This window comes from Hemitrygon akajei, chromosome 8 (genome assembly GCF_048418815.1).
Source record: "Hemitrygon akajei chromosome 8, sHemAka1.3, whole genome shotgun sequence".
In the NCBI taxonomy this organism is placed as follows: Eukaryota; Metazoa; Chordata; class Chondrichthyes; order Myliobatiformes; family Dasyatidae; genus Hemitrygon; species Hemitrygon akajei.
The window spans coordinates 60,728,644-60,800,732 of record NC_133131.1 but is presented as its reverse complement, the minus strand read 5'-3'; the positions used below and the strand labels follow the sequence as shown (position 1 = coordinate 60,800,732).

At 44.8% G+C, this 72,089-nt stretch overlaps 1 protein-coding gene and 1 pseudogene across 3 annotated transcripts; both read right to left on the bottom strand.

Moving 5' to 3' along the window:
- Positions 1-23,662: 23,662 nt before the first annotated feature.
- On the bottom strand, positions 23,663-43,058 carry LOC140731923 (uncharacterized). 3 transcript variants are annotated; one of them, XR_012099940.1, is made up of 3 exons: positions 43,016-43,058; positions 33,200-35,167; positions 23,663-28,116 (listed from the first exon to the last, which is right to left on the bottom strand). XR_012099940.1 is itself a non-coding variant. In XM_073053908.1 (2 exons), exon 2 carries the CDS (start codon positions 34,705-34,707, stop codon positions 33,448-33,450), a length of 1,260 nt encoding a protein of 419 aa, XP_072910009.1. In that variant the 5' UTR covers positions 34,708-35,167; positions 43,016-43,058; the 3' UTR covers positions 28,156-33,447. The 3 variants fall into 3 exon arrangements, 2 of the variants coding, with proteins under 2 accessions (XP_072910009.1, XP_072910010.1); XM_073053908.1 differs by lacking the exon at positions 23,663-28,116 and having other exon boundaries at positions 28,156-35,167; XM_073053909.1 differs by lacking the exons at positions 23,663-28,116; positions 43,016-43,058 and adding an exon at positions 42,188-42,209 and having other exon boundaries at positions 28,156-35,167.
- A 19,252-nt stretch (positions 43,059-62,310) lies between these two features.
- On the bottom strand, positions 62,311-62,491 carry LOC140732560 (U2 spliceosomal RNA; annotated as a pseudogene).
- Between the last annotated feature and the right edge of the window lie 9,598 nt (positions 62,492-72,089).

Sequence of the window (72,089 nt, the reverse complement as noted above, 5' to 3'; positions counted from 1 at the left end):
CTGCAACTAGCGGGGCACTGTCTATGCCACCCTGAGCTTCCTGCCAGCCTAGTCATCATATGGGAGCCCAAGTATTGAAGGATGAACCCTGGGTGCCCTCCCAAGACCATGGTCAACACACTCCGAGAAGACAGCGGTGCAGCTAATGTAGATGAACTGAACGTACTAATGAGGGAGAGGGAGAAGTGGAGAGTCCGTCATCGTGCCCGACAACTGAACACACTAATGAGGGAGAGGGAGAAGTGGAGAGTCCGTCATCATGCCCGATGCTGGCCCTCTAAGCCCGAGATGACGTAGTAGCTGTCAGAGGTTACAGTGGAACATTGATAGGATGCAAAACTGGGCTGAGAAGTGGCATATGGAGTTCAACCCAGATAAGTGTGAGGTGGTTCATTGTGGTAGGTCAAATATGATGGCAGGATATATCATTAATGATAAGACTCTTGGCAGTGTGGAGGATCAGAAGGATCATGGGGTCCAAGTACATAGGACACTCAAAGCTGCTACGCAGGTTGACTCTGTGGTTAAGAAGGGATACAGTGTATTGGCCTTCATCAATCATGGGACTGAGTTTAAGAGCCGAGAGGTAATGTTGCAGCTATATAGGACTATGGTCAGATCTTACTTGGAGTACTGCACTCATTTCTGGTCGCCTCAATGCAGGAAGGACTTGGACATCATAGCAAGGGTACAGAAGAGATTTACAAGGATGTTGCCTGGATTGGGGAGCATGCCTTATGTAAATAGGTTGAATGAACTCGGCCTTTTCTCCTTGGAGTGACGGAGGATGAGAGCTAAGTCCGTTTATCTGCCACAGTAACTGAGGGCATACTGTGCCCATGCCTGTAAGCAGGATCGTTCAAATCCAGTCTTCACAGTGCAGCTTCATTTGACATCACGACCTATTGTGGAGTGAAGCTCCTGAAGTTCTGAGAAGTAGAAATGTTTCTCAGAACACAGAACCCTGAGCTGTACGAATGTAACTTCACCAAGTTAAGGAAACAATCCCTTCAGGAATAAAATATAGCCACTGGACAAATTAAACAAACCAGTCTTGGACCTTTTACAGAGTTTCAAGGAACACAACTTTCAGGAGTATAGTCATAAAGCGCTGGAAACACTCCGAAGGTCAGGCAGCGGCTGTGAAAGGAGAAACAGTGGTTGACATCCCAATAAGGGAAGGGAGGCGGGAGAACAATATCACAAAACTCAAATGTGAAATGAACTAGAGAGGGATAGAATTTCTCAAGCAATTCTAACAGAGAATTTTTGACTTGAACTATTTCTTGATACACTGAGGCTACCTGACTGCTTGAGTGTTTACTGGGATCTCCTGTTTGTTATTATTTAATATTTCCTGCATCTCCAAAGTTTCTGTTCTCTTTTGCTTAAAATTCTGTTAAATCCAAATCAATGGATAAAAGAAACTAACTTTTCAGTTAATCCTCCCTAGTGGACAGAGGACCAGTGATGTACACACCCAGCGTTAAAGCAGCCCCCATAATCAAAACCCCACCCACAATGGACATTCTCTCTTCTCTCTTTTCCTACCTTTCCCCTCGGACAGACAATACAAAGCGTGAAAGCACGTACCAGCAGGCATAAGGTCAGATACCATCTTATTGTTATTGGACCATTTTTTCTGATAAGATGGAATCTTGCCTTTGCAATCTACCTTAGCGTTTGACCATGATGCACTTTTTTGGTGGCTCTTACACTTTATTCTACATCATTACTCTTTTACCTTATTCTAGCTCAGTGTACTGTCTAATGATTTGACCTGTGTAAACAGTATGCAAGAAAAGACTGTCATGTGACAGTAGTAAACAGTGTACCACTCTGCAGCACAGGACACATTACAAACATGCCTAGTCTGTGGGAGTGCGATTGAGATGATCACACTACTGGAAGATAGCATGGACTCAGAGGGTTGAGTGGCCCACTAGTATTGGTATGACATGGTTTGGAATTTCAAGGACCACCGAATGATTGTGCCCAGTCATGTCTTATTATTATTGTTTTTCTTTTGGCATTACTTTGCTTAAAGCAAGAATTGGAAGAGTGATTTTAATATTGCATTGTACTGTGACTAAATCATTTCTCTCTACATGAAAACTGGAATAATACAGAATCGGTATCAAAATTAGGTTTAATATCACTGGTATACGTCATGCAATTTGCTGTTGTGTGGCAGTACATTGCAATACAACATTAGAAAAACAAGTATAAATTACAATAAGTATGTGGAAAAATAAATAAGTAGTACAAAAAGAGGGGGAAATAGTGAGTAGTTACTCATTGTACAATCAGCATTCGGATGAAGAAGCTGGTCCTGAAACGTTGAGTGTGTGTCTTCAACCTTCTGTACCTCCTCCATGACGAGAAGATGACTTGGTCTTGATGATGGGTGCTGCCTCAAAACATCAAATTTCTATGGTGTCCTCAATGATGGCGAGGCTAATGCCCATGATGGAACTGGCTGAGATTACAACTATCAACTGCTTTTTCCAATCCTGTGCAATGGCCCTTCCTCCTCAATTGCCAAGCAGGGTGCCTCCGTTATGCCTCCAGACACGAATTCGCAGCAAGATTATGCGAAAGACATCAGCTCCCGTCTTGCATATCAGACTTACGGTTGAAGTTGATAGCGCTCAAAAACTACAACAGTATGTTCTACTATTTCATGGAATTTCAGCCTAATTTTATTTGAAATAACCTTTCTTGAAATGGGTGTCTTTTGACATTGCAAATCAAATAAGCCCTGTGCTTTTCTGCTACTGTTTATCACTTGACTTAAACCACAAGCAATATCAACTTATCAAGTCGTCATTTAATGATCAAGTCATGCAGAAACTTGTTATAACAAAGGCAGGCATGTCGTCATTCAAAATGGAGATAAGCTCATAAATGTATGTGATGGATTAACGGTGGTATTGATCAATTAGAGTCACAGTATCAGAGAGCAATGCAGCACAGATACAATCCCTTCAGTCCATGCTGACCAAAGTGCCCATCCAGCTGGTTCCCATTTCATGTGTTCAGCCCATGCACCTCCAAACCCATTCTTATCCAGGTGTTTCTTAAATGATACGATTGTACCTTCCTCAGCCACTTCTGGCAGCTCGTTCTATGTACTCATTACCCTATGTCTCGTGTTCTTTTACATCATTCTCTTCTTACCCTAAACACCTGCTTCCTTGTTTTGGACTACGCGAACCTCGATAAAAGACCTTTACCATGCACATTTTCTGTGACGTTCGTAACCTTCATCACTACTGCCTCTAACCGAGGTCTTTGTGTCCTGTCAACATCGTTGTATTTATTTTTTTTGTGTACTCTTTCCAGATTAACTATGTCATATGTAGAAGATGGTGACCATATGGTCCTTCATCTTGTTACCTGTGTTCCTATGCTGTGCAGAACACCACACTTGTGGGGGGGAACATCTTGTGGAAAATATTGACCTTATTAGGTCCTCACTTGTGAATGAGAGGACAATTAATTGGCAACACAAGTGGAAAGGCACACATCATCTTTGCCTTCATCAGTCAGGAGACTGAGTTTAAAGGATGGGAAGTAATGATGCGATGTTTAGAATTTTGGACAGGTCGCATCAGCAGTACTCTGTGCAGTCTGCTCACCCCATTACTGGAAGTAAGTGGAGGTTTTTGATAGAGTGATGAAAATTTCAGCTGGATGCTGCCTGGTTGGACAAAGCTGGACTATTTTCTATGGAGTGTTGGCAGCTGAGAGGAGACATGACAGAGGTTTTATAAAGTTATGACAAAAGTGGATAGAGTCATTTTTTGACTGTGGAAATGTCACCCTGGAGACCATGGTTTTATGAACCGAAGCAGGAAATTTAAACAAAATGTGCAGGTCAAGTTTTATTTTTGCACTGAGAGCTGCATGTCATGGACTCTCATGGAGGTGGTATAGGGAGATAGAGTACTGACATTTAGGGGGCACTCAAATATACACAGGAGCAGACGAGGAATGGATGATATCGATAAGCGTTTTAAAGTGGCACCATGGCTGGTAGACATAACAAGGGCCAAAGGCCTTGTTTGTATGACATACTGCTGCATCTTCTGTGATCCATTCCCAGTTAGAGAGCAATTCAGACTCACAATTTCATTGACAAATGTTCTGATTTGTAAATGGTTTAACCCTTTTCCATTGTTTCCACCCCACCAAAACAATTGAGCAATGTTTTCCAATAACATACTGTAAAACGTTGTCTCTGCACCACTTGTGTGCTCTGGAATGAACACATAAGTTGCTTGAAACAAAGGCAAAAGATAATTAAGTGAATTTATTGTCTAATCCATAAACTTTGTGGGTTAACTTAAATATTAAACAGACCAAATATATGTGTAAAATCATGTGAGCACATAGATAAATTGCTCACAGCTTTTTTTTCACCCGAGTTGGGGCATTGGCTTAAGGTGAGAGAGATCTAATAGGAACCTCAAGGGCAACATAATCACCAAGAAGGTGATTGATATATGAAGAAGGTGATCGATATATGGAGAAGGTGATTGATATATAGAGAAGGTGATAGATATGTGGAACAAGCTGACAGGGGAGAGTCTGAGATAGGGGCAGTAACGATAATTAAAGGTATGAGGATAAGAAAGGTGAAGGTTTAGCGAGATTTGAGCTGAATGTGGGCAACTGGGACAACCTTGATTTGGAATCTGAGTTGGTGTAGACCAGTCGCAGTAAGGCCCTGTGTCCACACAGTATATCTGTATTCCTCTGTGTCCACTAAGATTTTGAGTATGTATTTTAAACTCTAATAAAACAAAGGAACAGTTTTGTTCCACTGGATTCCCATAATTGCATAAGGCCCTAAGACACAGGAGCGGAATTAAGCTATTCGGCCCATTGAGTCTGCTCCGCAATTCCACCATGGCTGGTTTGTTCTCCCTTCAACCCCATCCACCTGCCTTCTCCCCACAACCTGTAATTTTCTGACTAATCTAGAATATGCCAACTTCTGCTTTAAATATACTCAATGACTTAGAAGGATGAGAGGGGATCTGATTGAAACATATAAGATTATTAAGGGATTGGACACACTGGAGCCAGGAAGCATGTTCCCGCTGATGGGTGACTCCAGAACTAGAGGCCACAGTTTAAGAATAAGGGGTAGGCCATTTAGAACAGAGATGCGGAAAAACTTTTTCACCCAGAGAGTGGTGGATATGTGGAATGCTCTGCCCCAGAAGGCAGTGGAGGCCAAGTCTCTGGATGTATTCAAGAGAGAGTTAGATAGAGCTCTTATAGATAGCGGGGTCAAGGGATATGGGGAGAGGGCAGGAACGGGGTACTGATTGTGTATGATCAGCCATGATCACAGTGAATGGCGGTGCTGGCTAGAAGGGCCGAATGGCCTACTCCTGCACCTACTGTCTATTGTCTATTGACTTGGCATCCACATGCATCCATGGCAATAAATTCCACAGATTTACCATCCTCTGGTTGAATTTCCTCCTCATCCCTGTTCCAATGGACACCGCTCTAATCTGAGGCTGTGCCCACTAAGCCTGGACTTGCCCACTATAGGAAGCATCCTGTCCACATCCACTCTGTCTCAGCCTTTCTGTTCTTCAGTAAGTTTCAATGGTATCTCATTATCTCTTCGTCTTCATTTCCAGAAGAAATTGTACCACCTCCAAGCGGTTTGTCACGTGGAGCGATCGCCGGGATTGTGACTGGAGTCATTGCTGGAGTGGTGCTCGTGAGTGGATTAGTTTCCTGGTTCATCAAGACAATGACAAGCAGGTAAATAAATTTCATTCAAACCTTCCCTGCATGTTGGCAATACTTTCCAATGCCTGATGCCCAGCGTAAACAGAGATTACTACATTGAACACGTCATTCTGTGTATCATTCCAGCTCTAACCTCACTCGCCCTTTGTCTGTCAGTTATTCAACGTTCATTGAACTCCTCCTGTTCATTATACAGGGATCTAATTAATTCTGTGATCTAATTAATTTGGTCAAGCTGGGCTGATAGTGACTTACACTGCTTTGTTATGAATAAATTAGTTTTCCACTTTCCGCTTCACGTGCGTTTTTCTCAGGTCCCTTCAAGAGGTTCAGTGTCAAATTCATGCCACTGGACACATGACATTTATATGAAAGTAATATATCTTAGAGTCATGAGTTCTCTTTAATATGGATTTAATATAGAAGTTCGCTTCTATATCAAAGAGAACTCATGACTCTAAGATATATTACTTTAATATAGATGTCATGTGTCCAATGGTCGGTCATCACCTCGGTGGCCCACTGCAGTCTGTGTGGTAAATTTCCCCTTAGAAAGCCCTGAGTGTTTATAAATCACCACGTGACACAGTGGCTGGATCCGCTGGCCGGTAGTTCCAGTGGTGTGGGTTTGAACCAACCCTCAAGTGTTATCTGCCTGTTAAATTTGCTCTAAATTTTACCACATGAAATTACCCCAACATCCCAACAAAATGCAGGTTGGTTTATTCACTTTTACTTAATCATTAGGTGGAGTCATTTGGGATGTGGGGATTAATGAGAATACCAAGAATTAGAGGAAGGAGTCGTTTAATTGGCCCCTCTGAAGTGCTCCACAGTTCAATGCCATCTGTCCTCAGCTCCCATTCTACCCCAATTGCCTTTAACCTTCCATGCATCTCACCCCACCAATGACCTGCCCTCCACCTCACATCAGGACCAAGAAATCCAGAGATCCCCCACCCTCTGCCAGAAGCACCCACCTCTCAAAATAATAAATGACCACTGCTCCTGTCTGTCTAGCCCTACCCACCAATCCTGTAATACTGACTCTCCCAAGGACTAATTCATAACCACAACCATCCTGTCCTGTGCCCTCAGGACTGCCGTGAGGTTACCCTCATTCCTCTATCAGCCCAAGCAACTTACACACAAAGTAGAACATAGAACATTGCAGCACAGGAACTGGCCCACAGCATTGTGCCAAACTAATTATATTGGTAACCAAACCCAACTAAATGAATACATTCTGCCTACATCATACAGATTTCCAATTTCCTGCTCATTCATGTCCCTATCCAAGAGCTTCTTGAACACCATTGTATATCCCTCTATCACCACCCAAGACAGTCACCACTTTTTGTGTAAAAATACATCCCCACGTTTTGTTTGAATATAACCCCTCTCACTTTAAGTGCATGGCCTCTGGTTTTAGATATTTCAATGCAAGGAAAATAATACTGTTTCCCTATCTATGCCTCTCATGATCGGTCGCTCCAGGTATCAGAGCAATGAATTTCCTTTCGACTGCCTCCAGTTCAAGTCTCTCCTTAAACAAATGAACCAATCCATTCCTGTCAGTTCTAGTGTGGCCTTGCCAACATACTGGCTGTGTATCCATACCTACTTCTTCCTAAACTCCAACCTTCTGCCAATGACAAGGACTTGTAAAACCGGTGGCGACCCAATCCCAAAAAAGCTTCCAGCCACCCACTCCCCACACACACGCAGAGGACCACATCTGAGAGCTCATTTACTGCTTACTAGGAAATAGCTACTATGGGCAAGACATGGGCACCTCAGCCACTGTAACAGGTCATGTGAAGGAGCTCATCAACCAGCGGGACATTTGACAAAGATTGACTGGCAGTGTGGTGGTAACAGGATTCTAAATATAAAAATTTGATTACTGCCACCTCCAGCATTTACTAATGAGGCTTCTAACCAGTAACTGCCAATACATCATAAACAGTAAATACATGGCGTGATTAGTTGGAACTCCAGGGATTTTTGCCACAAGTGTACTCCTGATCTCCATGGCAACCCATGTCAAGACATCTCAGCTTCCTGTTCTTGAGGTTACATTATTACAACGTGAACTCTCTTGTTGGAAACCGTTAAAATGTCCTCTGAGGTAGCCCACTCTTGTTTTCGGTGACTTCATTGTGGTCCTCCATTCACCTCTCAGCCGAATGTTTTATAGCAAAGTTATCTTACCAAGTGCAAGAAGGTAAGATACAGGAGCAGAATTAGGCCACTTGGCCCATCGAGTCTGCTCCACCATTTCAGCATGGTTGATCCAGTTTTCCTGTATACCCCAATCTCCTGCCTTCGCCTTCTATCCCTCATGCCCTGACCAATCAAGAATCTATCAACATCTGCCTTAAATATATGTAAAGAATAGGCCACCACAGACGCCTGTGGCAACAAATTTAACAGATTAACCACTCTCTGGCTAAAGAATTTCCTTCTCATCTCCATTCTAAATGGACGCCCCCCCCCCCCCCCCCCATTCTAAGGTTGTGTCCTCTGGCCCTAGACTCTCACATCTAATTGATCAAAACCTTTCATCATTCGATAGGTTTGAATGAAATCACCCTTCATTATTCTTAACTCTAGTGATACAAGCCTAGAGCCATCAGATACTCTTACAAAAAGCCATTCAGCCTGATGATGTTTCAAGATGTTAGATTACAGATCCATCTACAGACAGGCACAGGTAGCAGTTGACATTGAAGTGAACCCAGTCAAGAGTCCTGACACTCTGGAGTCTGTAGATGCTGGACGCCAGGACAACAGATAGTCTGCAGGAGGGACTCAGATGCTGTGCAGCATATGCTGGGGGAAGGGAATTGTCCACAGTTCGTCAATGTCCCCCACTTGCCCTCCAAATGCAACTCAACCTATTATTGACTTCTTCTGCAAGACTATTTTTCCATTTGGTTCGGTGATGATTTGACAATCGCACTGCCACATCCTTCCAGTGTTAATGGCATCTGGGGAAAAGAATGGAATTAATGGCCGGGTTGAATACTGGGCAGCATTCTTCCATTTTTGTGAGTATCAGTGCTTGTGACAGAGAGTGTGAGAGAGTCTGTAGGTAAGGGTATGTCAGTGTGGGTAGACATCTGTGAGTATCTGAGTGTGTAAGTGTCTGGATGTGTTAGTATGTCAGTGTGTGTGAATAAGTGTGCAATTATGTGTATGTGTGTATATCAAAGTGCCTCAGAATCTATGTGTACCCCTCTGTGTAACTGAGAGTGTGTGAGAGACAGAGTCTGTGTGTGTGTGTGTTGGGGGGGGGGGGGGGGTTGGTGTTGGAGGTGTGTGTGTGTGCGCAGTATAGGCTTCTCAGCTCTCTCCAGGCTTCTTTGTTTTACCCAGCATTATATTTGCCGAAGGGGAAATACCCTTTGGGAAAGTGGACAATAGAGAACAGTGCAGAGGAGTGGACCCAGGGAGAGGTGATAATCAGGTGAGAGGAACTGGAAGGTCAGAGTGGAAGGGAGGAAGTTGGGGTGAGAGCTAAATTTAATCATAGGAAGGAGAAATCGATATGCCATCAGGTTGAAGGTACTCAGACAGAATATAAGGTGTTGATCCTGGTTCCTGAGGGTGGCCTCATGTTGACACAAGAGAAGACAATGTGTTGAGATTCGGAATGGTAATGAGAATCAAAAGTTTGGACACCGGGAGTTCCTGCTTGTAGCAGATGATTCAAATGTTTGTTTATTATAAAATATGTATCATATACAACTCTGATTTTTTTTTCTTCTCCAGATAGCCACAAAACAAAGGATGCAATTGAATATCATTCAGAAAGAAATGTCAGACTCCTCTCCCTCTACTAAAATGAGCGACATCCTGATCATCAACCTCCATAACCCACCTTTGCCTGAACAAAACAGGTCAAGAACATCGAACCCAACCCCCAAAAAAGTCCTTTCAAACACAAATACGGAGGAGCTGGTGTCACCATTGTAGAGGAGGGCGCATCAAGAGCACTGGACACAATAGACCATCTGAAAAGATTTCAGGGTCAATTGTTTCCTCATTTGCAAGGATTTTTTCGACAATGGGGAGGGTTTGGCCGTCCAGCCCTTTCGTGGTGACAACACTGAACTCAATATCAACTACATCCACAAACAAAATGCTGGTGGAACGCAGAAGGCCAGGCAGCATCTATAGGAAGAAGTACAATCAACGTTTCGGGCCAAGACCCTTCATAAGGACTAACTGAAAAAAGAGATAGTAAGAGATTTGAGAGGTGGAGATCCGAAATGATAGGAGAAGACAGGAGGGTGAGGGATGCAGCTAAGAGCTGGAAAGTTGATTAGCAAAAGGGATACAGAGCTGGAGACGGGAAAGGATCATGGGACGGGAGGCCTAGGGAGAAAGAAAGGGGGAGGGGAGCACCAGAGGGAGATGGAGAACAGGCAAAGAGTTCTCCATCTCCCTCTGGTGCGCCCCTCCTCCTTTCTTTCTCCCTGGGACTCCAGTCCCATGAAACTTTCCCTTCTCCAGCTCTGTATCCCTGTTGCCAATCAACTTTCCAGCTCTTAGCTTCACCGCACCCCCTCCTGTCTTCTGCTATCATTTGGATCTCCATCTCTCAAATCTCTTACTATATTTTCTTTCAGTTAGTCTTGACGAAGGGTCTCGGCCTGAAACGTTGGGAGTGCTTCTTCCTATAGATGCTGCCTGGCCTGCTGCGTTCCAAGAGCATTTTGTGTGTGTTGCTTGAATTTCCAGCATCTGCAGATTTCCTCGTATCAACTACATCCAAGCCACTCTGTGCGAACAGTAATGTCTAACAAACTTAATTCCACTCAGCCATCAGCTGTCTGAATGGTTCAGTGACTTTAAAGGGAAGAGACATCTATGGTACATAATTTCAGTGGTAGTTTTCCAGTAAACAAAGACTGTTGACTGATATGTCTCGCCACTTGCTGTTAAATGCCTCTCTCCCTTATTAGGGAGAGCAAGAGCTTGTGGTGTGAAGAAATGTTGGGTGAACGAGTAGTTTTGATGGTAAAGCAAGTCGGTGTCTTTATTGATGCTTTGCTGCACGCTTGAGTGTTCAGTGGAGGGTGCTGATGCATTTTTTTTGCCTGTGGGGGTGTCGTTGCTTTACTTGTGCTTTGGGGGGAGTATCTGGGGATCTTTGGTGTTCTAAAGTTTTGACTGACATCCATTCTTTGGGATACTTCTTTGTTTGTGTGGATGTCTGCGAAGACAAAGAATTTCAGGACGTTTATTTTATACATTCATCTGATATTATATACAGCCATTGAACCTATTAGACCTATTGAATAAACTGTGTGTGGACCCTGCTGGCACGCCTCATTGAGACGAACACCAAGCTGTTTTCTCCGTCAACAACAAGGCATATAACAGGGGACTTTGCATCAGAAAACATTGGGTTCTGTAATGAAACCGTGATTAATTTTGTTGTAGCACAGAAATCATAAGAAGCATCCATTAGGGAGTTTTAAAATATGAGCGCTCTCCCACAAGTGACATCACACTGGCGCCCCCACGCACCTGTCGTCACACATGGGTTCCCTTCGCCAAGATCAGCTGACATGTGCGCGGAGCCTTATGTCACATTATGCTACTCAGCTTGAGCTTGGTCCTTTTAGTGACTGAGCAACCATCACGTGCCCCTTCTTCCCCCCCCCCCCCTGTCAAGAGAGTATTTATGGGCTGGGTATCCTCATTGATGCAAAGAGATGTCAATCACTGGTTACACCCAGTAGCAGAGGCTCCAGCCAAGAGGGCGTTACGCCTGTGATCCTGTCAGCAGCTCCTACCCCATACTCCCGGTAAAAGTGGAACAAATCTCAAAGTAAACATCCTGCTTTTTGATTTATTTCCATTTACCTCCAAGGGATGTTGAAGGAGGGGGAGGGGTGGGAGACAGCGGTCTCCTGCAGCCGAATCTGATGTATCGCTGGGAAGTAGGAGGAGGCCGCTTGGCCCATCGGCTTGATGCCAGCTACCCAGGGAGGGTTCCCGACAGAAGGGGGGGAGAGGGGGGATTTTATTGAAAGAATAAAAATGGTGTGAGGGGGTGCGGACAGGAGGGGCTCACCTGTGTGGAAATGTCTGATCCCACAGTGGTGGCGAGCAGAGGGATTCACCACATTGGTGGGGAAACACCAGCAGAATTTTGACCTGTAAGTGGGGCCAAAGTTCTGGGGAAAATGAGGAAAGCAGTGGTGTTGGGGCTCGATGGACTAGCCCGGGGTCTTATTGAATGACAGAATGGGCTGATGTGGTCAAGTGGACTGTTCCTGTTGTCTGTGTGTTTAAAGAGAAGGAATAACCAAACCCTTCCCAGGCCCACAGGATGTCCCAGTCGGTGTTGTAGGGACTGGTGCTTGGAGCCCAGTTGTTCCCAAATTGGGTCAACAATTTGGCTGAGGGGCCAAATTCAACATTTCCAGGTCTATTATTGACACAAAATATATAATTCTATATTGATGACAGAGAATTGCATAATTTATGTGTATTATCTGCATGTACTTGCCTGTGATGCTGCTGCAGCTCAGTTTCTCAGTACCTGCACCATCCCGTACTTGTGCACTTGGCAATATATTCGACAGGACCTGAATAAATTCAGTTAGATTTGAGTAGCTACGATCATCTTGGCATCTTGGTTGGTCAAGTGTAAAGAGACTGTACACTATTAAATGCAAGACCCTTAAGAGAGTTGATGAGCAGAAGCATCTTGGAGCCCAAGTTCACTGCTCCCTGAATGTGGCTACACAGATTGATAGGGTGGTTAAGAAGTCGAATGGAATGCCTGTATTAGTTGAGGTAAAACATTAACACAGTGCAACAAAGCATTATGGTTACAGAGAAAGTGGGGAGCAGGTAGTTATATGGTGCAACATCACATCTACACTGTGAGGTCAAGAGTCCATTCAAGTTGCCTGTAAAAGCTCAATGGATGCCATCCTTCAGACTGGTTGCATGTTTTCTTTTTTTTTTGTTATCCTCGACCCAACAGGTGAGTGAGAAGTCAGAATGTCCAGGTTATCGGGATTTTTCATTCCGTTGCTTGCTTTACTGAAGTAGTGGGAAGTATAGACAGAGTCCACGGAGGGGAGGCTTGTTTCTATGATGTGCTCAGCTGTGTCCACAGTTCTCTGCAGTTCCTTGCAGTCTTGGGCAGAACAGTAGCCGTACGAAGGTGTGAGGTATCCGGATGGGATACTCTCTATGGTGCGTTGATGAAGTTTGGTGAGGGGCAAAAAGCAGATGCCCAAGATCTTAATGCTTGTTCTAGCTGTTTCATTTTAGGATCACTTCTATAGCAGCTTGTACTATGAATTCAGTGCATTGCAGGACAACGATCTGTGATTATCCTTGATCTATTCTCCAACTGGGCTCATTCTGTGCCGTCTTGCTCAAACTCCGTCCAACCTGTAACAAACCTCTACTGACTATTCTCTTCATTGTTAAGTATTGTCTTGCACCTTCTGGCTCACTGAGTTCCCCAGGTATCATTTTGTTTTTGTTAGTTTGAACTACCAGAGGTGTAATTGAAAACAACATGATGCAGGGTAAAAGCAGCCATTATTACTTTAGTTTCACCGTTACAAAATGGCTGATGTGTTAATCTTTGTCATAATGAAACTCACAGCATATTATGTTGAATTTTTTTTTCCTTTTTTGTTTATTTTTGGTGAGCCACCTCCTCCGTTGCCAGGGTAACAGCCCACCAGAGCTGCAAGGAGTGTGACTCAATTTATCGCTCTGGAGTCACCACCTCTCAATGTAGAGACAGTGGCCTCAGGAACAACTGCACCAGAATGATAGCGGCAGGAAAGGATGTTGTGAGCATTGACTGTATGGAATGTATTCCACCAGGGTCAGAGTGAACTGAGAACTAACTTAGTTGGGGTGGGTGGCATATAACAAACCTGCCAAAAAGTTTGAGTTATCCCAAACAGTTTTCAATCAGTTAATACTTGTCCAGAGAGATAGAGAGAGAAAACTACTTTTGTAGTGATGCACCATCAATAACTCTCGGAGACGGGAAGTGAACGATAGGCTTTTATTAGCAGCAAAAGGGAGCACGGCATCTCAGAGACTGAGGGAGGAGCAGTGCCTCCAATCGCCTTTATACAGGGGTCTGTGAGAGGAGCCACAGGAGCAGACAGCAGAGGGGCGTGTCCAGACAGGTATGCATAGTTTACCACATTCACCACCCTCCCCCTTTGTTTTAAAAGAGAGTCCCCACAAGGCGAAGTTCCTTACAAGTATATTTACAGGTTAAGTCTATCAGGCGGTCGAGTCTGTCACTGCGATCTACGTAGCACCGGTGACGGTGATTGTGCTGCCAGCCCATTAGGCGTCAGTAAATAGCGCCCGGTATGGGAGTATTGTGAGGAGTCTGTGTAGGGCTTGGTGTGCGCGGTGTCCCGTGGGTATATACAGCGGTGGGTACAGGGTTCATAGTCACCGTGGAGAGTTCAGGGTAGGGGTCTGGTGCTCCTGCAGGCGGCAGGTCGCGGAAGGAGACCGTGTACTGTTACCATATAACCATATAACAATCACAGCACGGAAACAGGCCATTCCGGCCCTCCTAGTCCGTGCCGAACTCTTAATCTCACCTAGTCGCACCTACCCGCACTCAACCCATAACCCTCCACTCCTTTCCTGTCCATATACCTATCCAATTTTACCTTAAATGACACAACTGAACTGACCTCTACTACTTCTACAGGAAGCTCATTCCACACAGCTATCACTCTCTGAGTAAAGAAATACCCCCTCGTGTTTCCCTTAAACTTTTGCCCCCTAACTCTCAAATCATGTCCTCACGTTTGAATCTCCCCTACTCTCAATGGAAACAGCCTATTCACGTCAACTCTATCTATCCCTCTCAACATTTTAAATACCTCGATCAAATCCCCCCTCAACCTTCTACGCACCAATGAATAGAGACCTAACTTGTTCAACCTTTCTCTGTAACTTAAGTGCTGAAACCCAGGTAACATCCTAGTAAATCGTCTCTGCACTCTCTCTAATTTATTGATATCTTTCCTATAATTCGGTGACCAGAACTGTACACAATATTCCAAATTTGGCCTTACCAATGCCTTGTACAATTTTAACATTACATCCAAACTTCTGTACTCAATGCTCTGATTTATAAAGGCCAGCGTTCCAAAAGCCTTCTTCACCACCCTATCTACATGAGACTCCACCTTCAGGGAACTATGCACTGTTATTCCTAGATCTCTCTGTTCCACTGCATTCCTCAATGCCCTACCATTTACCCTGTATGTTCTATTTGGATTATTCCTGCCAAAATGTAGAACCTCACACTTCTCAGCATTAAACTCCATCTGCCAACGTTCAGCCCATTCTTCTAACTGGCATAAATCTCCCTGCAAGCTTTGAAAACCCACCTCATTATCCACAACACCTCCTACCTTAGTATCATCAGCATACTTACTAATCCAATTTACCACCCCATCATCCAGATCATTTATGTATATTACAAACAACATTGGGCCCAAAACAGATCCCTGAGGCACCCCGCTAGTCACCGGCCTCCATCCCGATAAACAATTATCCACCACTACTCTCTGGCATCTCCCATCTAGCCACTGTTGAATCCATTTTATTACTCCAGCATTAATACCTAACGACTGAACCTTCTTAACTAACCTTCCATGTGGAACTTTGTCAAAGGCCTTGCTGAAGTCCATATAGACTACATCCACTGCCTTACCCTCGTCAACATTCCTCGTAACTACTTCAAAAAATTCAATAAGGTTTGTCAAACATGACCTTCCACGCACAAATCCATGCTGGCTACTCCTAATCAGATCCTGTCTATCCAGATAATTATAAATACTATCTCTAAGAATACTTTCCATTAATTTACCCACCACTGATGTCAAACTGACAGGTCTATAATTGCCAGGCTTACTTCTAGAACCCTTTTTAAACAATGGAACCACATGAGCAATACGCCAATCCTCCGGCACAATCCCCGTTTCTAATGACATCTGAAAGATCTCCGTCAGAGCTCCTGCTATCTCTACACAAACTTCCCTCAAGGTCCTGGGGAATATCCGGTCAGGACCCGGAGATTTATCCACTTTTAAATTTCTTAAAAGCGCCAGTACTTCCACCTCTTCAATTGTCATAGGTTCCATAACTTCCTTACTTGTTTCCCACACCTTACACCATTCAATATCCTTCTCCTTAGTGAATACCGAAGAGAAGAAATCGTTCAAAATCTCTCCCATCTCCCTCGGCTCCACACATAGCTGACCACCCTGATTCTCTAAGGGACCAATTTTATCCCTCACTATCCTCTTGCTTTTAATATAACTGTAGAAGCCTTTCGGATTTACTTCCAACTTATTTGCCAAACCAAACTCGTAACTTCTTTTAGCTTTTCTAATCTCTTTCTTAAGTTTCCTTTTACATTCTTTATATTCCTCGAGCAATTCCTTTACTCCATGCTGCCTATATCTATTGTAGACATCCCTCTTTTTTCGAACCAAGTTTCTAATATCCCTTGAAAACCATGGCGCTTTCAAACCTTTAACCTTTCCTTTCAACCGAACAGGAACATAAAGATTCTGTACCCTCATAATTTCACCCTTAAATGACCCCCATTTCTCTATTACATCCTTCCCATAAAACAACTTGACCCAATCCACTCTCTCTAAATCCCTGCGCATCTCCTCAAAGTTAGCCTTTCTCCAATCAAAAATCTCAACTCTAGGTCCAGTAACTCCGTAACTGAGTCACTTACCAGCAAAGATAGATATGTCTGCTGAAGTCTGATGGTACTATTTTTAAACGTTTTTATTTATAAAGGGGCACAAAAGTAAGGTTAATACAAACATTCAGCTAATATAAGTCGTCACTACTCAATCTACAGCACAGGTATAGTAATAATCTCTATCGTTGTCTAGGGGATAAAACTGAGTCCAATTGAAATATAAAGAGTCACTCAGAAGTCTGCAGGCTTTTCCCTTTTGGGAACCGCTAGAGTTTCACGTTGTGGAGAGAGAGAGATGGTTGAGAAAGGATAAACACTTGCCCGTTGTCTTTACGGAGCAAATCCCTGGAATCAGGGGAGCAGGCTTCCCCGTTGTTAGTTAAAAGCGGTCTTCCGTTGGTTCCAGCCACAGATTCAAAATTCGGAATCTAACGCACGTGGCTTCCTTCAAAATGGCTTCCCGCTCCCACGGGAATCGGTATCGTGCTTCCTTGGTGTGTCTGAGGCCCCGCCTCGGCAGCCCACCTTTTTATCTGGACTGGCAGGGTTGTAGATGTCCATCAGGGTAGGGGGGCGAGGCAATCCTTCCCCCATCACCCATCTCACATTGCCCTGAGATTTTGCACGTAGGCCAATTCCTTATCCCACAAAGGTGTCTCCCAAGACAATGGCTATTTCCGAGGCTTTTGTCTTGTTGAGCGACCAGCCCACTTTGCCCGAGGGTTCTCCCTCTCTCTTGCGATTCTCCCAAAGGAGGGGGCTGAGGTCATAACAGTACTCCCGCCCATCAGGTAAGACCACGTAGGCATACTGGGGGTTCACATGAAGTAAGTGAACCCTCTCGACCATCGGGGAGTATTTATTGCTCCTCGCATGTTTCCGGAGCAGCACTGGCCCTGGGGATGTCAGCCAAGCCAGTAGGGTGGTCCCAGTGGCAGACTTCCTGGGAAAAGAAAAGAGTCGCTCATGAGGGGTGGCATTGGTGGACGTGCATAACGGAGCAGATGGAGTGGAGGACCTCCTGCCAGTGAGAGACCGGCAATCCCTTTGTCCTAAGGGCTAAGAGTGTGGCCTTCCACACAGTGGCATTCTCCCTCTCCACCTGTCCATTCCCCTGGGGATTATAGCTCGTGGTCCTACTAGTAGCAATGCCCCTAGCCAGCAGGTACTGGCGCAGCTCATCACTCATAAACGAGGACCCTCTATCACTGTGGATATAGCAGGGATATCCGAACAGAGTGAGGAGCTGGCGCAGAGCTTTTATGACGGATGTGGTAGTGGTATCGGGGCAGGGGATGGCAAAGGGGAACCGCGAGTACTCGTCGATTATGTTGAGAAAGTACACATTGCAGTCGGTGGAGGGAAGGGGGCCCTTAAAGTCAACACTCAGTCGCTCAAAGGGGCGGGTGGCCTTGATAAGTTGTGCCTTTTCAGGACGGTAGAAGTGCGGTTTGCACTCAGCACAGACTTGACAGTCCCTGGTCATCGTCCTGATTTCCTCAAGGGAGTAAGGCAGGTTCCGGGCTTTCACAAAATGGTAAAATCGGGTGACCCCCAGGTGGCAAAGATCTGCATGGAGGGCGTATAGCCGGTCGAGCTGCACGCTGGCACATGCTCCCTGGGATAGGGCATCGGGAGGCTCATTGAGCCTTCCAGGCCAGTACAGGATATCATAGTTGTAGGTGGAGAGCTCTATTCTCCACCTCAAATTTTTATCGTTTTTGATTTTGCCCCACTGTTGGTTGCCAAACATGAACGCAACTGAGTGCTGGTCGGTCAGCAAGGTGAACCGTTTGCCGGTGAGATAGTGCCTCCAGTGCATAATAGCTTCCACTATGATAGATAGATAGATACTTTATTCATCCCCATGGGGAAATTCAACATTTTTTCCAATGTCCCATACACTTGTTGTAGCAAAAACTCATTACATACAATACTTAACTCAGTAATAATATGATATGCATCTAAATCACTAACTCAAAAAGCATTAATAATAGCTTTAAAAAAAGTTCTTAAGTCCTGGCAGTTGAATTGTAAAGCCTAATGGCATTGGGGAGTATTGACCTCTTCATCCTGTCTGATGAGCATTGCATCGACAGTAACCTGTCGCTGAAACTGCTTCTCTGTCTCTGGATGGTGCTATGTAGAGGATGTTCAGGGTTTTCCATAATTGACCGTAGCCTCCTCAACGCCCTTCGCTCAGCTACCGATGTTAAACTCTCCAGTACTTTGCCCACGACAGAGCCCGCCTTCCTTATCAGCTTATTAAGACGTGAGGCGTCCTTCTTCTTAATGCTTCCTCCCCAACACGCCACCACAAAGAAGAGGGCGCTCTCAACAACTGACCTATAGAACATCTTCAGCATCTCACTGCAGACATTGAATGACGCCAACCTTCTAAGGAAGTACAGTCGACTCTGTGCCTTCCTGCACAAGGCATCTGTGTTGGCAGTCCAGTCAAGCTTCTCGTCTAACTGTACTCCCAGATACTTGTAGGTCTTAACCTGCTCCACACGTTCTCCATTAATGATCACTGGCTCCATATGGGGCCTAGATCTCCTAAAGTCCACCACCATCTCCTTGGTCTTGGTGATATTGAGACGCAGGTAGTTTGAGTTGCACCATATCACAAAGTCCTGTATCAGTTTCCTATACTCCTCCTCCTGTCCATTCCTGACACACCCCACTATGGCCGTGTCATCAGCGAACTTCTGCACATGGCAGGACTCTGAGTTATATTGGAAGTCTGATGTGTACAGGGTGAACAGGACCGGAGAGAGTACGGTTCCCTGCGGCGCCCCTGTGCTGCTGACCACCGTGTCAGACCTACAGTCTCCCAACCGCACATACTGAGGTCTATCTGTCAAGTAGTCCACTATCCAATCCACCATGTAAGAGTCTACTCCCATCTCCGTTAGTTTGTGCCTTAAGATCTTGGGCTGGATGGTGTTAAAGGCACTAGAGAAGTCAAGGAATGTAATCCTCACAGCTTCTCGTCCAACTGTACTCCCAGATACTTGTAGGTCTTAACCTGCTCCACACATTCTCCATTAATGATCACTGGCTCCATATGAGGCCTAGATCTCCTAAAGTCCACCACCATCTCCTTGGTCTTGGTGACATTGAGACGCAGGTAGTTTGAGTTGCACCATATCACAAAGCCTGGGCTTCTTTCTCTGCCATGGAGTGCCGAATTTCAGGGCCTTGAAGGGTATGAGAGAAGAATGCTACCGGCCTTCCTGCCTGATTGAGGGCAGCAGCCAACACGAAGTCGGAGGTGTCACTCTCTACTTGGAAGGGAATGGTCTCATCCACCACATGCATCGTTGCTTTGGCAATGTCCCCTTTAATGCGGCTGAAGGCCGCGCAGGCCTCGGCTGAGAGGGGAAATGCGGTGGACTTGATCAGGGGGTGGGCTTTGTCTGCGTAGTGAGGGACCCATTGGGCGTAATAGGAAAAGAAGCCCAGGCACCGTTGGAGGAGTCTGAGGGTGGTGGGAAGAGGGAGTTCCAACAGGGGGCACATATGGTCGGGGTCAGGGCCAATGACCCCGTTCTCCACGACATACTCAAGGATAGCAAGTCGAGTGATTCTGAACACACACTTGTCCCTGTTATAGGTAAGGTTCAGAGCTTTGGCTGCTTGGAAAAATCGTTGGAGGTTGGTGTCATGATCCTGCCAGTCGTGACCGCAGATGGTGATGTTATCCAGATATGGGAACGAGGCCTTCAGTTGGCACTGGTCCACCATCTGGTCCATTTCCCTCTGGAAGACAGAGACACCATTCGTGACACCGAAGGGGACATGCAGGAAGTGATAGAGACTGCCGCCCACCTCGAAGGCAGTGTAGGGGCGGTCCTCTGGGCGGATGGGGAGCTAATGGTAAGCGGATTTCAGGTCTACGGTCGAGTACACCTTGTACTGAGCTATCTGATTGACCATATCCGCGATGCGGGGTAGGGGGTACTTGTCAAGCTGCGTGAACCTATTGATAGTCTAGCCATAGTCCACGACCATCCTATTTTTCTGCCTGGTCCGAACAACGACCACCTGGGCCCTCCAAGGACTTGTGCTTGGCTCAATGAGTAGCCGCTGCACCTCCGACTTAATGAAGGCCCTGTCCCCCGCGCTGTACCTCCTGCTTTTAGTTGCCACAGGTTTACAGTTGGGGGTCAGGTTGGCGAACAGTGGTGGGGGAGGGATCTTGAGGGTGGAGAGGCTGCAAGTGGTGTCAGTAGCGCGGCTGTTGGCATGCTGTTGGGTGGGATGTGCGGGTCGGTGTGTGTGTGTGGTCAGTAGCGGGGGATATGATGAAGTCCCACAGAACTGAGGATTTCTGACAGTGATTGGTGGGTGGGGCCCGTCATACTCCATTGTCACACTTTTCAGCTGGCTCTGGAAGTCGAGCCCCAATAGCACAGGGGCACACAGTTGAAGCATGACTAGTAATGCAAAGTCCTGATATTCTGTGCCCTGCACCACCAGTGTGGCTACACAACCCCCCCGAATGTCTGTGGAATGCGATCCAGAAGCCATGGTGACCCTCTGGCTTACCGGCTGTGTCACGAGTCCACAGCGTTGCACCATGTCCGGGTGAATAAAACTCTCAGTGCTGCCTTTGTCAAACAGGCAGCTAGTTCTGTGCCTCTCCACCAGGATGTCTATCATTGACCTTGCGAGCTGGTGTTGAGCGCTTTGGTCGAGGGTCACGGAGGCCAGAGTTGAATCGCCGTCTTGGTGCCCGGTAAGCACCTGTGAGTCGGAGGTGGGGCGAGGTGGCACCGACAAAGATGGCCACCCCCATGCCTCACACGCAGCGGGCAGGTAAGATGGCGACCCCCATGCCTCGTACGCAGCGCTGCTCGACCCCGCTCATGATTTGGACTTACAGGCCTTGGCGAAGTGGCCCTTCTTTCCGCAGCTGAAGCAGGTAGCTTCTCGGGCTGGACAGCGTTTTCAGGGGTGCTTTTCGAGTCTGCAGAAGTAACACTGCGCGGACTTGCGACTGGCAGCAGCCGTGGTCGACTCGCCGGCGGGTTGCGGGGACTTCACGGACTCATGACTGGCAGTAGCCAAGGTGGATTCGCCGGCGGGTTGCGCGGTCTGCAGGAGATAGCGCCCCTGGACGGCGTCAGTGTTGTGCAGAGCAGCTTCCAGTGTGTCAGCCAGCTCAATCGCCGAATGTAAGGTAAGATCAGCCTGTTCCAGCAGCCGCTGGCACACGTACACTGACCTGATCCCCGTAACGAAGGTGTCTCTTACTAGCAGCTCCGCATGCTGTTCCGCCGTCAGTTCCCTGCAGTTGCAGGCCCGCACGAATGTCTGTCACTTGGCCCGGACAAACTCAGCGCTCGACTCTCCGGCCCACTGCCGCCGTGTCGCTAAGCGATGTCTTGCGTAGACGGTGTTCACCAGCCGCCGGTATTGACTTTTGAGAGCATCCATCGCACCCTGGTAGTCCGTTTGGTCTCTAATCATGGAGTAGACCCTTGCACTGACTCTGGAGAGGAGAACCCTACGCATCGTGGCAGGGTTGGTCACATGAATCTCCTCCAGGTATGATTCGAAGCATGCTAGACAGAGTTCGAAAGCGTCGCTGGCTTCCTGGGATTGTGGGTCGAGATCCAATCTTTCGGGTCGTAAAATGCTCTCCATGTTTTAAAATTGCTGCTAATAAAATTGATGCACCAGCAATAACTCTTGGAGGCGGGAGGTGAACGATAGGCTTTTATTAGCAGCAAAAGGGAGCACGGCATCTCGGAGACTGAGGTAGGAGCAATACCTTTATACAGGGGTCTGTGGGAGGAGCCAAAGGAGCAGTCAGCAGAGGGGTGTGTCCAGACAGGTATACATAGTTTACCACATGCAGGAAATTTAAAGTAAGGAGAAAACACTGGAAAAGTTGAGCGGATCGGCAGCATCTTGGACAGTCCCAGTTCTGAAACTGGGCTTTCCACCATTTCTCCTCTCACAGATGTAGCCTGATGTACTGAGTTCCAGCATTTTCTGATTTATAATTCTATAACTTGGTCCTGCTACTGTGGGAAACTTGGCAGCCAATTGTGTTGGGCGAGGTACCACCCAGCAATATGATAGTGATCGAATGTGCTCAGGTTAGCTGCTGGAGACAAGCTAAGGTGCATCTGCAATCTCTCACAACCTGCAGACTGGTTAATCAGCATGAGCCGCGCCCAAGTGGAGTATTATTTAGTTCCAGTTTCGCCTTAGTTTGTGAATAGGAGATATCAGCATCATCACAGCAAATCGCTGCACCAAACCATCTTTGTATGAGTTATAATATTGGGCTGGTGATTCTGAGAATATGGAACACATGTGGGCTTCAGTCCAGGTTAGTAATTGTACAGACAGGAGAAAATCTACAGATGCTGGAACTCTAAAGCAACACAGGCAAAATGCTAGGGGTCTCAGCAGGCCAGGCAGCATCTATGGCAAGGTGAAAATAGTCAACATTTCGGGCTATGACCCTTTGGCATGTCGGCCGGAGACATCAACTGGTAATTCTACAGCTGGGACTGGAATTTTCTCAGTCTGCATTGAAGCTTAACGTTTCAGGTGGACGTTGGTTGTGAGGAAATCACTGACTACATTGCCAGTGGGATGTCATATTGGGTCAAATACTTCGGAGTTTCGTGATGAGGTAACTATGAGGAAAGATGAAGTTGGTCAGTGATGTTGTCGCTGGAATTTGGTAAAGCCTGTACCCGTATAGAAACTGATCTGAAAAGTTACATCACATTGGATTCACGGGGAGATAGTGAGATGCATTCACACCAGGCTCGATGGCAGGAAGCAGAGGGTGATGATTGAAGATGGATTTAGCAAATTAAGGCTTGTGGCCAGTGCGATGTGTGTGTCACTATTGAGCCCTCTGTAATTCATTCTTCGGCGACATTAAACCTAATTCTGATTCTGATCTATGTGTATCGATGGGCAGTATCTGTCTGATTAGCAACTTTTTAAGGACTTTATCTCCTTCCCTTAATCAAAAATCAAATATTTTCGCATCCAACTTTCAACATCATCTGTTGACTATGTAACATATTTAATATTCTGTTCAGCACCTGTTATTCCATTAAAACGGTGATACAATGTTTTCTCTTTTATTCTGTCAGCAGTGGTAGAGGACTGGCTCTGTAATGCAGGGGTCTCAGTATTGTATCTGAGTTGCATATTTGCCAGCACCTTTTCTCGCGGCTGACTCGTGTAATAGTGCAAATATTATGGGTTTGCACCAATAACCTCAATGTTCATAAATAGATGTACAGATAGATACTTTATTGATCCCAAAGGTTATTACGATGTCACAATAGGTTTACAAGTGCACAGATATAAATATTAAAAGAGAAGTAAAATGAATAAAGTTAAGGTTACCCAAGAGAGTCTAACAGAAGGGAGTAATCACTTCCCCAGTTATAGGTTGATTCATTATGGAGCTTAATGGTCAAGGGCAAGAATTACTTCATATAGCGCTCTTTGGAGCAGTGCAGTCATCTTAGTCTGTGCAGCCAAGGTGGCACGCAGAGGGTGAGAAACATTGTCCAGAATTGCCAGGATTTTCCTCAGGGTCCTTTGTTCTACCATGGACTCCAGTTTGCCTAGATTGACTCCTGCAGCATATCCAGAAAACATCACCAGAACAAAGTAACTGTGAGTCATATTTAAAGGTCCATCATCACAGTGAAACAACAAGGTAGTTCTGACTTTGCTGTTTAATGAATGTTAATATACTTGGTGCTGATGCAGAGATTCGACTCGCAATGTTAGAGTGGAATCAGCATGTATGAGGTGGACACATAAGAGGAATACAGACTACCATCTCCATCAGCGATGTCCAGATAATGCACTGTCATTACACAGAGTGGGCTGACAACATCGAAAATGGTGTCGCAATCGCAACATCAGCCATCTCTTGGGGCTTCATGACCGGTGCTGCCTTCAGTTCTGTGAACTGATGTGTCTTATTTCCCCATTGGTGTTATGGTTCCCCAAAGTAGAGAACTAATTACTATTTAGTGGTAATCAACACCAGTCACTGTACAAGTTGTTCTCATTATCGGTAACTGATTATTCTATAAAGGAATGTTATTCTGTGTCTCAGCTACAGTTAGGACAGAAACATCCAGAGGCAGTGAACGCTCAACGTCTGATCTGTGGTGTATTTTCTCCAGTAGTCGCAGAAGGAATGAGGTTGTTTGAATTTATTTGCTTGCTTTTTTATGAAAAGCAGAAATTTAGAAAATTCAGAGAAGTTTGAAGCCCGGGATTAACAATTTTAGAAGTACAGGCTATTTGTTATACAGTAATTGAAATTATTGGTGTGCTGGGCAAGTACCTGTCCATTACATTTTTTTTTAAACAAAATATACTTTATTCAAAAATAAAATTATGTACAATAAACCATTCAATGACTCTCAGTCCTTTACAAATGTTTCCATTACAGTCTTTACATTCCCACACTTCTGCCACCCAGGTGGCACTCTGTTACTTCATATTTAAATACACTTGTTGAGGGGTATACACCCCGCCCCCCCCACCCCTCAACTCATGCGGGAGAAGAACCCTAGACTGTGGTCCTTCCCCACTGGGCCCTTGCAGTGGCTGCACCAAGTTTGAGTGCGTCCCTCAGCATGTACTCCTGCAGCCGAGAATGTGCCAGTCGGCAGCATTCCCCCACGGACATCTCCGTGTGCTGGTAGACCATCAAGTTTTGGGCCAACCAAAGAGCGTCTTTCACCGAGTTAATGATCTGCCAGAAGCACTGGATGTTGGTCTCGGTGTGCGTCCCCGGGAACAGCCTATAGATCAGAGTCCTCTGTTACGCAGCTGCTGGGGATGAACCTCGACACTGTCCCTTCCATCCTCCTCCACACCTTCTCGGCGAACCCACAGTGTGCAAAGAGGTGGGTCACTGACTCCTCCTCACTGCAGTCCTCCCGAGAGCAGAGGGGTATGGAGATGACGTTCCGGGCATACCGGAAGGATTGGACTGAAAGGGCCCCTCTCACTGCCAGCCAGACAAGGTCTTGGTGCCTGTTGGCGATGAGGCATTTTGCCAGATGAACTGGATGGTCTGCTCCATCACGTCCTTCTCCTGCAGTGCCTGCAGGACCTTATGTGCTGACCACTGCCTGATGGCCCTGTGGCAAAGGCGTTGACCTGGAAGAACTGTTCTACGAAGGACAGGTATGGTGGCAACGACCAGCTGACAGGGGTGTTGCGCGGTAAGGGGGCCAGACCCATCCTTAGTAGCCAGGGCGACAGGTAGAACTTGGGCACATAGTGGTACTTGGTGCCTACGTACCTGGGATCCACACACAACCTGATGCAGCCACACACGAAGCTAGCCATCAGGGTGAGGGCAACATTGGGGATGTTTTTGCCCCCATTGTTCAGGGACCGTCTGACCCGCTCTATCTTGGATCTCCAGACAAATCTGAGGACGGCTCGGGTGATTTCCGAGCTGAAGGAGCAGGGCACTGGCCACACCTGCGCCAAGTACAGCAGCCCTGAGAGCACCCCACACCTGATGACCAGGTTCTTGTCCGCTATTGATAGGGAGCGCCCTCCCCACAGTCCCAGTTTCTTTTTGACCTTGGCAGTCCGCTCCTGCCAGTTCCTGTTGCATGCCTCGGCCCCTCCGAACCAGATCCCCAACACCTTCATGTGATCAGACCTGATGGTGGATCAGTCGGGCCAGTTGCCAAAGAGCGTGGCTTCGCTCTTCATGCGGTTGACCCTGGCCCCCGACGCCTGCTTGAACTGTTCACAGATGCTGATCAGCCTGCGAACTGACCTCGGATCAGAGCAGAAGACGGTGACGTTGTCCATGTACAGGAAGGTTTTGACTTGGGTCCCTCCACTGCCTGGCAGCGTCACCCCTCTTATGCCCCCATCCCTCCTGATGGCTTCGGCAAAGATTTCTATGCAGCACACAAACAAGACAGCGGAGAGAGGGCAGCCCTGCCTGACCCCAGACCTGATGGGGAAGCTGTCTGTTCCCCACTCGTTGACCTAGATTGTGCTAGATTGTCTGTGTAGAGCAGTTTGATCCAATTCTGGATTCTCTCCCCAAATCCCATTTTGGAGAGTACATCCATATGGAGGCAGCAGCATCATGTTGCTCTCAGCAACTGTTGAGGTGACTTTAATCTATGTTAGTTTTTAAAAAGCGTTCACACCACTGTTTTCTTTCTGAGATGACCTTCTGGTTCTCACTCACATTCCACGTTAGAATCGTTGCATCCACAGGCCCCTTTCAAACGAGGTTGTCCGTAAATCACCTGATGCTTCGAAGCAATTAGCAGAACCAGAGATGTTAACTAATGACCTGATCTATCAGCACTCCCTTTCAGATCTTCAAATTGTGTCTGCAGTTAAAACGCTATCTTGGTCCTCTCAGTCTCCTGTCTGGTATTAATACCAATTGATATTTTAAGCTGGAACTTGTCGCCGGAACTGCTTGCAGCCTTTCCATTTATGAAATGAGACATCGAACTGTACAGAGACAGCACACACAATCCATGTATATCAATACCTCCTGTAACTATCGGAACTCATTAATTCAAGCATTTCCACAGGGGCGATAGATTAAGAAATTTTAACTCCCAGCAAATAGCTTCGATTTCCACTTGTGAAAATGTGCTCCTCTTTCTTGTTTGGTTTCATCGCCGGCAATTCTGATATTATTATCCCTCACTAATTCCCCAATTAGAGGATTAAAGTAACAATTCACATGATCCCTGGATCCACAATCTCATAAATTACAGGCAAGGCAGATTATTCTCCATCCCGGAATGACATTGATGAAAATGTTGAGCCTGTACAATAACTTGGTTGTTTCGTGTGTTTCGTCACCGAGACCGACATTTGTTTAGTGGGGGACGAAAGACTCGTCTAATGACAGGAGCTGAAATGATGCAGGATTTCCTCTCACATCCCAGGATAAATGATGCTCTGCTCCGGCTGTAGCTCAGTGACTGTGGTCATTCCACAAACTGGCACACACGCAGCCTCCAAAGGCTGATCAAATTTTGCAATTTTCACCAGAAATCTTTCATTCTTCTTTTTGTAAAATAAACTGAGCTGCTCTATCTCCATTTCTTCCACCTGTGTTGAATTAAGCCATGCTGCAATTTCCATTCTTTGGCAATTCCCAAATTCTTCTCAATTTTACTGGTGTCAGCACTGTTCCTTCTAAACTACTTGACTGCATATCCCGCGCACATAGCGTTTGTTGTTGAACAGCTAGAATTTTATTCTATATAATGTTATTTTGAAATTATGCTAATATAATTTTGAAATCTTTGTTGATATCACTGTGACATACTCTAAAACTTTCTAAATAATAAACGTACCACTATCTTTAGTTTGAAACATTTTAGAACTTCAACAAATTTATACTGTCAGTGTTTGAAGTTACAGCACTGTTACAAATAGCAATAACAACCAGAAAGGACGGCGGTAGCTCACTTTCAATAAACTGCCGACCATTGTTCCTGTCCGTTGTGTTGATAGCCTGCCATTGTTTACTCCTGTGGTAAGTAGTGCTCGGTGTTGGTTTCCTGTGCATTGGACAAAAGAAAATGTAAAATGCAGCACAGATTTCAGAGCGTGTAAACATTTCATGCCCGGAGCAATGGCTGGTCCACACAGTTGTGAAGAATTGCGCCTCCAATCCTCTAACTTCCCACTCTTTTCTTGCTATATTATATGACCCTGCTTTTGCTTTTCACAAAAACAGGAGAAAATCTGTGGATGCTGGAAATCCAAGCAACACATACACAAAATGCTGGAGGAACCTAGGAGGCCAGGAAGCATCTATGGGAAATAGTAAACAGTCGACGTTTTGGGCCGAGACCCTTCATCAGGACCGGTGGACAAAAATGAGATGTCAGAAGTAAAAGTATGGGGAAGAAAAGGGTGGAAGAAGTGGTAGGTGATAGGTGAAACTGGGAGAGGGGGATTAGCAAAGGAAAAAACTTCTTAGGATATAATTTCCTAAACAATTCTTGAAAGACCATTGCTAATGCCTCCACATCTTTTCAGTCATTTCTTTCAGATCTCTGGGGTGTACACCATCTGGTCCAAGTGACCAATTTACCTTCAGACTATCTCTGTTTCCCAAGAACCTTCTCCCAAGTAATGTAACATTGCACATTCTGACCACTGACATTTGGGACTTCCATATCCTTGCCAGTGTCTTTCACAGATAAGAGTGATGTACAATACTTATTCAGTTCATCTGCCATCACCTTGCATCCCCCATCCCATTACTACCTCTCCAGCGTCATTTTTCAGTGGTTCGATATCCACTTCCACCTCTCTTTTACACTATATGCACCTGAAGAAAAATATGGTATCCCCTTTAATATTACTGGCAAGTTCACCTATGTATTCCAGCTTTTCCTTCTTAATTATTTTAGTAGCATTCTGTTGGTTTTTAAAAGATTTCCAATCCTCTAACTTCCTAGTAATTTTTGCTCTATGCCCTCCATTTGGTTTTTATGTTGTCTTTGGTTTCTCTAATCAGCCACTGTTTTGTCATCTTACCTTTAGAATACTACTTCCTCTTTGTGATGTACATATCCTGTGCCTTCCAAATTGCTTCCAGAAATTCCAGCCATTCCTGCTGTTTTCATCCTTGCCCGTGTTCTTTTCAAATCAATTTTGACTAATTTTTCTCTCATGTCTCTCTAATTCTCTTTATTCCACATCTGACTTTAGCTTCTCCTTCTCTAATGTCAGGGTGAATTTGATTATATTAAGATCACTTGCCCTTAAGGGTTCTTTGAAATTAAGTGACCTAATTAATTCCGGTTCATTACAACACCCAATCCAGAATAGCTGATCCCCAAGTGGGCTCAAACACTAGCTGCTCTAAAAAAGCATCTTGTAAGCATTCTAGGAATTCCTCCTCTTGAGACCAACACCATCCTAATTTTCCTAATCACCTGCATGACAATCCCCCATGACTATTGTAACATTGCCCTTTTGGCATGCATTTTCTGTTTCCCTTTGTAATTTGTGGACCACATACTGTCTGAATTTTATAAATCTCAATCTTCAGTTGATTCTTATGAAATGAATGCTTTTTTTACGAAAGATTGTTTTCCCTAAAATTTCTGCTGAGGATCAAAAAACTCTTGATGCCCAAATTACTGAATCCGAAATCCATAAAGCTATTTTTTCAATGCAATCTGGTAAGGCCCTGGGACTTGATGGTTATCCGGTAGAATTTTATAAAAAATTTGGAAAACTGCTTTCTCCATATATGTCAGAGATGTTTAAGGATTCTTTTGTGAAAAGTGACTTACCCTCTACTTTCTATGAAGCTTCTATTTCTTTAATCCTCAAAAAGGATAAAGATCCTACTGATTGTGCCTCATACAGACCTATTTCATTACTGAATGTTGATGCTAAGATTCTCTCAAAGATAATGGCCAATCAGTTGGAGAGTATTTTGGGTAAAATCATTTTTAAAGATCAAACAGGTTTTATAAAGGGTCGTCATTCTTTTTCAAATGTTCGGACATTATTTAACATTATATATTCGCCCTCTTCTAAAACTCCACAATGTGTTATATCTTTGGATGCTGAAAAAGCATTTGATCGAGTCGAATGGAAATATTTATTTAACGTTTCAGAAAAATTTGGTTTTGGTATTAATTTTAATAATTGGATTTAAATGATATATAAAGCTCCTGTTGCTACTGTTGTCACCAATAACTGTAGGTCTCCCCTTTTTCAGCTATCACAGGGGACAAGACAAGGTTGTCCATTAAGTCCTTTGTTATTTAACTTAATATTAGAACACCTTGCTATTGCTCTTCGTGAAGCTAGAAATATTCATGGGATTTTTATGAATGAGACCATGCACAAGATCTCTCCTTATGCTGATGATTTATTGGTATATATATCTAAGCCTGAAGAATCTATCCCTGCTTTGCTAAAATTATTTGACAAATTTGGAGATTTTTCAGGATATAAAATAAATTTTAGTAAAAGTGAATTACTTCCTTTAAATGAATTTGTCTCTATATATGATAATATTCCTTTCAAAGTTACGGATTCTTTTAGATACTTAGCTGTCAAAATTACAAAAAAATTTAAGGATCTTTATAAAGCTCATTTTCCTCCTTTAGTGGACTCTATGAAGTACTCATTTAGTAGATGGAGCCCACTTACATTTTCACTTGTTGGTCGTATTCATATAGTTAATATGATGATTTTACCAAAATTTTTATATTTATTTCAGAATATTCCTGTTTTTTTGACTAAGAAGTTTTTTGATCAGATTGACTCTATTATTCTATCTTTTATTTGGGATAATAAAAGACCAAGGATCAGTAAAAATCATTTACAAAAGTTGAAAAAGGACGGAGGTCTCGCTTTGCCTAATCTAAGAATGTATTATTGGGCTGTTAATTTGCAATATATGTCCTTTTGGTTATATTGGAGTGATAGGAATGACCGGCCAATCTGGGTAGACCTGGAACTGAGAGCTGTGAAACAGTTTTATTTAACTTTGTTATTAGGAGTTGCTCTACCTATACAATTAGCTAAAGCTGCTAATTTAAATTTATATCCCGTGGTTAAGCACTCTTTACAAATTTGGCTCCAGTTCTGCAATTTTTTTAATCTTAAACAATTTAAACTTTGTAGTATAATTTATTGTAATTACTTTTTTAAACCTTCCTGGAGTGATCCAATTTTTTTTACTTTACAAAAAAGTCTTTTTTGGACTTATTTAAAGAAGGCAGATTGATGTCTTTTGAACAATTAGTTGATAAATATTCTCTTTCATATTCACACTTTCTACAATATCTTCAAGTTAGACATTTTTTACAAAAATATTTAAGTAATTTTCCTTATATATTGGAGGCTGACTTGTTAGATACTATTATGAATATGAACCCCTTGATGAAAGGTTCTATTGGAAGAATTTATAATTTAATATTACAATGGGATAAGCTTCCTTTACTTAAGATTAAACAGGATTGGGAGAAAGAACTCAATTTGACTTTTATATGGGAGGACTGGACGCGGATTCTGAAGTTGGTTAACTCTTCCTCGGACTATGCTAGTCATTCACTGACTCAATTTAAAATTGTACATCGTTACCATTGGACGAAAGAGAGACTTTCTAAAATATTTCCCAATGTTGACAAGTATTGTGATAGATGTAAAACTGAGATAGCCACACTGACACATATGTTCTGGTCATGTTCTATATTAAAACCATTCTGGAAGTCAGTCTTTTCGACAATTTCTAAAGCACTTAGAATCAACTTACAAACTAATAAATTGACTTTTTGGAATAATTCCTCAAAATATTCACGGTATTTCTCTGTCTGACCAACGTGTTACTGCGTTTGTTACATTGATAGCTAGGAAGGCCATTTTGTTGAAATGGAAGGATATATCTGCTCCTACTTTGTCACAATGGTTCTCTCAAATGATGCTGCGTCTCAGTTTGGAGAAAATTAGAAGTCGAACCTTTGAACCTTTATTTGATCTTGAGAAGAGATGGGGCTCATTTGCTTGTTACTATCATTTCAGTTAACCTCCACAATCTAAGTGTAAATTTTGTTTTGATTTTTTTTTCTTCTTGGTGGCGGTTTGATGTTTATTTTTAGAAGCTTTCTATATGACGCATGGCTCTGGGGTTGTGCCCTCAATAGGTCTTTTTTTTTCTCACTTTTCTTGCTTAGTAGGGGTTTGTTTTATTCACAAAAATTTTCAATGTTTAATATAATTTTTTTGAGGCATTGTAAGTGTTGTTACTTTGATATACCTGTGTATTTTTGAATAATAATGATAATAAAAAGATTTGAAAAGCAAAGAGAAAACCCGGAAGTGCTCTTCCAGCTGTTTTCAGATAGAATAATCCATAATAACCAGCCAGATATAATATTACTGGATAAACAAAAGGAACAACTGCCATAGTAGATAAAACCATTCCTAATACACACACGTTCCTCGACCAGTGGAGCACCTCACAACAGGCATCATTTGTGACATCAGTCAGACAACATAATTATTCCCTTTGTCAATCAGCTTCCAAGTGTTGCTACTCTGTCATTCGTTGCCACGCCCCGTTGTTGATCCCCTTCTCCTCATCATATGTTCTTACCCCGACCATCGTCCAGAGCCCCAAACTCTGCCCTGTGCAGACCTGCCTCTGGTTTCTGACTCTGCTCCATTGAACATCCAACTAATGGTTTCCCATTCTGCTTTCAGTCTTCAGAGGACAGTGGTGTTTTCTAACAACCCTTTAGAAACAGGGAAAATGACCCATAATATGGAAATGAGCTGTGAATAAGGAGTTTAACTACCAATGTCATTCTTCCTCAGCCCAGAGACTTGAGGGGTGAAGAAGATCTCAGACAGAACTGCAGTCAGCTCCACTTCTACAGTCTGCAGAAAATTCAGGAGAAACCTCTTCACCCACAGAGTGTTGACTGTTTGGAACCCATCACCACAGGGAGAGCGAGAGGTGAACAACAGGGGAGGATTTAAAAGGACCGTCGTGGAACAGAATCACTGGCAGAGTCCAGCCGGCATGACTTGACTCTCAACTGTACACTAGCTATGTTATAAATTCACGAAGTACTGGAGACAAAGTTCAAAATAGAACTGACTTACTTGTCTCAGATCCAGAATACTAAACTCTGGTCCCATTAAAGGTGAATGTGCAGCAGAAGAAACTCCTCCCATGCCCAGTGACCAGGGTGCAGAACTGGGTGTGGTGAGCAGCAGCAATAATTGCTGAGTTCAGCACCAACAGTCACTCTCGAAATTCCATTCAGCAATGGTGATGGATAAATATCCAGCATGCAGCTTATTGAAACTTTTTCCCCAGTATGAACCCGGTAGTGTGTCACAAGGTTAGATTACTGATTGAATCCACAGCAGGTGAATGGCATCTCTCCAGTGTGAACTGACTGGTGTTTCTGTAGGTGGGATGACTGAGTGAATCCCCTCCCACAGTATAGGCAGGTGAACGGCTTCTCCCCAGTATGAACTCGCTGATGTGTCTGTAGGGTAGATGACTGAGTGAATCTCTTCTCACAGACGGAGCAGATAAATGGCTTCTTCCCAGTGTGAACTCGCTGGTGACTCTGTAGTTCGGACGACTGAGTGAATCTCTTCCCACAATCTGAGCAGATGAACGGCTTCTCCCCAGTGTGAACTCGCTGGTGACTCTGTAGTTCAGACGACTGAGTGAATCTCTTCCCACAGACTGAGCAGATGAACGGCTTCTCCCCAGTGTGAACTCGCTGGTGTCTCTGTAGGTTGGATGAATGAGTGAATCTCTTCCCACAGTCTGAGCAGATGAACGGCTTCTCCCCAGTGTGAACTCGCTGGTGATTCTGTAGGTCAGATGACTGAGTGAATCTCTTCCCACAGTCTGAGCAGATGAATGGCCTCTCTCCAGTGTGGAATTGCTGATGTACCTTCAGCTTAGAAGAGTAAGTGAATCCCTTCCCACATTCTGAGCAGATGAATGGCTTCTCCCCAGTGTGAATTCGCTGGTGACTCTTTAGGGTGGATGACTGAGTGAATCCTTTCCCACAGTCTGAGCAGGTAAACGGCCTCTCCCCAGTGTGAACTCGCTGGTGATTCTGTAGGTCGGATGACTGAGTGAATCCTTTCCCACAGTCTGAACAGGTGAACGGCCTCTCCCCAGTGTGAACTGACTGGTGTCTCTGTAGATGGGATGATTGAGTGAATCCCCTCCCACATTCTGAGCAGGTGAACTCCCCAGTGTGAACTCGCTGGTGTGTCAGTAGGTGAGATGACAAAGTGAATCCTTTCCCACAGTCTAAGCAGATGAACGGCTTCTCCCCGGTGTGAACTCGCTGGTGACTCTGCAGGTCAGATGACTGAGTGAATCCCTTCCCACAGTCCAAGCAAGTGAACGGCCTCTCTCCAGTGTGAACTCGCTGATGTACCTTCAGTTTAGATGAGTAAATGAATCCCTTCCCACAGTCCAAGCAGGTAAACGGCCGCTCCCTGGTGTGAACTGGCTGGTGAGCCATTAGGTCAGATGACTGAGTGAATCCCTTCCCACAGTCTGAGTAGGTGAACGGCTTCTCTCCAGCGTGAACTCGCTGATGTACCTTCAGTTTAGATGAGCAAGTGAATTCCATCCCACAGTCCAAGCAGGTGAACGGCCTCTCCCCGGTGTGAACTCGCTGGTGACTCTGTAGGTTGGATGACCGAGGGAATCCCTTCCCACAGTCAGAGTAGGTGAATGGCCGCTCCCCCGGTGTGAACTCGCTGGTGAGCCATTTGTTCAGATGACTGAGTGAATCTTTTCCCAGAAATTCAGCAGATGACCAGCCTCTGCCCGGTGTGAACCCGGTGTACACAGGTGGGATGATCGACTGAATCCTTTCTCTCACACAGAACAGATGAATGGCCTTGCCCAGTGTGAACTTGCTGATGTACCTTCAATTGAGATGACCGAGTGAATCCATTCCCACAGTCTGAGCAGGAAGGATGGTCGATTGAATCCTTTGCTCCACTTCTTAAATATCTAGACAGAAACAGCAAAACTGGCATGCCATGTTCCAGATTCCTGGAGACAAATTCCTTCTCGTTTTTAACCTGTAAAAAAATTTACAAAATCCATCAATGGGTGTAGGACAACATTTTGGATGAGAACACTTGATTTGCCAAGGTGTGATCTAGTATCACACTGTTACAGTGAGGTTCAACCCAAATTGGAGAGAGAAATCACCTTCTGTCTGGGCACAGTGCTGGGATCTGGAATGACCATCAAATTCTCTGATGCTCTTCCTGTCTCTATAACAATGGGGCATTTCTGCCGGCTCCAAATTGTGCCTTGGCTCAGTTTGACTCTCTCCATTGGTATTATTCCCTGTTCCTGCTGAGCTGCATGGGTGCCTGGTCCCACAGTAACTGAAACAGTCTCACGCAAATAGTCTTTCTTGACATTCAGCTAGGATTTCCCTTATGTATTATTAACTTAAAGTGCCACAATTTTAACGCCATGTTAAAAAATTCCTGCTGAGATGTATGGTTGGTCCACACAACTGTTGAAAGGACTTAGAGTGATTTTTTTGTATTATTTCAGGTTCTTATCACAGTTATAGAGAAGTACAACACAGAAACAGGCCCTTTGGGCCATCTATTTAAATTGCCCACTCCCATACCCCTACCATCCTGGTACCTATACAAACCTCTTAAATGTTGAAATTGAGCTCACGTGCACCAGTTGTGCTGTCTGCTGATTTCACACCCGGATGACCGTCTGTGTGAAGAAGTTTCCCCTCATGTTCCCTTAATATCTCACCTTTCACCCATAACCCATGGCCTCTGGTTGTGGTTGCACCCAATCTCAGTAGTAAAAGCCAGCTTGCCTTTACCCTATCTACACCCCTCATAATTGTGGTATACCTCCATCAAATCTCCCCTCAATCTTTTATGTTCCAAGGAATAAAGTCTTGTTCAATCTTTCCTTATAACCCAAGTCCTCCAGACCTGGCAACATCCTTGTAAATTTTCTCTGAACTCTTTGAAACTCTTTCACATCTTCCCTGCAGTTTGGTGACCAAAACTGCACACAATACTCTAAATTAAGCCTCACCAATAACTGGTACAAAGTCAACATAACATCCATCTCCTGTACTCGGTACTTTGGTTTATGAAGGCCAATATGCCAAAATCTTTCTTTCCGTCACTATCGAACTGTGACACCACTTTCAGTGAAATATAGACCTGTATTCCCAGATTCCTTTCTTCTACAGCACTCCTCAGTGCCCTACCAGTCACTGTGAAAGATCGAGATCCTACAAAATGCAACACCTCACACTTGTCTGCATTAAATTCCATTTTGCATTTCTCAACCCATTTCCCCAGCTGGTCCAGATTGCACTGCAAGCCATGATAGTCTTCCTCGCTGTCCACTACACCACAATCTTGGTGTCATCCACAAATTTGCTGATCCAGCTAACCATGTTAATATCCAGATTACTGATATAGATGACAAACAACAGATTGAGCACCGATCCCTATGGCATACCACTAGTCATGGGCCTCCAGTCAGAGAGGCAATTATCTGCTACTACACTCTGGCTTCTCCCAAAGACAGTGTCTCATCCAATTTACTATCTCATCCTGAATGCTCAGTGACTGAACATTCTTGACCAACCTCTCATTTGACACTTTGTCCAGTGCCTTGCTAAAGTCCATGCAGACAACATCCACTGCCTTGACTTCATCCACTTTCCTGATAACATCCTCGAGAGACTCTATAAGATTGGTTAGACATGACCTACCATGCACAAAGCCATGCTGTCTATCCTTAATCAGTCCAGATTTATCCAAATACTTATATATCCGGCTCCTGCACATACGTTCCAATAACTTTCCCACTACTGATGTCAAGCTCACCAATGTAAAATTTCCCTGTTTAATTTTACAGCCTTTCTTGAACAGCAGAACAACATTGGCTGTCCTCCAATCCCTCACCTGTCACTAAGGATGATCTAAATATCTGTGCTTCGGTTCCAAAAATTTCTGCACTTGTCTTCCGCAGGATCCCAGGTAACAACTTATCAGGCCCTGGGGATTTATCCATGTTAATTTGCCTTAAGACAGCAAACACCTCCACCTCTGTAATCTGTACAGGGTCCATGGAGTTGATGCTGCGTTGCCTCACTTCTATAGACTGTGTCCATCTGCTGAGTGAATACGGATGCAAAAAAAAAATCTCTCCCATCTATTTTGTCTCCTCATATGGATTACCATTCTGATTTTCCAGAGGACTAATTTTTTCCCTTGCAATTTTTTTTTACTCTTAACATATCTGCAGAATCCCTGAGGATTCTCCTTCACCTTGTCTGCTGAGGCAACCTCATGCCTTCTTTTATTTCTTTCATAAGTGTTCACTTCAATTTCCTGTATCTCATAAGTACCCTATTTGTTCCTATTTGCCTGTATCTGGTATACATCTCCTTTTTATTGATCTGGGAGATGAAAGCCAAAGGGGTGATAGAGCTGAATGGTGGGAGGTGGAGGTGGGGGGGGGGGTCTTTAAACTAAAGTTGCAGGGATAATGGGAGCCTGAATAACAGAACAGATAGTGGAGAGGTTGTGGAGATAGATGTTGTTTAGACCGCAGACGAAGTCAGGATTGAAAAACATTGAGCATGGTGCAGTGAATTTGCTGAGGCCCATATATTTCAATACAAGGAGCATCGTAGGAAAGGTGGATGTGTTCAAGGCATGGGTCAACACCTGGAATTATGACACTAGGATATGGCAACTGTGGACTAAGACAGGCTGCTTTACAGCAAAGGTGTGCTTGGTAAATGGGAGGCCTTCAAAGTGAAATTTTAGAAGTATGAAGTGGGTATGTGCTTATCAGAATAAAAGATAAAGATAGAAACTGTAGGGAACCTTGGTTTTCAAGAGATATTGAGACCTTGGTGAAGCACAAAATGGAGTTGCATAACAGGGACAGGCAGGCAGGTTCTTATGGAGTATAAGAAATGCCAGAGAACAAATAAGATATAAATCAGGACGGCTAAAAGGCATGAGATTGCCATTGCAGAAAAGACGAAGGATAATCCTCAGGGATTCTAAAGATAGATTAAGAGCAAAAGGATTGCAGGGCACAAAGTTGGTCCTCTGGAAGACCGGAATGGCAATCCATGTATGGAACCAAAGCAGATGGGAGAGAGCTGAAATATTTTTTCATCTCTATTTACTCAGGAGATGGACACAAAGTCTATGGGAGTGTGGAAAAGTGGCATTAAAATCGTGGACCCAGTACAGATTAAAGAAGAGATGTTTGCTATCCCGAAGCAGATTAGGGTGGATAAATCTCCAGGGCATGACAAGGTGCTCCCTGGGACACTAAGGGAGGCAAGTGCAGAAACTGTCAGGGCCCCTAGCAGGGAGAATTAAATCATCCTTAGTGACGGGAGAGTTATCAGAGAGTTACAGGATAGCCAAAGTTATTTCACTGTTCAACGTAGAACATAGAAATTTACAGCATATTCCAGGCCATTCAGCCAACAATTTTGTGCCAACCATGATCTAGAAACTGTCTAGAAATTCCCTAGCGCATAGACCTCTATTTTTCTAAGCTCCATGTACCTATCTAAGAGGCTGTTAAAAGACCCTATTGTATCTGCCTCGACCATCGCTGCTTGCAGTGCATTCCACGCACCCACCACTCTCTGTGTAAAAAAACTTACCCCTGACATCCCCTTGGCACCTATTTCTAAGCACCTTAAAACTATGCTCCTCGTGTAAGCCATTTTAGCCTTGGGAAAAGCCTCTGGCTATCCACACGATCCATGCCCCTCATCATTTTATATACCTAAAAAATGCTGTGAGCATAAACAAGGAAATTATACATTGCTTTGAGGATTTGTTGGAAGTATACAAAATTATGAGGGCACAGATAGAGTAAATGCAAGCACTGATGTTGGGTGGGATGACAACCAGAGCTCATGGGTAAGTGGCTTCCCCATCTAACGAAAATTTAACGGAAACATGTGGAAAAGCTCTTCACTGAATTGACTGTGAGAGCGTGGAATGAAAGGCCAGCACAAGTGGTGCATGTGAGCTCGATTTCACCATTAGATGGTTTGGATAGGTACCTGGATGGTAGTGGTCCCAGTGCAGGTCATTGCATTAGACAGCTTAAATGTTATCAGCATGGTCCAGGTGGGACAAAGATGGTCTGTTTCTTCACTGAACTTCTCCATGCTTCTTTGACAAAGAATCTGGCCAAACTTGATTGGAAGGGGAAAATGGTAGGAATGACGATGGAGCAGCAATGGCTGGAGTTTCTGGGAGCAATTTGGGAGGTGAGTGATAGATACATCCCAATGAAGCATCCAAAAGCAGGATGACACAACCATGGCTGAAATGAGAAGCCAAAACCAACATAAAAGCCAAAGAGAGGGCAAATAATAAAGAAAAAACTATTGGGAAGCTTTTAAAAACCAACAGAACATGACTAAAAAAAAAATCAGATGAGGTCAGGACATGGAATTATGATACTGTAATCATTAATGAGTCTTGGTAGCAGCCAACAGTCTGAGGCATTTAGAGGAACAACATATGCAGGGCCTCAATATCTCCTGAAACCAATATAACCTGCACCAGTTACCTTTCAACTTTTATTTTGGCAGGCACATACAAACTCTATACCCTCAAAATTTCACTTCTGAAGTCCTCCCACTACCAAGTACTCCTTTGCCAGAAAACAGGCTGTCCCAATTCACACTTTCAGACACCATCAAAATTGACCTTTCTCCAATTTAGAATCTCAAACAGTGGTCCAGACCTCTCTTTTTCTATATTTACTTGGAATCTCATGGCATTATGATCACTAGATACAAAGTGTTCCCATACACTAATTACTGTCACTAGACCTGGATCATTTCCTAATAGCTTATTGCACATTTCTACGTCGGAAATTCTACATATTGATTAAGGGCACATTTGACAAACTCCACCCCATCTAGTCCTTTTACAGTATAGGAGTGCTAGTCAATATATGGAAATTTAAAATCACTTACAATCTCAACCTTTGTGCATAGTCTGCAATCTCTCTACAAATTTGTTCCTCTAAATCCCTCACACTGTTGGGTGCAACCAACTCCCAGTAATGGCTACAATATCATAATTACATGTCCTGGGCTCATCTGGCTTTCCTACGATGCTTCTTGCATTGTGATATACACAGCTCAGCACATCATGCTCAACCATTTGACTGCTTACTTTGTCTGAGGTCTGAACAACATCTGTCTGGTGTCAAGAAAACAACCTCTCCCTCAATGTCGCAAAAACAAAGGAGCTGATTGTGGACAACAGGAGGAAAGGAGACAGGCTAACCCCTATTGACATCAATGGATCTGCTATTGAGAGGGTGAGCTTTAAGTTCCTCGGCGTACACACCACCGAGGATCTCACCTGTTCTGTACATACTGGCTGTGTGGTGAAAAAGGCACAGCAGCACCTCTTTCACCTCAGACTGTTGAAGAAGTTTGGTATGGTTCCCCAAATCCCAAGAACTTTCTACAGGGGCACACTTGAGAGCATCCTGAGAGTCTGCATCACTGCCTGGTATGGGAACTGTACTTCCCTCAGTCACAGGACTCTGCAGAGAATGGTCGGACAGCCCGGCCCATCTGTAGTTGTAAACTTCCCGCTGTCCAGGGCATTAACATTATTGTATAATATTATTGTTGTAAAAAACATTATTGTTGCAGCTGCTCCCATCCGGGAAATGGTACTGCCAGGACCAACAGGCTCTGGGACAGCTTCTTCTACCAGGCCATCAGACTGCTTAATTCATGCTGATACAATTGTATTTCTAGGTTATATTGAATGTCCTATTGGACATATTATTGTAAATTACATAAATTGCACATTACACATTTAGATGGAGACATAGCGTAAAGATTTCTACTCCTCATGTATATGAATGATACAAGTAATAAAGTCAATTCTATTCAACTTCTCCACTATCTGTTCTGTCATTCTGGCTCCAATCCTCCTTGCAACTTTAGTTTAACCACTTTTTTAGTTTAATCACCCTTTAGAAGGATGAAAGGGGATCTGATTGAAACATATAAGATTATTAAGGGATTGGACACGCTAGAGGCAGGAAACATGTTCCCGATGTTGGGAGAGACCAGAACCAGAGGCCACAGTTTAAGAATTAGGGGTAGGCCATTTAGAATGGAGTTGAGGAAAAACTTTTTCACTCAGAGAGTTGTGGATCTGTGGAGCGCTCTGCCTCAGAAGGTAGTGCAGGCCAATTCTCTGGATGCTTTCAAGAAAGAGTTAGCTAGAGCTCTTAAAGATAGCAGAATCAAGGGATATGGGGTGAAGGCAGGAACGGGGTACTGACTGTGGATAATCAGCCATGATCACAGTGAATGGTGATGCTGGCTCGAAGGGCTGAATGGCGCACTCCTGCACCTATTGTCTATTGTCCAAGCCTTACCACTAGGATATTAGTCCCCTTCTAGTTCTGCTCCTCTAACTAATGAATCCCTGACAGGTAATTTCCTCTGTCTTTTCAGAGGTGATTTCCTCTGACTTTCCTCTGCCAGGTAATTCCCCCCAACAGTTTCTAAAGTGGTCTACCTGTTGTTGTGTGAGATGGCACAAGAGTACTCTGCGATGGCTATTTAACCTCATTCCCCTTCTTCTCACCCAGTTTCCTGTGTCCTGCACCTTGGGTGTAATTCACATCTCTTCATGTCATATCTATCACCCCATCCAACTCCCAGATTATCTGGAATTCATCTATTTCCAGCTCCAACTCCATAAAGTACAGGTTACAAGCTGCAGCTGGTTACACATATTGTAGGTCACGGACATAAGAGGTCTCCCCACCTTCCTACCAATGTCCACTCTAATTTGAAATATGTGCACAAAAATATTGTGATACACAATTTTTACCCAGTGGCAACAAGGTCAGCACTGAATTTTATATTTCGAGGTATTCATTTCAACAGCTAGCAAATCACTTTCAATAAGAACTCTGATCTCCTCTGGGTTTGATCGAGTTCATCTGCACTCTCACACAATCTATGTAGTAGGCCTGTAGCGGGTAATGAAGGATTTTCTCACCAGAGCTTTTGCACAACGTCCATGTGTGACTTGCTTGCAAAATGATGCTTTAAAAAGTCAGATTTCCAAATATCTCTCCACTTCTTTCCACTTGCAAATTCTCCAGCAACTTCTGCATCGCCACAATACACACAGGTAACACCAGTTTCTGTACTGGACATAAATATTTCCCCTGAACCCCATCCCAGGTGACTGATGGTGGTGAACTCATTGATAGCAATGCCAATGAATATGAAGGGAAGGGCAGTAGTCTCTCTCACTGGAGTCTGGCACATTTATGATGTGAAAGCTATTTGTTGCTCAGGGCAAAAGTGTTTGAAATCACTATGTACTCAGAGAGAATGGGTCTAAACCTGTTCTCACGGGTAAAAAGATCAGAATAACAGTAGGTAGAACAAACAACGCACACAAAATTCTGGAGGAACTCAGCAGGCCACGCAGCATCTATGGAAAAGAGTACTGATGCTGAGTTCCTCCAGCAATTTGTGTGTGTTGCTTGGATTTCTAACATCTTCAGATTTTCTCTTGTTTGTGATTGGAGGTAAAACAAAGGTGATTTTCTCAACTGGTGCCGTAAAAGATTTTGTTCCCTTTCTCCAAGTTCCTAATCCTTGCATTTAGATAGTTGGAGCTCAGCTCTGTCTGTGAGGTCCATCGGTTCACATTCCCTCATCAGCTGGAAGTTCCCCGGAGCCCGTGGACGGATCGTGGGGCTGAGAGAAAGGGAAGACAACAGGACTGTGCCGGGATTACGGGCAACAGTGTCCGAAATTCACAGCAATTCTCCCTCAGTCTGTGTTAAAATAGGTGCGCAAGAATCAATCTTACCTGCAGCCGAGACTGAGGCCTTTTTGTACTGCGCATGCGCGATATTTGGGAACGCCCGCATCTGTGACGCCTGCGCATTTGATCGGTGCTTCAGCGACGGCTGAACTTGTTACGCAGAGCTTTCTGGGTAATCACGGTGGCATTGAAAGTTTCTGCGAGTACCGATTCCATGTCCATACTTCAGTTTATTTTGTGTAGAAAACTCAGCAGCTCTTTTAACGCAGAAAGCAGCTCCCATAAAACAATACACTTAATATCAGCAAACTTTCCGCGTGTTTAATACCAAATTAGAACCTTCTTACAAATGCAGATATTAAACACAAGAGATTCTGCTGTTGCTGGAAATACAGAGACGCATACAAACAAAATGCTGGAGGAACTCTGCAGTTCAGGCAGCAACTAAGCAGAAGAGTACTATATACAGTCTCGGCACGCCGAGGGGGCTCGGCTTAAATGTTGTCTACTTATTCCTCTCCACGTTTGTTGCCTGATCTGTTTATTTCCACCAGTATTTTGCAGAAATTAACCACCTTTTTTCATTCAACCAGTTTCCAAATGTTTCTGATCTTTCATTTGTAGCCACATCCTGCTGGTCTGATTTCTCTTCCTCCTCGTAAACTCTAGACCCCATCTCTCTCTGGAGCTCCAAAGCCCTGACTCAGGCTGGCAACTCTTTGGTTTCTGACTCCACTCCATCGAAAATGCATTCGCTGGTCTCTTATCAGACTTTAGAGGTGCATTGCAATAACCCAGCTGTCTGAGGCACAGTCCTTTGCCATGAGTGAATATAACCCAAAACATTGGAAAGAGCGGGGAAGGAGTTTAACCAACTTCATTCAGAGCCCTGAAGAACGTCAAAACCACAGTGAGCTCATTGTCTTATTCAGTCTGGAGAAAATCATGCAGGAAATTCATGCAGTTGTATAAGATAATGAGAATCATTGATCGTGTGGATAGCTACAGGCTTTTTCATAGGATGGAAATGGCTAAAACGAGGGGGCATGGTTTTAAGGTGCTTGGAAGTAGTTGCAAGGGAGATGTCAGAGGTAAATTTGTTACACAAAGAATGATGGATGTGCGGAATGCACTGCCGGTGATGGTGGCAGAAGCGAACACAATAGGGTATTTTAAGAGAATCTTAGATAGGCACATGGAGCCTAGAAAAATAGAAGGCCATGCAGTAGGACAATTCTAGGCAGTTTCTAGAATCGGTTACATGGTTGGCACAACATTGTGGGCTGAAGGGCCTGTCATGTATTCCAGATTTATATGATTCTCTGATATTCAAGAGATATCCCTTCTCCAAGGGAGTGGTGTCTAGTTGCAACTTGTCATCACAGGGAGAGTGAGAGGGGAGCGGCAGTGATAGCTTTTGATATACTGATATGGAACAAAAACATGAGCAGGGACCAGATGGGCTGACTGGCCTCTCTAGTGTACATTCTGAGTTTGGCAGAGACAGTAAGTACTTGAGACACTGGATTTGATACAGAACTGATTTATCTTTCACAGATCCACAATATTAAACACCAGTCTAGTTTAAGGCTAACATCAACATCCAGTCCCTATATACCTCTATCCCCCACCAGAAAGGTCTCCAAGCTCTCCGTTTCTTCCTGGATTCCAGACCCAGCCAGTCACCTTCTACCACCACTCTTCTCCGCCTCGCAGAATTAGTCCTCACCCTTAACAATTTCTCCTTTGGCTCCTCCCACTTCCTCCAAACTAAAGGTGTAGCCATGGGCACCCGCATGGGTCCTAGCTATGCCTGCCTTTTTGTCGGCCATGTGGAGCAATCTATGTTCCAAGCCTACACCGGTATCTGTCCTCCTCTTTTCTTGCGTTATATCGACGACTGCATCGATGCTGCTTCCTGCACGCATGCTGAGCTCGTTGACTTAATTAACTTCGCCTCCAACTTTCACCCCGCCCTCAAATTCACCTGGTCTATTTCCAACACCTCCCTCCCCTTTCTAGATCTTTCTGTTTCTATCTCTGGAGACAGCCTATCCACTGACGTCTACCACAAACCTACTAACTCCCACAGCTACCTAGACTATTCCTCCTCCCACCCTGTCTCCTGCAAAAATGCTATCCCTTTCTCTCAATTCCTCTGCTTCCGCCGCATCTGCTCTCAGGATGAGGCCTTTCATTCTAGGACAAAGGAGATGTCTTCCTTTTTTAAAGAAAGGGGCTTCCCTTCGTTCATTATCAACTCAGCCCTCCATCACATCTCCCGTATTTCACGCACCTCTGCCCTCACCCCATCCCCCTGCCAGCCCACCAGGGATAGAGTCCGCCTGGTCCTCCCCTATCACCCTAAAAGCCTACAGATCCAACGCATAATCCTCCGTAACTTCCGCCACCTCCTACGTGATCCCACCACCAACCACATCTTCCCCTCCCCCCCCCCACTCTCGGCTTTCCGCAGGGATCGCTTCCTACGCGACTCCCTTGTCCATTCATCCCCCCCATCCCTCCCCATGGACCTCCCTCCGGGCACTCATCCCTGCAAACGGAAGAAGTGCTACACCTGCCCCCACACTTCTTCCCTCACCACCATCCCAGGCCCCAGACAGTCCTTTCAGGTGAGGCACCACTTCACCTGCGAGTCAGCTGGGGTGATATACTGTATCTGGTGCTCCCGATGTGGCCATTTATACATTGGGGAGACCCGCTGCAGACTGGGAGACCGTTTCGCTGAACACCGGCGTTCGGTCCTCCAGCAGTGGCGGGATCTCCCTGTGGCCACACACTTCAATTCCACAGACCACTCCCACTCCGACATGTCTGTCCATGGCCTCCTCTACCGTCAAGATGAGGCCACACGCAGGTCGATGGAGCAATACCTTATCTCCCGCCTAGGTAACCTCCTTCCTGCCGGCATGAATATCCAACTCACTGACCTCTGTTGATACCCCTGCGCCCCACCCTTACCCCCATCCCTATCTGTTATTTTAGTCTGGTTCTCTTTCTCTCTCTTTTTTCCCCCCTCACTATAATCTCACCCCCCAGCCCTACCTTTCTTTCTCTTTTATTTCCCATAATTCTCCACCTTCCCCCTAGCCCATTTCCCTCCAGCCTATCACTTCCCAGCTCTCTACTTTATCCCTCCCCCCACTTCTTATCCCCCCTCGACCATCCCATGTTACCATATAACCATATAACAATCACAGCACGGAAACAGGCCATTCCGGCCGTCCGAGTCCATGCCAAACTCTTAATCTCACCTAGTCCCACCTGCCCGCACTCAGCCCATAACCCTCCACTCCTTTCCTGTCCATATACCTATCCAATTTTACCTTAAATGACACAACTGAACTGGCCTCTACTACTTCTACAGGAAGCTCATTCCACACAGCTATCACTCTCTGAGTAAAGAAATACCCCCTCGTGTTTCCCTTAAACTTTTGCCCCCTAACTCTCAAATCATGTCCTCTCGTTTGAATCTCCCCTACTCTCAATGGAAACAGCCTATTCACGTCAACTCTATCTGTCCCTCTCAAAATTTTAAATACCTCGATTAAATCCCCCCTCAACCTTCTACGCTCCAATGAATAGAGACCTAACTTGTTCAACCTTTCTCGATAACTTAAGCGCTGAAACCCAGGTAACATCCTAGTAAATCGTCTCTGCACTCTCTCTAATTTATTGATATCTTTCCTATAATTCAGTGACCAGAACTGTACACAATATTACAAATTTGGCCTTACTAATGCCTTGTACAATTTTAACATTACATCCCAACTTCTGTACTCAATGCTCTGATTTATAAAGGCCAGCGTTCCAAAAGCCTTCTTCACCACCCTATCTACATGAGACTCCACCTTCAGGGAACTATGCACTGTTATTCCTAGATCTTTCTGTTCCACTGCATTCCTCAATGCCCTACCATTTACCCTGTATGTTCTATTTGGATTATTCCTGCCAAAATGTAGAACCTCACACTTCTCAGCATTAAACTCCATCTGCCAACGTTCAGCCCATTCTTCTAACTGGCATAAATCTCCCTGAAAGCTTTGAAAACCCACCTCATTATCCACAACATCTCCTACCTTAGTATCATTGGCATACTTACTAATCCAATTTACCACCCCATCATCCAGATCATTTATGTATATTACAAACAACATTGGGCCCAAAACAGATCCCTGAGGCACCCCGCTAGTCACCGGCCTCCATCCCGATAAACAATTATCCACCACTACTCGCTGGCATCTCCCATCTAGCCACTGTTGAATCCATTTTATTACTCCAGCATTAATACCTAACGACTGAACCTTCTTAACTAACCTTCCATGTGGAACTTTGTCAAAGGCCTTGCTGAAGTCCATATAGACTACATCCACTGCCTTACCCTCGTCAACATTCCTCGTAACTTCTTCAAAAAATTCAATAAGGTTTGTCAAACATGACCTTCCACACACAAATCCATGCTGGCTACTCCTAATCAGATCCTGTCTATCCAGATAATTATAAATACTATCTCTAAGAATACTTTCCATTAATTTACCCACCACTGATGTCAAACTGACAGGTCTATAATTGCCAGGCTTACTTCTAGAACCCTTTTTAAACAATGGAACCACATGAGCAATACGCCAATCCTCCGGCACAATCCCCGTTTCTAATGACATCTGAAAGATCTCCGTCAGAGCTCCTGCTATCTCTACACAAACTTCCCTCGAGGTCCTGGGGAATATCCGGTCAGGACCTGGAGATTTATCCACTTTTAAATTTCTTAAAAGCGCCAGTACTTCCACCTCTTTAATTGTCATAGGTTCCATAACTTCCTTACTTGTTTCCCACACCTTACACAATTCAATATCCTTCTCCTTAGTGAATACCGAAGAGAAGAAATCGTTCAAAATCTCTCCCATCTCCCTCGGCTCCACACATAACTGACCACCCTGATTCTCTAAGGGACCAATTTTATCCCTCTTGCTTTTAATATAACTGTAGAAACCTTTCAGATTTACTTCCACCTTATTTGCCAAACCAAACTCGTATCTTCTTTTAGCTTTTCTAATCTCTTTCTTAAGATTCCTTTTACATTCTTTATATTCCTCGAGCAATTCCTTTACTCCATGCTGCCCATATCTATTGTAGATATCCCTCTTTTTCCGAACCAAGTTTCTAATATCCCTTGAAAACCATGGCGCTTTCAAACCTTTAACCTTTCCTTTCAACCTAACAGGAACATAAAGATTCTGTACCCTCATAATTTCACCCTTAAATGACCTCCATTTCTCTATTACATCCTTCCCATAAAACAACTTGACCCAATCCACTCTCTCTAAATCCCTGCACATCTCCTCAAAGTTAGCCTTTCTCCAATCAAAAATCTCAACTCTAGGTCCAGTCCTGTCCTTCTCCATAATTATATTGAAGCTAATGCTATTGTGATCACTGGACCCGAAGTGCTCCCCAATACATACATCTGTCAGCTGACCTATCGCATTCCCTAACAGGAGATCCAACACTGCCCCATCTCTAGTCGGTACTTCTATATATTGTTGCAAAAAACTATCCTGCACACATTTCACAAACTCTAAACCAGTGATGTCAAACTCAAGGCCCGTGGGCCATATCCGGCCCGGCGTACAATTATATCCGGCCCGCGAGATCATTTTAGATAGATCTATTAATTTAATTATTAATGGCCGGCGATATGAAGCCTATGATTGTAAGTTAATACCAATCATAAAAATAATGCTTGCTCAGCAGTCTTCTTCATAAGAAACGCTATTTGTGAAGTGAAACACTTTGTAGTTATAGCAGAGACTGAGACACATGAGAACAGGCTGAAAAAACAGAGGCAATGAAAGCTGCGTTCGCACGCGCCCGACTGATCCGGCCCGCATGAAGCTGCATTTTGCCCAATCCGGCCCGTGACCTAAAATGAGTTTGACACCCCTGCTCTAAGCCATCCAGACCTTTTACAGAATGAGCTTCCCAATCTATGTGTGGAAAATTAAAATCTCCCACAATCACCACCTTGTATTTACTACAAATATCTGCTATCTCCTTACTTCACTCCTGATGAAGGGTTTCGGCCCAAAATGTCGTTATTACCTCCTCCCATAGATGCTGTCTGGCCTGCTGAGTTCTGCCAGCATTTTGTGTTTTTTTTTTATCAACAGAACAGCCTCCTCCAATGCTCAGTGACCAGGGTTTGATGAGCAGCCACAAGAACGGCAGAATCTGACAGTAACAGTCCCTCATGAACCTGCAGCTGCCTTCAGTCACAATGACGGTTAAACATTTAACACAGAGCTGATTTGAACTTCCTCCCTGATGTGAAGTTGCTGGTGTTGCAGCAGCTGGGATGATTGAGTAAAACTCTTTGCTCACTCCGGACGGAAATGTGGCGTCTACTTATTGTGAACTCACCGGAGCATCACAAAGTGAGTTAACTGAATGAGTCTCTTCACACATACTGAGCAGGTGAATGGCTGCTTCCCAGTATGAAGCTGTTGGTGTATCTGCGATGGCCGACTAAATCCCTTCCAAAATGAGAGCCAATGAATGACGCCTCACTGCTGTCAAGGCCGTGGCAATGTATCTAATCAGATCACGGACATGGACACGTGTTCAGGCTCTCCTTGTAGCAAGTGGGGTGCTGTCTTCTCCAGCATCTCCACCTCCACATTCAAGGATCGGTGGCATTCAAGCGCTGGTGAACTGACAGATACAGTGGAACTAATGTGCTGTTGTGTTTGTGATTCCCATACACAAATCCTTTGACTCTTCTGCACTGTTAAAAGTTTACAAAGCAAGTCAGTGGGTGAAGGACAACAATTCAACTCAGGTAACTTTAGTCTCCATGATAAAAATACTGTCACAGCTCAAAACAATTTGGAGGAACAAGACTTCATCTTCTAACTGGCCATAATTCCGGCATCAGGCACAATATCAAACTCTCTGCTTCCCTCTCTGTATCAAAATGGATCATTTCTCCCCTTCATCAGTCTGTGACTTGGCTCAGTTTGTCTGTCTCCTTTGCATTCTGAGCATGTGCCACACACATACTAAGATCACATTTATTTACACAGTCACTATTTACATGGCAGCTACTAGAGACTTTCTGATTATAATGTCTCTCCTGGCATTTGACGGTAGTGGAAGGTTCCATTGCTGGAATCAATGTACAGTTACTGTGGGCTATGAGTATTTTGTGAATAAAGCACCATTCTCCATTAAGAATCTCAAGCCACAGAGCAAGCCTATCGTTTGTATACTTACTTGTAATTTATGGCACTGTGATAACCAGATACTATAGCCCTCCACGACCTCTCTATCTAGTCCTTTCAATATTCAACTTCATTTGTAAGTTTGGCCACAGGGCCATCAATACTGTCATCCAATGCATTGACATAGAACATAAAAAGAAACGTTGCCAACACAGACTCCTGTGAACCTCTGGGTTAGTAATCTCAGGATTGCTGCCTGTGCGATGTGCTAACGATGAAAGAATAGCATGATCTGGCATATTAATGTGTGGCTGAGAGACTTGTGTAGGGCACAGGGCTTCAGATTCCTGGATCATTGAGGCCTCTTCTGGGAGAGGTACAACCAGTACAAAAAGGACCAGTCACACCTCAACCCAAGGGGGTCCAATATCCTCGCAGGCACATTTAGTGAGGGTTTAAATGAATTTGGCAGGGGGATGGGAATCTGAGTGACTGGGTTGAGGAAGGGGAAAACAGAAATAAATCAAAGATAGCGTGCAACGGAGATTATCGGAAGAACAGGCAAGAGATAAAGCTTAATCAACACCAGCTCAATCAGCATGAGTTACAGGGCAATAGAGTCATGGTGCAATTAAAAAAGAAAGCAACAAATACAGGACTGAGAGTGCTGTATTTGACTGCACACAGAATAAGAAATAAAATGGACGATCTTGAAATTCATCTACAGATTGGCAAATATGACGTTGTGGCCCTCTCTGAAACTTGGCTGCATAATGGCTGCTATTGCGAGCTGAAAGTCCAAGGATATATGGTGTATAAGAAGGATAGTTTAGTAGGTAAATGAAGTCGTGTGGCCCCGTGTACAAGAAACAATGTTAAATCACCGGAAAGAGATGACATAGGATTGGAAGGAGTAGAGTCTCTATAGGTTGAATTAAGAAATGGCAAGGGTAATTCAAGGTAATTCAAACCATTTCTTTGGCAGTTTGAACGGGGCACGACTGTGCAAGTGCGTGAAAGTTGGCCCATGAGGCAGTGGGAGAGTTTGAAAAGCGAGCAGAAGGACAGGACCTGCAGGGTTGCAATCTCAGGATTGCTACCCATGCCATGTGCTAGTGAGGCTATAAATAGAAAGATAATGCAGCTAAATACGTGGTTAACGAGTTGGTGCAGGAGGGAGGGCTTCATGTTTCTGGACAATTGGGCCTTGTTCCAGGGAAGGTGGGACCTGTTCTGATGGGACGGGTTGCACCTGAACTGGAGGTGGACTAACATCCTTGCGGGATGGTTTGCTAGTGCTGCTCCGGGAGGTTTAAACTAAATTTGCAGGGAGAGGGGAACCAGAGTGTTACAGCAGATAGTGAGGTGGAGGAGGATAAAGGTCATGCGAGAGCTGCAAGTAAAGTGCATGGAGTAAAGCCAGATCTAAGAGATAAAGAGGCTTTGAGGAAAGAAAAACAGAATAAAGGGCATAAGGATAGTAAGGTAGAAAGGCTAATGTGCGTGTATTTCAATGCAAGAAGCATCAGGAGAAAACTGAGAGCTTGGATACATACATGGAATTATGATGTAGTGGCCATTACAGAGACGTGGTTGGCACCAGGGCAGGAATGCATTCTCAATATTCCTGGATTTCGTGCTTTAAAAGGGATGGGGGGGGGGGGGGAAGGGGAGGAGGGGTGGCATTACTGGTCAGGGATACTATTACAGCTACAGAACAGGTGGGTAATGCAGCAGGATCCTCTTTTGAGTCAGTATGGGTAGAAGTCAGGAACAGGAAGGGAGCAGTTACTCTATTGGGAGTATTCTTTAGGCCCCCTGGTAGCAGCAGAGATACCAAGGAGCAGATTGGGAGGCAGATTTTAGTAGGTGCAAAAATAACAGGGTTGTTACCATGGGTGACTTTAACTTCCCTAATATTGATTGGCACCTGATTAGTTCCAATAGTTTAGATGGGGCAGTTTGTTAAGTGCGTTCAGGACAGATTCCTGTCACAGTATGTTGACAGGCCGATGGGGGAATGTCATACTAACTGGGTCAGGTCACAGATCTCTCAGTGGGTGATCATCTGGGGGACAGTGGCCACCACTCCCTGGTCTTTAACGTTATCATGGAAAAGGTATCAGAGAGGACAGGAATATATTTAATTGGGGAAGGACAAATTATGAGGCTAAAAAGCTAGAACTTGCAGGTGTGAATTGGGATGATGTTTTTGCAGAGAAATGTACTATGGACATATGGTCAATGTTTAGGGATCTCTTACAGGATGTTAGGGATAAATTTGTCCTGGTGAGGAAGATAAAGAATGGTAGGGTGAAGGAACTATAGGTGACAAGTGAGGTGGAGAATCTAGTCAGATGGAAGAAGACAGCATCCATGAGGTTTAGGGTCAGATGAGTCTATTGATGAATATAGGGTAGCAAGAAAGGAGCTTAATAAGGAGCTGAGAAGAGCAAAAAGGGGGCATGAAAAGGCCTTGGTGAGTAGGGTAAAGGAAAACTCCAAGGCATTGTTCAATTATGTGAAGAACAAAAGGTTGACAGGAGTGAAGATAGGACCGATTAGAGATAAATGTGGGAAGATGTGCCTGGAGGCTATGGAAGTGAGCGAGGTCCTCAATGAATTCATCTCTTCAGTGTTCACCAATGAGAGGGAACTTGATGGCGGTGAGGACAATATGAGTGAGGTTGATGTTCTGGAGCATGTTGATATTAAGGGAGAAGAGGTGTTGGAGTTGTTAAAATACATTACAATGGTTAACTCCCCGGGGCCTGATGGAATATTCCCCAGGCTGCTCTACAAGGTGAGGGAAGAGATTTCTGAGCCTCTGACTAGGATCTTTATCTCCTCGTTGTCCACGGGAATGGTACTGGAGGACTGGAGGGAGGTGAATGTTGTCCCCTTGTTCAAAAAAGGTAGTAGGGATAGTCCAGGTAATTATAGACCAGTGAGCCTTATGACTGTGGTGGGAAAGCTGTTGGAAAAGATTCTTAGAGACAGAATCTATGGGCATTTAGAGAATCATGGTCTGATCAGGGACAGTCATCATGGCTTTGTGAAGGGCAGATCGTGTCTGACAAGCCTGATAGAGTTCTTTGAGGAGGTGACCAGGCATATAAATAAGTGTAGTGCAGTGGATGTGATCAACATGGATTTTAGTAAGGCATTTGACAAGGTACCACACAGTAGGCTTATTCAGAAAGTTAGAAGGCATGGGATCCAGGGAAGTTTGGCCAGGTGGATTCAGAATTGGCTTGTCTGCAGTAAGCAGAGGGTCATGTTGGAAGGAGTACATTCAGATTGGAGGGTTGTGACTAGTGGTGTCCCACAATGATCGGTTCTGAGACCTCTACTTTTCGTGATTTTTTTAACGACCTGGATGTGGGGGTAGAAGGGTGGGTTGGCAAGTTTGCAGACGACACAAATGTTGGTGGTGTTGTGGATAGTGTAGAGGATTGTCGAAGATTGCAGAGAGACATTGAAAGGATGCAGAACTGGGCTGAGAAGTGGCAGATAGAGTTCAACCCAGAGAAGTGTGAGGTGGTATACTTTGGAAGGACAAACTCCAAGGCGGAGTGTGGAGAAGCAGGGTGATCTGGGGGTACATGTCCACAGATCCCTATAAGTTGCCTCACAGGTGGATAGGATAGTTAAGAAAAAGCTTATGGAGTGTTAGCTTTCATAAGTCGGATAGAGTTTAAGAGTCGCGGGGTAATGATGCAGTTCTATAAAACTCTGGTTAGGCCACACATGGAGTACTGTGTCCAGTTCTGGTCACCTAAGTATAGGAAGGATGCAGAACCATTGGAAAGGGTACAGAGGAGATTTACCAGGATGCTGCCTGGTTTAGAGAGTATGGATTATGATCAGAGATTAAGGGGGCTCAGGCTTTACTCTCTGGAGAGGAGGATGAGAGGAGACATGATAGAGGTATACAAGATATTAAGAGGAATAGATAAAGTTGACAGCCAGCACCTCTTCCCCAGGGCACCACTGCCCAATACAAGAGGACATGGCTTTAAGGTAAGGGGTGGAAAGTTCAAGGGGGATATTAGAGGAAGGTTTATTTTACTCAGAGTGGTTCATGCGTGAAATGCACTGCCTGAGTCAGTGGTGGAGGCAGATACACTAGTGAAATTTAAGAGACTACTAGACAGGTATATGGAAGAATTTAAGGTGGAGGGTTATATGGGAGACAGGGTTTAAGGGTCGGCACAATATTGTGGGCTGAAAGGCCTGTACTGTGCTGTACCATTCTATGTTCTATGTTCTATTTTGCTGTAGGTTTTCTATGTTTCTATGTTAACCCTTTAGAAATAGGGAAAATAACTCATAATGTGGAAGTTGTGCTGTATTGTTCTATGTTCTATGTTCTAAAAGGACCCAAGCCTACAAACAGCAGCCGGGATGTGGATTGCAAATTTAGCAAGAGATGGCAAAGGCTTGTCAGAAAGGCAATGTCATGATATCATTGGGGATTTTAACAAGAAAGTGCATGGGAAAACCAGGTCAATACTGGACTTCAAGAGAAAGAACTTGTTGAATGTCTAAAGGATCGCTTTTTGTAATAGCCTGTTGTTGAGCCCACGAGGATATTGGCTGTGTTGGACTGGGTGTTGTGCAATGTTCCGGAGGTGATAAGAAAGTGATAGTTGAAGCCAGGTGTATACTAAAGGTAAGGGTCTGGAGAGGAAGCAGTCTGACAAGACGGGACAGTGGAGCAATAGCGATAGAGTTCATCTTGTCCTGCCCTACCACACAATGATACTTCGCAATCAACATATTCTGCTCATGCAAGCGGGCAGTTCGCCCAACATTGTCCATGGAGTTTCACAGCATCGATGTGTGTAGTGGGGTCTACAATGTCCATGCCAGTGTTTCTGCCCATGCCGATGTCTTTATTTCTCTCATGTTACAGCAATAAGTTTTCCTGTGATGAGGAAATATTTCTGTCCGTCTGTGCTTCTATCCATCTATCTATTTTTCTATCTTCCATCTATTTTTCTGTTCATTTCTGCCTCACAAAAATGCACACGTTCACAGGATAGCACACACACACACACACACACACACACACACACACACACACACACACACACACACACACACACACACACACACACACACACACACACACACACACACACACACACACACACACACACACACACACACACACACCCCTTGTAATTTCAATTTCTTTGTCCCAATGGAACTTCATTTTTTTCAGTCTTTTTCACTTTTTTCATATATTCTGCGCTTATCTTTTCACTGCTGACTGCGCTTAAGGTACTCGGGAGTATTTATTGAAATTCATGCAGAGGCACCAACTGGATTTGAGTAAGAATTTTGATAACTTTCCCCAAATTAGGCCAGGTCATGGTGGCAGGAAGCAGAGAGCCAGGGGAACTTGGCTTTGTGGATACCGAAATGACTTGACCACAGACTGGAGAGGGTGGAAGTAGAGTGAGCATATTCTCTCTGGAAGTCAGTACCCAGGAGTGTTCTGAACTGATCTGTTCCAACAACCCTGTTCATTGTGACTTTTACTTCACTCAGCAGGTGATGCGAATGCTGATGCAGGTTCAATTGCAGCATTGAAGAGAAGTTTGTGTGGGTACATGGATGAGGGAGGTATTGACATCTAGAGTCTGGGTGTACGTGGATGGGTCCAGGCAGAAAATAGCACAAACTAGATGGGCCAAAAGCCCTGTTTCTGTGCTGTAAGACAATGAATTACATTGTGCGTCTTACCCATGTCCATTTCCCAGAAGACTTAAACCATTCCAAAGAAATGTTCTGAAAAACTGCAAATACAAGAAACACTCAACAGATAAAGAATATCTGTGCAGAGGAACAAAGTTAATGCTTCAGCTTCAACACCCTGTGTCAGAATGGCTTCAAACAATTTCTAATCTGATCTCAGGTCTCCAGCATCCTGAGTGTTTCTTTAATTTCCAGCAGCTCACAGACAGATGACAGTGAGTGGGAATTTTGAAACACGGTGAGGATACTGAACCTGAGGTAGATAACCAACGATGCAAACTCTGAACAGCTCACTCCAGGTCCTCACTACCTCTGTGTATTGAGGTCTATTGAATCTCTCTGCTTTTTTCTGTCTGTGGCCATTCAGTCACTCTAACCATCAACAAGATGGCAGCTGCTTTCCCATCTCAGCCACGTTTCTGCCCGATCCTCATTTCCTCCACCCCTTCAGTCTCCACACATTTGCCGACCTCTGTTTTATGTGAGAATGATCACTGAGTCTTCACCGCCCTCTGTGGTGGGGATTTACAGACATTCACCACCCTTGGAGTAGAGATATTTCCCCCCATCTCAGTCCTGGACAGTCCACCCCCTTATTCAGAGACTGGGGTCGCTGGTTCAACTGGTAATGATGTTGTACATTTCAATGTGTTCACCTCTCAGTCCTCGATTCTCTAAATGAAAGGGTTATTGTGTTTGATCTTTTTTCATATGAAGATGCCACCACTCCAGGGATCAATCCAGTGAATCTTCATTGCACTCTCTATAACAAATACTCTCCAACCTCTTTGTCGATCCTCTATGGAATTAATTTCCATCTTCTGCAGCCCCGTGTTGCCCCAAATACTCACCTCCCAACCCCTGTCATTATTTCCACTTTCCCACCGGTTTGATGTTGTTTCCCCGGGGTGAGGGGGGATTTTATTGAAAATCACCTGGATTTTCACCAGGATCCTCACCTGGATCCACCTCTCACTCCCTAGCTCTTGCTCCATCCCCACCCCTCACCTCTTTTCTCTGACTATTTCCCATCCATTCTCAGTCCAGAGGGAGGGTCTCGGCCCAAAATGTTGACGGTCCATTTCCCTCCACAGATGCTGCCCGACCCAGTGTTCCTCCGGCAGTTTGTTCTTTGGTCTGTATAACCCGTGTTAGTATGGGGAACAGGATTTTACACCATATTCCAGGTACAATCTCAACACAGTCCAAATAATTGTCACTTTGCCCTGACTATTGGCCCTGCTTGCAGGTCAACAGTCTGCCTGTGTTTGCCCCCCAATGTGATGAATCCCTCTGTTCGCCACCGCCGTGGGCTCAGACATTTCCACAAATGAGCCCCTCCTGTCCCCACTGGGACAACATCCTGTCCGCCCCCTCTCACACCATCATCATCCTTTCAATAAAATCCCCACTCCCACCCCGGGGAACCGGCATCAAACCGACATGCCGAGCCGTCTCCTCCTACCTCTCAGCGATACATCAGACTCCGGTCGCAGGAGACACTTCACAAACACCCCAACTTCCCTTATAGCGGGAGAAGGGGTCAGCGGGGGCAACGCCCTCTCGGCTGGTCCGCCTCCGCTATTGGGTGTAACAAGTGATTGACATTCCTGTGCACCAATGGCAACAGCGATTCCTTCATCCTCTGTTGACAGCCGTGCGGGAGGGGCTGGTCACATGATTAGTAGCTCAGCCATTAAACTGAGCAAGCTCGAGCTCACAAGCGCGTGGCTGACGTAAGAGACTGCGCACGTGAGGGCAGATCTCGGTGTGGGGAACCCATGTGCTACGTCACCTGTGGGGGAGCGCTTGTATTTAAAAATAGCTTAATGGATGTTTCTTATGATTTCAGTCAGACAACAACTTTAATCACGGGTTTCATCACTGAATCCAGTGTTGTGTGATGTAAAGTCCCCTGTTCTGTCTCCGGCTGTGCGTGTTGTTGGTGGAGTGGGCAGAGTGGTGTTTGTCTCGATTCGGGTCACAACACCAGAATTGCCAGCGGGGTCCACACACAGTATTAGTCAACAGAAAACATCTCGTCCCTGCAGTCTTTGTCTCCTGGTAAACTCAACACCCTGACAATGTGGACCATAGGTACCACTTCCACTTTAAAGTCAGTTATTTATTCAGACAGCTGATTACTGAGCGGTATCATATTTGTTGATCATTCACGTTCACCCAGATTCATTTGCATGGATTTGATGCGGAGTTCGGGGGTGTCACAGTGAAAGGGCGGCAAGGCTGAACTCTTTCCATTGTCCAAACAGTCTTTCCAGCTGAGGCAGCAATTCACAATTTACTTTCTCTGACATTTCATTCCTCTCACCTGCTTATCACTTCTTTCTGGGTCCACTGCTTCAACCCTTTCTCCTATTGTCTAATCTCCTCTCCTATTAGATGTTTTTCCCTCCTGCTCTTGAGATTTCCCACCTACCTGGCTTCAACTATCATCTTCGAGCGAGCCTTTTCCTCACCCACCCCCTTTTTATAATTCTCCCTTACTTCTCAGTCCTGAAGAACGATCTCAACTGGAGACGTCGACTCTTTTCGATAGATGCTACCTGACCTGCTGAGTTCCTTCAGCATTTTGTGAGTGTTGCTTTGGATCTTCAGCATCTGCAAACTTCCTCGGGTTTGTGATTTATTCTCTGTCGTCGCTCCGGCCACCGGAGGCGCTGTGGAGACCTCTGACAACTGGTGGCAATGTGCAGACCTCCGGCCATTCATGGCGCTGTGGCAACCTCCGAGCTTCCTGCTGGACGCAGGCGCAGTGTCAACACCAGGTGTTGTTGTGGTTCTCCACTGAGAAAGGGGTTGATGTCGGGTTTGTGTAAGTCGGGGGCCGTTTGCGCTAAGAAAGGGTCGGGACCGAGCTCTGTCGAATGACTGGGGGCTTCGCCCTCTCTGGTATCTTAGCCACGGTTTTAGCTTTGCTCTCCAGCCCAGGTTGTGGGATCAATTAGTTGTGGCTCCCAATGCGGGGAAGGGGTTTGGGGGTTGGGGATCTGTCTGTGTGTGTGGGGAGAGGTGGACGTATGGGTACCATTGGGGGGGGGGGGGGGGGGAGGGTGATAATGTGAGAAAGTGGGATTTCTGTGACCTGGGTCAAATGAAGTAGGAGACAAGGGAGGATCTGGTCCTTTGTATCGGACGCTCGCTTGTCCTTTCAGGAAGCAACAACTCTCTCTTTATATTAATCACTGACTCATCTTGCCATTAACGTTGTGTTTGTTACAAAACCCCAGAGTCTGGGAACAGTTGTCACCGTCATGGACTGCGAGTGCAGATTAGGAAATAGGTGGGGAGTTGGGGGTGGTCTGTAACCTCCGCGTCAAAGAAGGACATGGGTTTGTACAGTGGATTCGGATCTGTTGGCATATCTGCAGTTACAATGGGAAAGGGTAAAAGGAAGGAGCTGAGAAGGGGGAGATTTAACCAGCGAAGCATGGTCAGGGTGGAAAATACAGGAGCTCTCTGATAGATCATTTTAATTGTTTTTGTGTTATATAATCTCACTGATGGTGACTGAGGAAGAGGCTTGGTGAGGGAGGATACCCAGCGGTTAGCAGGTCAGAATCGATATCAGGAGAGTGACAGTGATGTGATTTCTTGTGTTACAGGTATAGACAGGAGTCTCATGTGAGCAGTTTGTGAAGGTGCAATTGTCAGTTGTTTAGCAGAACTCTTTTGTTGTTTGTATTGTCCAGGTGATCTAAGGCTGTGAAGAGCCACTGTGATCACATCTGCCGTAGACCTATTGTGGTGATGGGCAAAAGGTCCAGGTCCTTGCTGAGGCAGGAGTTCATTCTCACCATGACCAACCCTTCATTTCATCACCAGAGATGTGAGAACCACAGGGTGATAGTCATTAAGGCAGCTCACACTGCTCTTCGTGTGACTTGTCATCTGTAATCAGTAATTTTGTTGAGAATGTACAGGGTATGGATCGTAAGTTTGTAGCAAGTAAGTTCAAACAAGTACGTTTTTGAAAAACAGTATGTATAAATGCTGCCCTATGTTCCCTTGTCTTCAAATAGCCTCGCCCCCTCCTTACTGCCTTCCCTCTTCACCCCGTCTTCCCTCTTACCCCCACATTGGACATAAATTCAGGGTGAAGGGTGAAATATTTGAGGGGAATCGGTGGGGGGGGGGGGGGAGTTCTTCACTCAGTTTGGTGAGAGTGTGGAATGAGCTGCCAGTGGAAGTGGTGGATGTGGGTTTGATTTAGACACTAAAGAGAAATTTGGGTGAGGATGTGGTTGGGAGGTGTACGGAGGCTATGGTGCAGGCACTTGGAACTAAGCAGTAAAAACAAAAACAGGTCAGCATTGACTAGAAGGGCCGAAGGGCCTGTTTCAGTCATGCTTGGCTCTGTGACTCTAATAATATTCTGATTTGTAATTTCCACAGTCAGTGCTTTGCTACTAATGACTGAACCCAGAAATTCACAGTGTGGGTGAAGAGGCTGCCCAGTGACTGTTCCTGTGGTCAAATTCACTAGGACATCCCATCACTGAGCAGTTATTGTCTTCTCCATTCCCTTTCACTCCGTTTGTCACTCAGCATGTCCCATGTGTACAGGAAATCACAGAACTCACAGAGAAGGGAACCCCGACAGAGGATTCCCCAATCTTCCTCAGCCTGGTGATGGGGAAAGGTTCCCAGTCCCAGGGAGTGTTGTGGGAATGTTCCCAATCCCAGGGAGCGGAAATGAGGAAAGGTCTGGCAAAGCTGGACAAAATGCTGAAAGAAGTTCTGAAGCTCGGCATGGTAAAACAACACACTGAACTGAAAATCACATTAAAACATTAATCATTAATCATCAAATGGCCGACTAAACTAATCCATTATGCAGACACAATATCCATATCCCTTCATTTTCCTCACATTCATGTGCCTGTCTAACAGTCTCTTAAAACTCCCTACTTTATCTGCCTCTATCAAACCCCAGGTGCTCATTCCAGGCACCTGTGTGTTGCCTTTCACCCAGAGGTTGCCTTTCTCCTTTGAACTTGACTCTTCTCGCATTGAATGCATGCCCTCTGTTATCAATTACCTCTACTAGCCTACTCCAACCTGAGGGCTGAGAATCAAACTGCACTTGCCCCAAAAAAATCCACCATTCACCCCTCCCCAAAAGAAAAGATTTCCAGCCACCCTACTACAATAAGGGGAAATTTAGCAAAGCCAGTTGATATACCAGTACGCCTTTGATACAGAAGTCATTTGGAGCATCCTGCAGGAAGTCATGTGGTTAGAGGGAGCACATACCACCATGCAGGAGGGCGAGGGAGGAAACGATACAGCACATGTCGATAGGCTGCAGATGACCTACCTACACACCCACCAGAAAATTATGTTTTCCTGATGTGTTGTCTCAAGCAAGAAAGAAAAAGAGTGATCACAGGAGATTAACGTTGATATGCAGGCCTAACCCACCCCAGTATCTACTGATAGAACAGAGAAGATTAAGACAGCAGGAGGGTCAGATGAAACAATGAAAGTACTCAAAGGGACAAAACAGACCACTGCTTCACAGCAAACAGAAACGCTTACACCACACAAGCTCTTCCTGATCGAGCTGAAGCTATTCTGTAAATAAACAATGGTTTACCCACACAGGCCTATGTCTTCATCAAGAATAAACATAGCTTTAAGAGGCCTGAAAAGTACGTGGAAAAAATAAGAAAAGAAACCTAAAGGTCGATTTATACTTCTGCGTAGTAGCCTGCGCCATTGTGAGCATTTATACCTGTGCGTAAGTGTGTCTGTGTCACTCTGCAATTCACCGCCAAAACGCTAGTTGGCAGTGGGGTTTCTAATGGCCACTGAGCGGATCATGTTGGAGTTGGAGCTAATAAATGTTAATTTTACTGAAATTACTGCAACACAGAAAAGAGAGAAGACTTCGGAGGAGAAGGTAGGTACGACCATTGAACGGATTGAGGCAGAAGGAGGGTGCTTCTCTGTGCTTCTCCGGCCACTGAGAGTCCTGGATGTGGAAATGCATTTAAATTTGTTTCGGATGTCAGCAGGTAGATTTGACGATTTGGTTCATTGTCTCCAACCATTTATTTCGCATCAGTGTACTGATGTATGCCAATAGGCAGGAGGAAATGCAATGTTAGCAAGCGGACCAATCACAGTTGTTGCGGTCTGCGTTGTCGCGATGCGCAGTTACAGTTTTGGAGAGTTGTGTGTCAGGCCTAGGGTATTGTAGGGTAGGGTATCGCGTAGTTTACTTAACGTAGTTCATTTGACGCAGAAGTATAAATCAGCCTTAAGATGCTCAATGCGTATGGATAACTGAACTTGTTGGCTAACCTCCCCGAAGAGAGATGCACCGTTCTCAGAGGCACTGCAATATCGGGTCGATGAACGGGTGAACGGAGCAAGCCCCTATTCCATCCCCCTGTCCCAAAAAATAATAATAATAAATAATTTAATATACGGTCCCCAGATAAGGGACGTTCGAGATATTAAACTGGTAAGAACAGATTGTTTCAAAAATTTTTTATTATCTTTATTTTTTATTTATTGGCTGTTTATTTATTTATATTTCCTCCTGGGTGGCGATGGCAAAGAAGGGTTGTGCCTTTAGCAGCGACAAGGGCGCCTCGCTTCCCTTCTCTCAAAATTGCTGGAGCAGCCTCTGCCATCCTGTGGTGTGCCGGAAGGTCACATCAAAGAAGCCAGCGAAGTCCTGTGTGTAGTAAATGTCCTCGAACGTAATCCACAGCAGTCCATCAGGACCTTCCAGATGAAGGTCTCTCTGGTGAAGCCGGTGTCCTTCTGCTGGTCTCGCACTGTCAGCCTGACAGTGTTCTTGATTCCCAGACACTGAAGCGATGCGCCGGTCTCTGCAGCCATCCTCTTCACCGCAGTCGTCGCTGTTACAGGGTGTTAGATTATCAACCAATCAGCATTAAGGTCCACCCCTACGTCAGCATGAAATCTTCTCCTCCCCCTTGCGAGTCCCCAAGGATTCCACATGCGCTCTTTGCCAAAAGGCTGAGACAAGATGTCTGGCATTTCCTGGACCCTTTCGGATCCTGCTGGTCTTCCCTCTATTAGGTTAGATGGACTGTCTACAGGATACCTACTTATCCGGCTTCTCTTCAACTTCTAAACGAGGTTTGGTGTAATTTCTCTCAATCTTTGGCATATGTTGTCTTTTTCTCCCTTGTAGCAAAACCCCTTTATGGCTGATAATGTAAAATAGCTGATATTCCACCAATCAGATGAGAGAGGCGGACCTTGTTTGCATGAATACTCCTCCTCAGCTGATTCAGCAATTCCTGTCGAGCTGTTAGGCCCGTCGACTCGAGCGTCTGATGTCAATGCAAGCATGATGACGTTTACGGAAGGCGTCGCAGGGGCAACGTAAGGCGTCAAACTCGACGTACAAAAAAGCTGGAAGAACTCAGCAGGTCGGGCAGCATCCGTTGAAATGAGCAGTCAACGTTTCGGGTCAAGACCCTTCGTCAGGACTAAAGAAGGAGGGGGCAGGGGCCCTATAAAGGAGGTGGGGGGAGGGTGGAAAACCAATCAGAGGAAAGATCAAGGGGTGGGGGAGGGGAAGCAGGGAGGGGATAGGCAGGAGAGGTGAAGAAGGAATGTAAGGGGAAAGCACTAGCCTCCGGATCCAGCATATTATCCTCTGCAACTTCTGCCACCTTCAACAGGACCCCACCACTAAGGACATCTTTCCCTCTCTACTCCCTCTGCTTTTCACAGGGATCATTCCCTCTGCGACTGCCTGGTCCACACGTCCCTCCCCACAGATCTCCCACCTAGCACTTATCCCTGCAAGCGTAAGTGTCCCTTACGCTTGTCCCTACACCTCCTCTCTTACCACCATTCAGGGCCCCAAACAGTCCTTCCAGGTGAGGCAACACTTCACTTGTGAGTCTTTTGGGGTAATCTATTGCATCCAGTGCTCCCGGTGCGGCCTCCTCTACATCGGTGAGACCCAACGTAGATTGAGGTCCGCTTCGTCGAGCACCTATGCTCTGTCCGCCACAACAGACAGGATCTCCCGGTTGCCACTCACTTCAACTCACCTTCACATTCCCATTCGGATATGTCCATACATGGCCTCCTCTACTGCCATGATGAGGCCAAACTTTGGTTGGAGGAACAACATCTTATATACTGTCTGGGTAGCCTCCAGCCTCTTGGTATGAACATTGAATTCTCCAACTTCCGTTAATTCCCTCCCTCTCCCTTCCCCCATCCCACCTTCACTCTGTCTCCTCTTCTAGCTGCCTATCACCTCTCATGACTCTGTCTTCTTCTACTACCCATAGTGCTTTTCCCTTAGATTCCTTCTTCACCTCTCCTGCCTATCCCCTCCCTGCTTACCCTCCCCCACCCCTTAATCTTTCCTCTGATTAGTTTTCCACCCTCCCCCCACCTTCTTTATAGGGCCCCTACCCTCTCCTTCTTTAGTCCTGATGAAGGGTCTCGACCCGAAATGTTGACTGCTCATTTCAACGGATGCTGCCCGACCTGCTGAGTTCATCCAGCTTTTTTGTACGTCTTGATTTGACCACAGCATCTGCAGTGTACTTTGTGTTTACTCGGCGTCAAACTCGATCAGGATCATTGCAGCAGGAGAAGCAAAGTTTCTGCTGGGTTGTTCGGCGGGCCTGGCCGAGCAGGTGATTGGGGAGGGGGGACCACTGGAAACGGGAGGAGTGTGGATAGGAACATCGGATGGAAGCGATGGCACTGGGTTGTAAATGTGGGGCCGTTTGATGAGGGACGATGGGTGATTGAGTTGGGGGAGACGGATCGGGTAGAGTCGGACGAAAGGGAGGGGGTAGTAGTTAAAGAAGCAGTTAGTGATTCCGAAGTGATGTAATTCTTAATCATGGCAGTGATCTTTCATCAGTTCTAAGGAAGAGCCATTAACCCGACACATTTGCTCTGTTTCTCTAAAGAATACTGACTGAAGTGCCAAGAATTCCCAGCACTTACTTTAATTGAGAAGATATTGCCACTCTGTCATTGTGGTGGCTCGGTCTAAATCCGGGAATGCCATCCCCATCAGAAGCACAGAGATCCTTAACCAGAATTGCAGTTGTTCAGGATGCATTCACTGTCACTTTCTTTGGGGCAATGATGGATGTGCAGTAAAATCTGGCATTGGAAGTGTGGATTCTGAAAAGTCAATAACTAAAAACAGCCTTATAGAACACAACAGCACAGTACAGGTCCTTCGGCTCACAATGTTGGGCCTAATCACTCTCCAAGATCACCCTCTACTTTTCTAAAATCCATGCGCCTATCTAAAAATTCCTTTAATGCCTCCAGTGTATCTGCCTCTACCATCACCCTGACAGTCAGTGTGTTCCACGCACCACTCTCTGTGCTTAAAGAAAATTCTTACACCTGATGTCCCCCCTATACTTTTCTCCAGTCACCTTAAAATTATGCCTTCTCGTATTAGCCATTTCTGCAGTGGGAGAAAAGTTCTCTGGCTGTCCTTCTTGCGAGCCTTCAAGTGTATCTGAAGATGACTTCAGCTTGTGATGATGTTTTCTCTTTTTCAGCATCATTTGTGATTGTGCAGTTCCACTTGTGGAATATTGGGATCTGGTGCAGACTTTGGGTGAAGGAGCATATGGCAAGTGAGACATGCACTTAGCTGAAGTGAATTAAAAGTGATTCTTAAAAACTACTTTGGTAGATCAGCAATAGCACTCATTTAAGGAGGTATTTCTTAACTTGCAGCAAAAGTCTGGAGAAAGGGTGCACCATCTGTGGAGAATTCCCAAGGAAGTTAGGATGATAAAACTTTGAAACATCATGCGTTATAATCAGGATTAATTAATTGTTGGTAGGCAAGAGGACTGGGAAAGTTTAAAACTACAAGGTATGCCACAGAAATTGTAAAGAATGTGGGACATATGAGAAAATTATTAAAAATATTGACAGGGTTTTTACAGAAATACAAGCAAAAATCCAAAAGTAATGTTGGTTTTTGAGGCTCAATGTAAAATAGGTAATGAGAAGGTACAGATTCTAAATAATGAAAATGATAATGGATAGCAAAGGTGTGTAAGGAGAGGGAAACTTTTATTTTTATCAGTGAAAAAGTTTAGGACAAATTTGTTGTACCTTTACAAATAAGTGGCATCAGAGATGGTGGATGCATTGGTTGTAATCTGAGGAGACCGGATGTATGTTCTCAAGTTTGTTGAAAGTATAAACATAAGGGGCTTATCAGGTGATGCAGAGCACACAAGAGCCTGCAAAGTGATAAGCACAGGTTAAGTGAATGAGCAGGAAGGTGGCCTTTGAAATGTAATGTAGAACACAAAATGAAGTTGCCTGCCTGCTCTGGAAGGAAGAATGAAAAACTTGATTGCTAAATAGACAGGTGATTATAGAATGCTTGCAGTGCAAGCTACATCTCTCTAGCACACAAGACTGGTATGCAAGTGAAACAAATAAATAGAAAGGCTAATGGGATGCTGGCCTTTATCATAAGGGTTATGCAGTACAAAGGTAAGCATGTTTTGTAGCAACTTTATTGGGAGCTTGTGAGACAACACCTGGCATTCTGTGTACAGTTTAGACCTCGTCTTTAAGGAAGGACATACTTGGATCAAGGGATTCACATATGGGGATGAGGGGTGAGCAAGTAGGGAAGAATGAGAGGTGATCTTACTGAAGCAAGATTCTGAGGGTGTTGTCAGACAAGATGCTGAGAGGATGTTTCTCCAAGTGAGGATATCGAGAAAATGGGATTTTTTTTTATTAAACAAAATATACTTTTTTCAAAAATAAAATTATATACAATAACCATTCAAAGACTTTCAATTCTTTACAGTTGGTACCATTACTGTCTTTACATTTACAAAATTCAGAAGTTTTGCTACCCATGTGGTACTTTGTTCTTTCATATTTACATTCAGGGGGTATACCCCCAACCCCACTACCCCTCAACTCCCACGGGAGAAGAACCCTAGACTGTGGTCCTTCCCCACCAGGCCCTTGCGGTGGCTGCACCGAGTTTGAGTGCGTCCCTCAGCACGTACTCCTGCAGCCGAGAATGTGCCAGTCGGCAGCATTCCCACACGGACATCTCCGTGTGCTGGTAGACCATCAAGTTTCGGGCCGACCAAAGAGCGTCTTTGACCGAGTTGATGATCTGCCAGCAGCACTGGATGTTGGTCTCGGTGTGCGTCCCCAGAAACAGCCCATAGATCAGAGAGTCCTCTGTTACACAGCTGCTGGGGATGAACCTCGACACTGCCCCTTCCTTTGAGTAATTGGTTTCCCATTGATCAGGAGATGAAGAAGAGTTTTTTCTGCAGGTAGTGATCCTTTGGAATTCTCCACTTAACAGTTGTGGTAGAGCCATAGAATATACAATATATTGCAGGCATATGAACCACGTGGAAATCTACCGGTGCAGAGAGCGAGTTAGAAAGTGGTGTAGAGGCCAAAACCAGATCAGTAATGATCTTACTGCATGGTGAGGCGGGGATAAAGAGCCAATTGGTTCATGCTCTGTTTCTGGTGCAGTTAACTCAAAGGAGCATTCAGAAGTTTAGCAATGTACATAACTGTTTTGTATTTGATCATACGGTACAATTAGCAATTAATCAATGAACAAAGGAAGCAGTGGCAGCAAAGCAAGTGGAGACCACACATGCTTGTGACTGCCCTGATAACATCAAGAAAGAAATCTCCATAGATAAGATGTTGAACCATGAAAACATTGTCGGCTGTTACGGGCATCGTCGAGAGGCCCGTACTTGTTTTTAGAGTATTGAAGTGAAGGAGAGCTCTTTGATAGAATAGGTAGGATCTGTGCTTAAACTTAGGGTTTAAAATGGAGAAGTTTGGGGTGGGGGTAAGGGTTAAAGATATTTTGTATACAGATTGGCTAATTTAAATAATTTTGGTTATACCGTTGCTGTTGCTTTTACAGATATACTTGTGTGGGTTCTTTAGTAATTGCATCATTGTGTCCTGAGCTAGAAAATGCTGGCATCCACTCCCGGACATTCTCCCTATAGAGCACCAAAAAACTAAATTGTGGGAGAAATGGGAAATCTGAGATTGTACATAATACATTTCTAGATGTTACGGGAACAAAATAGGACAGGCTTTAACGTTCACTATGTAAGCTGCTTCAGTTGTCCTTCTATGTTTTTTGGTCTATGGTCTAATTGGGGAATCCATCTACTTGGCCACCTGAGTGAAATGAGGCCTGGGAATTGGGATTAAATTTAAGAGTTATGTAAAATGACATAATTTCAGACAATATTAATGATTTGTGAACTGATACCAAGTTAAGTCTGTGATTAATTTGATCTGCCTTCCCACAGAGCCTAATGTGGGGATGCCTGAAGCAGATGCTCATAGGTTTTTCCAGCAACTGGTAGCAGGAGTGGTAAGTGCTCCTAATCATTCATCCTTTTGTGTTAAGTGAGTGTTTATGATGAGCAGCAGCAGTGTTCCCTATTTAGATGTGCATTACAGATTGTGGTATTTACCTGCCCATGTTTGCTCTTGAAGAGCTTTGTCTGCCAGTATTGAATTAGCACGATAACCAGCAGTAAGGAGATTAACAGTGCTTTGTTCCAATTTTCAAATGAGATCAACTTTGGAGCTCAACATAATTCCCTTTGACAGAAAAACGCTGTTCATGAATGGGGACCTTCCAAAGTACATCACAGCCTATGAACATCTTTAGAAGTTTCATCATTCCTCTAGGCAAGCCTTAATACTCAACTTTCATATCGACATTGGAAGTCTAGTATGCACCCAGGTTAAGTCACAAAATATTCTCTGAGCCTATTGTCTAGTAATTGGATCACACTTATTAGTGTTACTAATTCTGCCACATATCAGTTCCATTTGTATAATTGATATTTTGTGGTCTTGGAGATTTAGAAAAACATGTAAATTCAGAATACCTAATTTATATTTGTCTTTGCCTACTTCCAGGAATATCTTCATAGCATTGGGATTACACACACGGCCATCAAGCCAGAGAATCTGTTACTTGATCGCCAAGGTATAAAAATGTAAATCTTTTCATTTTTATTATGCAATAGAACAAAAATTGGGTATTGTTATGCCTTATTCGCAGCATTTCAGACATTTAGAACTATACTCAAACCCAGGACAACAATATTCATACCAAACATGAGGAAATCTGCAGATGCTGGAAATTCAAGCAACACACACAAAATGCTGGTGGAACGCAGCAGGCCAGGCAGCATCTACAAGGAGAAGCACAGTCGACGTTTCGGGCCAAGACCCTTTATCAGGACTAACTGAAAGAAAAGATAGTAAGAGATTTGAAAGTAGGAGGGGGAGGGGGATATCCAAAATGATAGGAGAAGACCGGAGGGGGTGGGATGAAGCTAAGAGCTGGAAAGGTGATTGGCAAAAGGGATACAGAGCTGGAGAAGGGAAAGGATCATGGGACGGGAGGCCTAGGGAGAAAGTAAGGGGGAGAGGAGCACCAGAGGGAGATGGAGAACAGGCAAAGAGTGATGGGCAGAGACAGAAAAAAAGAGGTGGGGGGAAACAAAAAAATCAGGGATGGGGTAAAAAGGGGAGGAGGGGCATTAACAGAAGTTAGAGAAATCAGTGTTCATGCCATCAGGTTGGAGGCTACCCAGACGGACTATAAGGTGTTGTTTCTCCAACCTGAGTGTAGCTTCATCTTGACAGTAGAGGAGGCCATGGATAGACATATCAGAATGGGAATGGGACGTGGAATTAAAATGTGTGGCCACTGGGAGATCCTGATTTCTCTGGCAGACAGAGCGTAGGTGTTCAGCGAAACGGTCTCCCAGTCTGCGTCGGGTCTCAGCAAAATATAGAAGTCTGCACCGGGAACACTGGACGCAGTATATCACACCAGCCGACTCACAGGTGAAGTGTCACCTCACCTGGAAGGACTGTCTGGGGCCCTGAATGGTGGTGAGGGAGGAAGTGTAAGGGCAGGTGTAGCACTCGTTCTGCTTACAAGGATAAGTGCCAGCAGGGAGATCGGTGGGAAAGGATGGGGGGGGGGGTACAAATGGACAAGGGAGTCGCATAATCCCAACATGGGATCCCTGTGGAAAGCAGAAAGAGGGGGGAGGGGAAGATGTGCTTGGTAGTGGGATCCCGTTGGAGGTGGTGAAAGTTACGGAGAATTATACGTTGGACCTGGAGGCTGGTGGGGTGGTAGGTGATACGTTGGACCTGGAATATTCATACCAGTTGGCAGTAATGAAAAGCTGAATGGGTCTTGAGTCAGTGGTCCTTTTTGTATCTTTGTTCTCTTTGCTTAGTGTGCAAAGGATTTCTAGCAATGTAACAGGCTGAGATATAAACATTCTTCAATAACTGCAGTCAACTACATGTTAGCTGACGTGAGCAATTGTTCTATATGGTTAAACAATTTTAAGATCCATTAGCCCATAGGATGTGGGAGGAGGCTACCCATCAAGCTTGACCATTTCCCCTCATGTCACCTAAACTTTGGAACTAGAACTTTGGTCTTCATAGCAACATCTGAATCAATGGGAGTATTGCAAACCATGGGTCTATTTGTTTGATGTGTATACTAAGACAAGGGGAAAGGGGTTCCAGCTGAATTTTTCCCCCCATTCCCATGGAGCTTATCTTGTTATGAACCCCATAACTGGGTCACTTACCAGCAAAGATAGAAAGGTCTGCTGAAGTCTGATGGTACCATTTTTAAACATTTTTATTTATAAAGGGGCACAAAAGTAAGGTTAATACAAACATTCAGATAATATACGTCGTCAATACTCAATCTAAAGCATGGGTATAGTAATAATCAACAATTCGAAGTAGCTCTATCATTTGTCGAGGGGTAAAACTATTGTCCGATGGAAATATAAAAAGTCTCACCAGTTCATGAAGGCTTTTAGCCGTTTGAGGGACCGCTGGGTGTTCACGGATTGGAGAGAGAAAATAAACTTGCCAGCCTGTTGGACTCAAATCGTGGAATTGGGAACATGAGTTCCCCGTTGTCAGTTCGGAATCATTTTTGGGGTTATTAGCCACTCGATTCCCTAGCTAGGGGATCCAAATCACACGTGGCTCCCGTGCAGCTTCCCGTTCTTACGGGAACGATGGGCGATGGTGTCTCCGTCTGGTGCGGCGCTGGAGTACCACCTCCTGCAGTCTCCGTTTTATCATGGCTGGCAGATTTGTAAATGTCAATCAAGGTAGGGTGATACAATCCCCACCCCTACATTGCCCGAGGGTGTCCATGTCCCTGATAGCTGGCATGTACTATAGAGTTGCAATTCACACAGGTGCCTCTAAGAACAATGGTCAAATCCGTTGCATTGTCTCTCATTTCCTGGGTCCAAGACCCGAATTAATAGCGATCTTGCAATTCTCCGGAAGGAGGGGGCTGGTCCCGCACCCTTCGGCCCCTCAGAGCTGTGGTACATTCATAACAATCTCAAATTCATTTAATGGTGTTTTGACCTGGGCAAACTTGGTGATTGATTGGTTTTGGTTCTGCAGTAAGAAGGCTTTGGGCAAGGTTCAACCCTAGTCATTAGTGAATGATTTGTGATATTTGGGAAATGCCCATGGCTGTGTTGGGTGAGCGAAGGTTTAAAGTTTGGGTATCTTTTCTACTTTTATGTACAGATATCTCAAATGCAAAGAATGAAGGTGGTGAGTGGCCTGGATTCAAAGCTTAAAAGAAAATGCTGCTTCGTAATTTCATGTCATTTTTTCCTAGTTGAATGGAAGGGTGCTTGGTGGTTCTGTTGCTTATATATGATTAGCTATGTAGGGTTTCCATGCTCGAAGCAAGCAAGGTGGAAGGATTTCAGACTTCCTGTTAGTCAACGTGCCACACCTATGAAGGCCAGCAACATGGACGTGGGACCAAAGACATCTGCAGTCAGTTGTCGGGTCGGCAGACCAGAGAGAACAGGGCTGGTGTCCTGCAAGGCCAGTAAGTCATTGGCAAGCTCCAGGACTAGTTTCCTGCAGGCAGGGGGCAAGAAAGTCTGAGAACCTCCCATCACCACAGGTAATAGACCACTTTTCAAATAAAAATGTGGTTACTTTGTAGGTATGTAGCCCAGTGCCTGATTTAA

Excerpts from the sequence above, each read along its gene's own strand:
- LOC140731923 (XM_073053908.1), bottom strand. The coding sequence starts at position 34,707 with ATGGAATTCACTTGCTCATCTAAACTGAAGGTACATCAGCGAGTTCAC.